The sequence below is a fragment of the Rhinolophus ferrumequinum genome, chromosome 24 (assembly GCF_004115265.2).
Source record: "Rhinolophus ferrumequinum isolate MPI-CBG mRhiFer1 chromosome 24, mRhiFer1_v1.p, whole genome shotgun sequence".
NCBI lineage: Eukaryota > Metazoa > Chordata > Mammalia > Chiroptera > Rhinolophidae > Rhinolophus > Rhinolophus ferrumequinum.
The window spans coordinates 3,579,854-3,650,949 of record NC_046307.1 but is presented as its reverse complement, the minus strand read 5'-3'; the positions used below and the strand labels follow the sequence as shown (position 1 = coordinate 3,650,949).

Here is a 71,096-nt window from a genome sequence, read left to right as displayed (position 1 = left end):
TTCTGGTTCAGGCCTTACTCTCCCCCTTTTTATGTTTTGGTTGCCACAAATTGTCCCTGTTGATGGTGGTCGAATAGCCTCCTTTAGTATTTCTTGTAGTGCAGGTCGTGTATTAGAAAATTCCCTCAGCTTCTGTATGTCTGGAAAGGTCTTTATTCCTCCTTCATATCTAAAGGATATCTTTGCTGGATATATTATTCTTTTTTTTTTTTTGAGAGGAAACAAGCATTTATTTGAAATTAAAAAAAAAAAAGAATAGCCATTGAGGAAGAAGCCCAATTCACATTCCAAGTAAGACACAGAGAGAAGAGGTATTTATGGGAAGGGGAGGGGAACGATTAGATTAACAGAAGGAAGTCATTGCTATTGGTGCAGATAACATAGTGATGTTAATTCTAAAGAATGTTTTTAGTTTTCAGTCTGGTAGTCATCAGTCCAGTAATCATAATATCTGCTTTCTTATCTTTAAAAACAGTTTTGGGACACAAACTTCCTTTAGTCTCAGTCCAAAGGTTCTTTTGCCCTGTTTTAACATCCAAAGGTATGAGGCATAAGACGTGCAAGGCAGTTCCTCTGGGATGGCAGCTCCTACTCCATTTTAAAGTGGCTCCATTTATTATTTATTTTTTGACAGAGGCCAGCATTGGGCCCTACCCTTTCAGATGTCCTGTTGACCGGCCAAATGGTCAGAGTTTCCAGGTACCCTCACACACAGCCTTGTACGTGTCAGGTGTCAGGGGCCAGAAGGCCTGGGCTTGGTTGTCCAGCACGAACAGGGAGTCGGCAATGATGCCCACGTTGAAGACCTCATGCACATGCACCAACTGGGACTTCACCAGTTGAAACGTGCTCGTGATCTCCACGGTGTCCTGCAGGGGCAGTGGCTGTAACCTCACTGTGACTCCCACCGCCAAGACTTCCCACCTACTGACTACTGGCACCCTGAGCTCACCTGGATACGGATGAAATGGGGGACAGCATAAGCAGGGAGCCAAGTGCAGACGTGCTGGTACAGTCTCTGCCCATCGAAGGTCTGGCCGGGTGCCAGGTGCACAGCAGCCATGCCCACCTTTCCCTCACACCCTGGGAAGCACGCCAGTCACTCTCGGCTGACCCACCTCACAGAGCCCACTGCTGATCCTCTCCCCCGCCCAGTTCTGCTCACTGATTGCGCCCCAGCAGCTCCCCAACCTGTAAAATCGTGGTAACAAACCTCCATCCATAAAGCTGTTGGAGGTTAAAATGTTCGCACCTGGGACAGACACACCATACACATTCACCTCCTGCAGGAAGTCCACCTGCGACAACATGCCCTCCACCTCCCGCGTGGACATGTTCTCACCCTTCCATCTCAGATATATTATTCTTGGCTCATAATTTCTCTCTTTCAATAGTTTTAATATTTGGTTCCACTCTCTTCTGGCTTGTAGAGTTTCTGCTGAAACATCTGATGATAATCTAATGGGCTTTTCTTTGTAGGTTACCGTCTTCTTTTCCCTGGCTGCCTTGAGGATTCTTTCTTTGTCGTTGATTTTAGACAGCTTCAATACAATGTGCCTTGGAGAAGGCCTGTTGGGATTGAGGTAATTAGGTGTTCTATTTGCTTCTTGGATTCGAGGATCCAGTTCTGTCCACAAGTTTGGGAAGTTCTCATCAACCATTTGTTTGAATATATTCTCTGTTCCCTTCTCTCTTTCTTCTCCTTCTGGTATGCCCATTATTCTTATGTTGCTCTTTCTGATGGAGTCAGAAAGTTCTTGTAGAGTTCTTTCATTTCTTTTAAGTCTCAAGTCTCTTTCTTCTTCCATCTGTGTAATTTCCAGATTTCTATCTTCGATGTCACTGATTCTTTCCTCCATCTGGTCAACTCTACTACCTAAGCTGGTTATTTCGTTCTTAATTTCTTCTATTGAGTTCTTAATCTCCAGAAATTCTATCTGGTTCTTTTTTAAAATTTCAATCTCTTTCGTAAAATGCTCATGTTGTTCTTTGATTGTGTTTCTGTGTTCATTAAACCGCCTTTCTGTGTTTTCTTGCATCTCGTTGAGTTTTTTCAGAACTGCAATCTTGAATTCTCTGTCATTTAAGCCACATATTTCCATATCTTTAAGTTACTTTTCTGGAGACTTTTCACTTTCTTTCTGAGCTGTCTTGTTGCCTTGGTTATTCATGGCAATTACTGATTTATTATTTCTCTTCCTAGACATCTACAGGAGTGGCTTCTGCAACAGGTTGATAGAAAGAGGTCTTTCTTTTGTTTTCCAGTACTTGTTGGGAGACTGTTTTATTTTCTCTCCGACTGCAGCCTTTTTTTTCTCTCTCACACGGTAGTGCTATGTTTTCTCTGCACTATTCCAGCTTCTCACACAATGGGGGAGTTCCCTGGGAGACGGGCTTCTCCTCTGTCAATAGTTCGCCTGGGTCACAGGGCGCAGTGTCCGTGTGGGTATGTGGAGAGCTTTTGAAGTTCCAAAGCTCTTCCTGCACCAGATTCAGAGCGTCTTTGTTTCAGTAGTTCTGTTTACTCCTGCAGGGATCCGCCCAGATAGGTGGGGCCTGGTGCGGGGTGAGTTGTGAGAGGTGGTCCAGAGCAACGACAGTGACCACCACCACAGCCGGTCCTGCTTCCATAGCTCCCTCCCCTCTGCCGGAACTAGTTGCGCTGCGAATCTGTGTCTGCGGTACACAGTTCTCAGAACAGCAAATATTCTGTTCTTTTGATCTGACACTGCTACTGTTCTGCTTCTAGCACCGGGCATGTGGGGGCGGGGCGAGCTCTGAGAGGGTAGGGAGGGGGCGACTAGTCTCAGTGCCTAAGGCTTCCGTTCTCAGCTCGGCAGCGAGGGCTTAAACCACCGTTTTCAGCCTTCTTCCCTCAGTCTTTGCTCCGAGGTCTCTGCCGTGAGCGTTGGGTTCAGCTGTGTTATATGCTGTCCCCTCAGCCCTGTGGGCCATAAACAGAGCCCTAGCAGTCCGAGTTCCTCCCTCTCCCGCAGCTGCGGTAGTTCCGGGATGCAGCGAGCTCAGAGCATTGAGCTAGGTCTGTGTTCTGCTCCCTTGCGGCTCCGTCTCCGCACTTCTCCCTTCCCCGCTCGCGTGATTCACCCACCTTTCGGTGAATTCAGTAGTGGGCCTCTTCGTCTCGCCTGTCTGTTGTGCAGGGAGTCCTTTGTGGAGTTATTGTTGTTCGATTCGTTGTAAATTCCAGGGGAGCTTTACAGAGGCTCACCTCACGCCGCCATTTTGATCCAGCTGACAATCTTATGGGAGTTCTCTTGTAGGTAACTAACTGATTTTCTTTTGCTGCTCTTAAGATTCTTTGTCTTTAACCTTTGGCATTTTAATTATGATGTGTCTTGGTATGGCCCTCTTTGGGTTCATCTTGTTTGGGACTCTGCTTTTCCTGGGCTTGAATATCCATTTCCTTTGCCACATTAGGGAAGTTTTCAGTCATTATTTCTTCAAATAGGCCTTCAGTCCTTTGCTCTCTCTCATCTCCTTCAGGCACCCCAATGATGCAAATATTGTTACACTTGATGTTGTCCTAGAGGCCCCTTAAACTATCCTCATTTTTTAACTTCTTTTTTCTTTTTGCTATTCCAATTGGGTGTTTTCCACTACTTGTCTTCCAAACTGCTGATTGGATCCTCTGCTTTATCTAATCTGCTGTTGATTCCCTCTAATATGTTCTTCATTTCATTTATTGTATTCTTTATTTCTGACTGTTTTTTTTTAATGTTTTCTCTTTTCTTTTTATGTTCTCTCTTTGTTGAAGTTCTCCCTGAGATCATTGAGCAGCCTTATAACCAGTGTTTTGAATTCTCCATCTGGTAGATTGCTTGTTTCTATTTTGTTTAGGTCTTTTTCTGGAGTTTTGTTCTGGGTTTTTTGGGAACATGTTTCTTTGTCTCCTCATTTTGGCTGCCTCCCTGTGTTTATTACTATGTATTATGTAGATCTGCTATGTCTTCCAGTCTTGGCAGAGTGGACTTATGTAGTAGGGGTCCCATGGGGCCCACTGGCACAGCCTTCCTGGTCACCTGAGCCGGGTGCTCCATGTGTGTCCCTTGGGGGTTGTGCATGCCCTCCTGTTGTAGTTGAGCTTTGATTTCTGTTGGCATGTCAGTGGTTAGGATCGGCCCTCAGGATGATTTGTTGTGAGGCTTGACCATGACTTCAGCAAAAAAGCTTTTGTGCGAGGGCTGACCCCATGGAGCAAGATTCGCTTTAGCTGGGCTATGGAACCTGCCGAGTCTACCCTTTGTGTATATCATTTGTGACGCTAATTGGGTGGTGCTCTGGTGTAGTCTGAAGCCAGCCACCAGGAGTTAGAGGGGCTCTGATTCAGGCCAAGTTCAGCTGCTGCCTATGCCCCACCTGAGGCCACCTGGTAGGAGCTACAAAGTGATCTGAAGTTGGTTGCTGCCTGGGCCTGGAGGCACCTGGGAAAGACTATGCTGGAACCAATTGACACTAGTTCTGGGCCTGGAGCTGCTTGGCAAGAAGTACAGGGCAAGCCAGAGGCCAGCCGCTGCTTGTTTGGGGTGGACCTTTGAGAGTTTTTAGGAAAAGTCTGCAGCCCAGGCCCAGGCCAGCCACTTTTGTCGATTAGCCTCTGAAAGAGGTTTGGCCCAGGCATATGAATTGGGATCTCAGAAAATCAACAGGGTGTGGCAAGAACAGAATCATTCTTTTAATGGCTGTCTGGGATTACACGCTGTGTAGCCACATCAATTTATTTAATCAAATCCCTTCTTGGGACTTTTCTCTCTCACACAAATGTGGAAGTTTTGACATACACACATTGTATTCAGATTAAATGTTTCTGAATCCAAAATTGAATGAAATTACTCTCAGACTCTCAGCCCCCACTCTCCATGGTCTCTCTTCCTTCCTAAGGGTGACGTAATTTTGGATGTCTTCGAGGCTCCCCAAAGTTCACTCTCTACCCTCAGCAGCTCCAGGCAGGGCTAGGATCTCTGCTGTCTTGAACCACTGGTGTGTGGTTGGCTGATCTGGTGCAATGGCCCTGCTGTGACCTCCCATGTGACTGTGGTTCCTCCAGGTCATACCTGCAGGGTGTGTGTTGTGGGAACCAGTTCTGGGACCTCTCTTCAGCCTTCCTGGTATGCACTTGTGCAGGGCCCTCTCTCGGAGAGTACTTTGGCCTGTCACTCTGGCAACTCCCTCAGCCCTTGCTTGTTTATTTTCCACAGGCCAGGGGCTCCATCACAGTGCTGGAAATGGGCTTCTCTGTGGTACCCAGGTTATTCTTGGGAAACCCCCAAGCAAACAAGGCACTGAGGTATCCCCCAACCATCATCACAAGATCCCCTTCCTTGGTCAAGGAAGACACCAAGTCCCTCTGACGGACTACTCCTGTCCCTACTCTTCTTCCTGTCTACCTATGACACACACGTTGTCGCCAGGGGAAATGGGTCTTGTATTATGGTTACGTCCCTAATTTATGGCTTAATTTTATAAACTCAGCCTTTTCTGGAGTTCAACCCAAAATCTCTTTCTATCACTTGCGAATAAAAAGCCCTCTAGGGGGCCAGCCCAGTGGCTCAGGCAGTTAGAGCTCCATGCTCCTAACTTCGATTCCCACATGGGCCAGTGGGCTCCCAACCACAAGGTTGCCAGTTCAATTCCTCGACAACCGCAAGGAATGGTGGGCAACGCCCCCTGCAACTAGCAATGGCAAATGGACCTGGAGCTTAGCTGCGCCCTCCACAACTAAGACTGAAAGGGCAACAACTTGAAGCTGAATGGCACCTTCCACAACTAAGATTGAAAGGACAACAACTTGACTTGGGAAAAAGTCCTGGAAGTACACATTGTTGCCCAATAAAGTCCTGTTCCCCTTCCCCAATAAAAACAGAAGAAAAAAAAAGCCCTCTACTTTTCAGATTGTTTTCTCTGCTCTGTGCATTAAAACATTTAATCTGAAAGTCTAAATAGAGTCATTACTTGTTGGTGATCCCTCTGCTTTCTGTCCTCCAGGAGGTTGCTCTGGGCATGTACCTGTGGTAGTGGCAAGAGTGCAAAGGAACAAGGTCTTCACACTGTTAGTTTTGCCAAATTCTCTTGGCTAAAGGAAGACAATAAACTATCTCATAACCAAGGGAAGAAGAAATCAATTTCAACTCTTGATAGGAGAAGGTGCAAAGTCACTTTATGTAAGTGCATGGACATGGGGACAAGTAAGGGATGGTGGCCATCTTTGCAGTCTACTACATTAATAAAAGAGGAAAAAATGTAATAGTAAAAAATGCTTAACCCAACTTGAGCTGTAGCTTCAGTGCAATCCAAATCAAACTTCCAGCAAGTCATTTGTGGATATGAACAAACTGATTCTAAACTTTCAAGTGGAGAGGCAAAAGACTCAAACTAGCCAACCCAATATTGAAGAAAAAGAACAAAGTCAGAGGTCTGACACTACCTGACTTGAAGACTTACTACAAAGCTGCAGTAATCAAGACAGGGTGGTATTGGCAAAAATAACAGACAAATAAGTCAAGGGAACACAATAAAAAGCCCAGAAATAGACTCACACAAATATAGACAAAATGTAAAAAATGGAAAAAATCTTTTCAATAAACAGTGCTGGAATAATTGACATCCATATGCACGTATAAATAAATCCAGACACAGACCTTACACCCTTCACAAAAATTAACTCAAAATGGATTATAGACTTGAATGTAAAATGCAAAACTATAAAACTCCTAGAAGATAACATAGAAGTAAACCTAGATGGCCTTGGTTACGACAATGGCTTTTTAGATACAGCACCAATGGCATGATCCATAAAAGAAATAACCAGACTTCATTAAAATTAAAAACTTCTGCTCTATGAAAGACAGTGTCAACAATAAGACAAGCCATAGACTGGGAGAAAATATTTGCAAAGACACAAATGATAAATGACTGTTATCCAAAATACACAAAAACACTTAAAACTCAACAATCGGAAAACAGCCCAATTTATAAAGGGACAAAAAACCTTAACAGAAAACTGACCAAAAAAGATATGCAGATAGTAAATAAGCACATGAAAAGATGCTCTTAATCATATGTCATCAGGTAAATGCAAGTTAAAATGACATACCATTACACACCAATTAGAATGGCCCAAATCTGGAACACTGATACAAGAGATGATATGGAGCAACAGGAACTCTCATTCCCTGCTGGTGGGAATGCATAATGGTGCAGTCACTTTGGAAGACAATTTGGTGGCTTCTTATAAACTAAACATACACTACCCATCTGATCTAGCAAGGAGTTGAAAACTTATGTCCTCACAAAAACCTACACACAGATGTTTACAGCAGCTTTATTCATAATTGCCAAAACTTGGGAGTGACCAAGATACTCCTCAGTAGGTGAATGAATAAACTGTGGGCCATCCAGACAACGGAATATCCTTTAGCACTAAAAATAAATGAGCTACTAAGCTATGAAAAGACATGGAGAAAACTTAAATGCATATTACTAAGTAAAAGAAGTCAACGTGAAAAGGCTACATACTGTGTGATTCCAGCTGTATGACTTTCTGGAAAAGGTAAAACTATGGAGACAGTAAAAGACCAGGGATGCAGAGGGAGGGAAGGAGGAATAAGTTGACCAAGCACAGAGGATTTTTAGAGCAGTGAAAATACGCTATATGATACTGTAAAGGTAGATATGTGTCAATCATTTGTCTAAACCTACAGCATGTACAACACCAAGAGCGAATCCTAATGTAAACTATGGACTCAGGGTGACTATAATGTGTCAGTGTATATTTGATGAGCAAATGTACTTGTCTGGTGGAGGACATTGATAATGGGGGTAGCTTTGCATGTGTGGGAGCAGGAGGTATACAGGAAATCTCTGTATCATCTGCTCAATTTTGCTGTGAACTTAAAACTACTCTAAAAAATAAAGTCTACTGAAAAATACTTGATTGATCCATGAAACATAAGAAAGAAGAAATAAATTAACAACAAAAAGATGGGACAAATAGCAAACAGCAATATGGTGGATGTAAACCCAAATGTCTTAGTAATTACATTAAATGTAAATGGACTAAAGTCAAAGATTGTCAGTTAGTTTAGTTAGTTGTGTTTTTTTTTTTTGAGTCAACTATATGCTGTTTACCAGAGACATTTTAAATAGAAGGAAAGAGCTATAGTCAGTTGTGCTATAATGATTGTTTTGAATATTTAAATTTTATCCAATGCAATTAATACATTAGAGAACATTTTGAACATAACATGGATTTGCATTTGTTCATGATGATTCCGTTTGCAAGAAACATGAGAGAATGCAGAAAATTGTGCCCAGTATCAGCTGATGAGTCATGAAGAAGTACACAGAAAGCACAAATGCACATACCTCCAACACCTACAAGCTACCTCATGTCACCATGGGTGTGTTATGAGCCATACCCATCCACATTTGGTATAACAACTGTCCATCCCACCTGATTTCAGATAACCTCCGTTCCACAATGACTGATAAGCTACAACCCTTCCAACAACCATTTCCACAAGCAACGTTGAGGTTTTGTTCAGGATAAAATGCCATATTTATTTTAGTGTTTGTGTATTTAACATCTGGAAAACTGTGCTACTAATTCATATGCCATACAATCCATCTATTTAAAGTGTATAATTCAGTGGTTCTTCATATAGTCAGACAGTTCAATCAACACCACAATACATTTTAGAAAGTTTCATCACTTTAAAAAGAAACCTCATACTCTTTAGCTATTACTGCCCTATGCTTTCATGTCCCCCAGCTCCAAGCAACCACTAATATACTTTCTGTTGCTATATATTTGTCTATGTTGGCTATTTCATATAAATGAAGTCATATAATATATATGGTCTTTTGTGACTGGTTTCTTTCATTTAGTATGTTTCAAGTTTCATCCATGTGTATCAGTGCTTGATTCCTTTCTATAGCAGAATAATATTCCATTGAAAGGATATACCACATTTTACTTATACATTATCAATGGTGGAAATTTGAGTTGTTTCTACCTTTGAGCTATTCTGAATATGGTGCTATGAACATCTGTATACACATTTTTGTGTGAACATGTTTTCATTCCTCTTGGAGATATATAGATAGATGATAGACAGATAGATAGATAGATAGATAGATAGATAGATAGATAGATAGATAGATAGATCTATCTATCTAGGAGTAAAATTGCTGGGTCAAACAGTAAAAAGTTAGCCATAGACCCAGTGAAATTGCTTTTTTTTTGAGGAATTGTCAGACTGTTTCCAAAGTGACAGTGCCATCTAACATTCCCACCAGCAGTTTATGATGGTTCCTATTTCTCCACTTCCTCATCAAAACTTGTTATTTCCATTGTTTTGATTATGGCTATCCTAGTAGGCATGACATGGCATCTCATTGTGATTTTGAGTTGTATTACCTTAATGGCTTGTGACATTGAGCATCTTCTCATGTTCTTGTTGGCCATTTGTAGCTCTTCTTTGAAGAAGTGTTTATTCAGCTCCTTTGCCCATGTTTAATTGGATGATTTATCATTTTTATTGAGTTTTTTATAGATTCTAGCTATAAAGGTCTTTTCAGATATACAACTTGTGAATATTTTCTCACATTCTGTGTGCTCTTTTCACTCTCTTGATAGTACCTTCTGATGGCACAATATTTCTAATTTTGATGAAGTCAAATTTATCCATGTTTTTTTTCTGTTGCTTGTGTTTTTTTTGTTTTGTTTTTGCTGTTTTTTTAAGATTTTATTGGGGAACAGGACTTTTATTGGGCAACAGTGTATATTTCCAGGACTTTTTTTAAATTGGGGAACAGTAGTGTTTTTTCCCAGGACTCATCAGCTCCATCCAAGTCAAGTTGTTGTCCTTTCAGTCTTAGTTGTGGGGGGGCGCAGCTTGGCTCCAGGTCCAGTCACCATTGTTATTTTCAGTGGGCACAGTCCACCATCCTTTGTAGGAGGGAGTCAAACAGGCAACCTTGTGGTTGAGAGCCTGCGCTCCAATCAACTGAGCCATTTGGGAGCTCAGCGGCAGCTCAGCTCAAGGTGCCCTGTTCAATCTTAGTTGCAGGGAGCACAGCTCACCATCCCTTGCAGCAGGAGTCAAACCAGCAACCTTGTGATTTAGAGCCCACGCTCCAACTGACTGAGCCATTTTGGCCCCTCCCCCCCGGTAGCTCAGCGGCAGCTGAGTTGCGGAGGGTGCAGCTCGCTGGCCCATGTGGGAATCGAACCGGCAGCCCCGTTGCCCAGAGCTCGCACTCTAACCAACTGAGCCACCCCTCTGCCCTTGTTGCTTGTGTTTTTGGTGTCACATCTAAGAATCTATTGCCAAATCCAAGGTCACAAAGACCTACCCTTATGTTTTATCCTAAGAGTTTTGTAGTTTTGGGATCTTACATTTAGCTCTTGGTACATTTTGAGTTAAGTTTTGTATATGCTGTGAGGTATCCAACTTTATTCTTCTGTGTGTGGCTATCTGAATACCATTTGTTGAAGAGACTATTTCTTCTCCCTCTGAATGGGCTTGGCACCCTTGTAAAAAAATCAACTGACCGTGGATAAGTAGGTTTATTTCTGGACTCTCAATTCTGTTCTTTTGACCTTTATGTCTACCTTATGCCAGTTCCACACTGTCTGGATTACTGTTACTTTGTGGTAACTTTTGAAAACAGAAAGTTGTGAGTCCTCAAAGTTTGCTGTTCTTTTTCAAGATTGTTTAGTGATTCTGGGTACTTTGGGTTTTCATATGAATTTTAGAATCAGCTTGTTCATTTCTGCAAAAAGGCCATTTGTATTTTGATAGGAATTACATTGAATCTGTAGATCAGTTTGGGGACTATTGCCATTTTAACAACATTAAGTCTTCCAATCCCAAAACACAAAATTTTTATTTCCATCTTCTTTAAAGTTTCAGTCATGTCTTGTAGTTTGATCATAGTGTATAGTTATTTTTATATGTTGGGAGATATGGTATGCTAGTATTTTGTTAAGGATTTTTACATCTATATTCATAAAAGACATTGGGGTATAGTTTTTGTTTCCTTGTGCCAATTTTGTCTGGTTTTTGTTATCGGGGTAATGATGACTTCATAGTATGAATCGGGACATATTCTGTTCTCTCCTGTATTTCAGAATAGTTTGTGAACAATTAAACATTCTTTAAATGTTTAATTGAATTTAGTAGTGAAGCCATCTTGGCCTGGGTTTTTTCTTTGGGGATAGTTTTTTTAGTCTTAATTCAATCTCTTTACTTATTATATAGGTCTGTTCATATTATCTATTCCTTTTTGAGTCAGTTTTTGTAGTTTGTGTCTTTCTAGGAATTTTTCCATTTCATCTAAGTTATTTAATTTAGTGGGATACAATTGTTGATAGCATTCCTTTATAATACTTTTTATTCTTGTAAGGTCAGTGGTAATGTCCCATTTTTTATTTCTGATGTTACCAATTTGTATTTCCTTTCTTTTTTTCTTGATCAGTCTAGCTAAAGTTTTGTCAATATTGCTGATCTTTCCAAAGGATTAACTTTTGGTTTCATTAATTTTTCTGTTGGTTTTATCTTCTCAATTTTATCAATTTCCTCCCTAATCTTTATTATGTCTTTTCATCTTCTTCCTTTAAACTTAATGTGCTCTTCTTTTTTCTGTGTCTTTGGGTGGAAGGTTAGGTTACTGATAAAATCTTTCTTCTTTTCTAATACGGGCATTTACAGCTATAAATTTCCCTCTAAGCATGGCTTTAGCTGTACCCAATAAGTTTCAGTATATTGTGCTTCCATTTTCACTTATCTCGAAGTATTTTCTAATTTCCCTTTTGATTTTTTTCTTTGACCCATTGGATATTTAGGAATGTGTTGTTTAATTTCCACAAGTTTGTGAGTTTCCCAAATTTCTTTCTGTGATTGATTTTTAGTTTCTTTCTACTGTGGTCAGAGAACATACTTTATATAATTTTAATCTTTTTAAAATTACAAAGGCTTTATTTGTTTTATGGCCTAGCATATGGTCTCTTCTGGGGAATCTTACTTGAGAAGAATGTATATTTTTGCTGTTGTTGGGTGGAACATTCTACAGGTTCCATGGGTTGGGTTGGTTTACAGTATTGTTCAGGTCTTCCTTGTTGATCTTGTGCCTAATTGTTTCATCTGTCATTGAAAGTAGGGTATTAAAGTTTCCAACTTTGTAATGAATAGTTTATTTCTCCCTTTACTGCTGAATGGTTTTGATTCATGTATTTTAATGCTCTGTTGTTAGGTGCATATACATCTGTAATTGTTATATCTTCCTATGGATTGATCTTTTTATCATTATAAAATATTCCTCTTTATCTCTGGTAACATTATTTTTTTAAAGTCTACTTTGTCTGATAATTGCATGGTTACTCCAGCTTATGGTTGCTGTTTGAATGATATGCATTTTTCTATCTTTTTACTGTCAATCTATTTGTATCTTTGAATCTAAAGTGTGTCTTCTCTAGATAGCATATAGCTGGATCTTGTTTTTGTGCAGTATAACAATCTCTATCTTTTGATTGGATTATTTAATCCATTCACATTTAATGATATTATTGATACAGATGGATTTACATCTGCTATCTTATATTTTTGTTTTCTATATGTCTCATGTCTTTTTTATTCTTCTATTGCTCCTCTATTTTCCTTTGCAGTCAGTGAATATTTCTTTTGTAACATTTTAATTTCTTTAATGATGATTTTTGAACTTTATTTTTGTTATTTCCTTAGTGATTGTTCTTGGGCTTTACCAATCAGAATCTTTACCAATCAGAATCTACTCATACGTTTTTACCATCTTTACATACATCTTTACCAATCAGAATCTAATCATATTTACACTACCTTAATTCCAGTAAATATAGAAATGTTACTACTGTATAGCTCTATTTCATTTTCCCCTTTTTGTGGTATTACTGTTTATATATTTCATTCATGTTACAAATGCAGTGAATTGTTATAACCTTACACAATTTTACGTATTTTAAAGAAGTTTAGAGAGGAAAGGAGAACAAGTATATAGTTATATCTTTTGTTATGTCAGCCTTCTTACTTACTGTTTGTGGTTCTCTTCATTTGTTCCTGTGGCTTCAAGATACAATCTGGAATCATTTCCTTAACTCAAAACAGCTTTGATCCCACCCTCCTCTTTTGTACTATTATTGGAAATATACTGCATTTCTATATGTTAAAGGCCCAACACAATTATATACATACTGTTTTATACAATTGTCTTTTATATCTGTTAGAAGTAGAAAGGAAAAGAAATATGCATTTATACTGTCTTTTATAGTTCCCTTTACTGGTGTTCTTTGATTTTTTTCATATGGATTGAATTACTGTCTGGGATCATTTGCTTCTAGTTCTTGCTAAAGTTCTTGCTAAAGAACTTCCTTTAATATTTTTTGTAAGGTGGATTATCTAGCAACAAATTCTCTGTTTTTGTTTACCTGAGAGTGTCTATTATGCCTTCGTTTTTAAGAAAGTTTTATTGGATATAAGATTCTTGGCTGACAATTTTTTCTTTTCTCTGAACACTTTGAATATGTTGTCCAAGTGCCCTCTGACATCTTTTTTTTTTTTTTTTTTTGCTAAGAAGTCAGCTTTTAATCTTACTGGGGTTACCTTGTAGGCGATGATTCATTTTTTCTCTAACTGCTTTAAAGATTTTCTCTTTTTCTCTGTCTTTCATCACTTTTACTAGAATGTGTCTGCTTGTGGATCTCTTTGTTTTTCCTACTTGCAGTTCATTGAGCTTCTTGAATGTGTAGGTTAAAGCTTTTTTTTCAAATTTGGGGAAATTTCAGCCATTGGTTCTTCAAATATTTTTTTCTGTTTTCACTGTCTCCTAACTTTCTGGTACTCTCATTATACATATGCTTGTGCACTTAATCATGTCCCTCATTTCTATAAGACTCTGTTTATTTTCTTCATTCTTTTTACTCTCTGTTCTTTAGATTATATAAGCTTCATTGGTCTATCTTCAAGTTCACTAATTCTTTCTTTTGATAGTTCAAATCTATTGTCAAACCTACTATGCTGAATTTTTCATTTCAGTTACTATACTTTTTTCTCTTGAATTTCCATTTGATTCTTTTCAATCATTTATACATCTTATTGATATTCTCTATTTAATTATATATTGTCATCATACCTCTTTTACTTTAAGCATGGTTAAGTTTAGTTCTTTGAAGATATTTATGACTATGTTGAAGTCTTTGTTAAGTCAGACACCAGGTCTTTCTCACAAGAAGTTTCTGTTGCTTGAATTTTTTTCTCCATTTATGGGTCAGACTTTCCTGGGTTTTTGCATGTCTTGTATTTTTTTTCTTAGAAACTAAGCATTTACATAATCTATTACAGCAATTCTAGGTACTGATCTTGATGCTCCCATTCCCAAGGACTTATTGTTGTTATTTGCAGTTTATCTCTTTAGTGATTCACTAGATTGTTTTAGTGACATCAATTTCTCCCAGCAGCGTGAAGCCTATGTTGGCAGGTACAGACTTTAGCATGTGCAGTCACCCTGGGATGACAGTGATTTTGGCTCCTTTGATTGGCTCTCTCCCTGCCCACACCCAGATGTTAGGCTCCACTAATTGTTGACTGATTGTTCTATTTTTTCTGACAGTGCCTTGGAGCTTAAATTGCTGCACAGATTGATCAAATTAAATTTGGGCTCCTTTACAGGGATAGATTTTGAAGTCAGTGTTTGAGATTTGTTCTGGCCCTAGGAGGCCTCTTCTTAGCTGTTTCATTTCCTAGTTCTCTCTGGTAAACTAGATACCCTATGGTTTAGCTTATATCTCTAATAAATCTACCATTGTCCCTTTTATTATTTTCCATCACAACATCCATTGTTTTCAAGCATACCCTTAGGCTTGAACAGTCCTACTTTCTATTGAAAACACATTCAGTTCTTTTTGGAAAAGCTTCAAAGTATTCTGTTTTAGGCCTACCTCTCCCTCTTGACAAAAATCTCTGAGCCATGCCTCTAGATCAGGAAGTGGTAACAGTGGCATTCTTCTCTCTGGGAGAAACACCTGCTTTAGGATCTGGATGCTCCATAAAAGAATGGAAGCTGCAGTCTCCGGTTTCTTGGCTTGCATCTCCTGGCATTTGTCCTCTGCTTTACAAACTAGCTGGGGTGAGGATAATCAGGACCCCCCAGCTAAGGTAGAGTCTCTGTCCCATGAGTGGGGACTGGACAGAAGAGAGGAGCCCCACCTCTTGGCCACATTCACCCAGAACTTAGCCTCTACAATGGGTAGCCAGGGGCAGAATGAGAAATTCTGATGCCCTGTCCCTCCTGGAAAGATACCATGGTCCTCCAATTGATGGCTGGGGGAGAGAATGCCTTGTGCTCTTGGCTACACCTGTCTGGAGTGGAGTTTCTATCACCCTGAGCTGAAGGAAGGGAAGGAGGGAGCAGATTGTAGTTCAGTTGGCAAAGACTTTCACTGTTCTTACTGAATTTTAGTAGTTTTGTTTCTGAATAAAGGTTTCTTTATTTTCTGTGTGCTTTTAGAACCATTTCCAGAGGCTTTGAATGGTAATTTAAAAATAATTTTCCACCAGCGTCCATATAGCTTTTTATGTTGCCATGCCAGAAATAGAATCTGCACTAGCATTTTTACTAAGTTCCTATCTTTTTTTAATATGTTGCTGATAAAATTTTTGAGTGTTGTGCCCCTGGTCTCATTTCCCCCATATGCTCTGTGCTTTTTATTGTGAGATTTTGAGTATTAGTATAATTTTAAGGAATGCATATGTTGAATTAGAGCATAAATGACTATGGGTTGGAAGTAAAAGGATGGTAAAAGATGGGCCAAACATATAATAACCAACAGAAACCTGGTGTGGCTATAAAATGTCAAACCAAGTAGACTTTAAGTTATGGTGTATTACAAGATATAAAAGTTAAAAATACTACATACAACTAAAAGGGTCAATTCAACGGGAAAACATATCAATCTTAAATATGCATATCCCTAATAATTTTCTATCAAAATATATAAAATTGATAAGAAGAACTTCCAAGTCACATAGTGAAGGGCATGTATACAGACAGAAGTAAAGGATTGTTGACCGAAAAATATTAACTAGGTGTTTCATCACCTAAAAGGATTTATTTGAGAAAAAGAAAGAGTTGCAACCCAATTCATGCACATATGGCAAGCCATGTGCATAGTCTAGTCTGCATGCCAAGATGGAGGGGTATTTATAAAAGGAAAATAAAGAAAAGGGAAGGGGAAGTTAGAACAATAAAGCTTTATTATACACATAGAGTTCTTCCTGTCGGGTTCTCTCATGTAGGGTTCTTGTGATTACGTATAGTGTGGGAACTCACATAAGCCCTAGCTCCTCCCATAGACCCTCCCAAATGATTATATTTGCTAAAGTTCCGGTTAGTCTTTATAAGGATGGTGGCTATTTTTGTAATCTACCACATTAATAGAAGAAAGAAAGGTGTAACAATAAAAATACTTGATTAATCTATTGAAAAGCAAAATAAAAAGCACTTAATTAACCCATGGAAAGAAAATACAGAAATAGATAATAATACATTCAAATTACATAAAGTAAAAATTAACAAAACTAAAACTGAAAAATCCAAATTATAGTTAGAATTTTAACATACTGCCTTCAGTAATTGACCGAAGAAGAAAACAAACAAACAAAATTTAAAGATGTAGGAGATTTGGACAACATGATGAACCAACTTGATTTAGGTGCCATGTATATTGCCATGCTACACTAAACAACCTTTCAAGTATATTATTTTCAAGTACACATCAGACATTTACCAAGAGAAACCATATGCTGAGACTAAAAGCAGGTTTCAGTAAATTTCACAGGATTGAACTCAGTAGGATTGAACTACATTCTCTGATCACAGGCAAATTAAACTAGAAATCAAAGATAACTCAAAATCCCCAAATATTTGTAAAGTTAGCAATATATTTCTAAATAAACCATAATTCAAAACAGAAATTATACTCAAAATTGAAAATGCTATGACATAAATTATAATAAAATATAGCAAATCAAAACTACAAAATATTACAGACAAAAATGGAAAATAAACTAGATAAAAGGATGGACATAGCATATTTATGATTGAAAATTGTTAAGATGGTAATTCCTTCAAATCCATTCATTGTAATTCCAATAAAAGTTAGAGTAGATTTTTCATTTTGAAAATTACCAAGCTGATTCTAAAGTTAATATGGAAATGCAAAGGGCCAATAAAAAGTAAGACACTCTGGAAAAAAGAAGCATAAATTTCAAAGACTAACACTCCCAAATATTAAAAGTTATCATAAAACTATGGTAATTACAACTGTGTGGAATGAAAACAAGAATAGGCAAGTAGACAGATGAAGCATAACAGTCCAGAAATAGACCCATCCATAGAAGGTGACAAGGTTTATGACAAATATAGCTTGGCAATGCAGTAGGGAAAGACTGGTTATTTTAATAAATTATACTAAGTCAATTAAATAGCATGATGAAAATGTGAATATTGATACCTATCTTACATCATACACAGAAATCAATTCTAGATGAATTGTCATTCCAACTTTGCAAAGGGGAAATTAACACATTGAGAAAAAAAGCAGAGAAAAATATCTTTATGACTTTGGAGTAAGAAGAAACATTTTAGAATAGAACACAAAAAAGATTATGCACAAAAGGAAAAGATTATAAAATGGACTATATTGAAAATAATAACTTCTATTTATCAATGACAGCATTAAAATAATGCAAAGGCAAGTCATTGAGTAGATGATTTTTGCAATGCATATGCCCATCAAAATATGTAAAGACATTCTACAGATTAACAACAAAAATACAATCAACCAGAAAATAGACCAAAGAACTGAACAGACAGCTGGCTTCTGGTCAAGATGGCAGAGTAGGTAAACACTGTACTCACCTCCTCCCATGACCATCTCAAAATTACAACCAAACTACAGAACAACCATCATTGAGAACCACCTGAACTTGAGCTGAACATAAGACCTATAACTAAGAATATTCAGAAGAAGCACGTCAAGACTGGTAGGAGGGGCAGAGATGCAGAACAGGCTGAACCCACAGCCATGTGTGGAGGTTAAAAATGGGGGGGTATCTTTACTGCAGAGGTCCTCCCTGAGGAGTGAGGGGTCTCAACCCACACCAGGATCCCAACCCAGGGTTCCAATGCCAGGAAGAGAATTTCCCATAAATTCTGGCTGTGGAAAACAGCAGAGATTGTGGCTGAGTGAGACAAGGCCTCTTAAAGGGCCTGTGCATGGACTTACTGACGGACTCACTTGATCTGAGCTCCAGCACTGGGGTAGCAGCTAGAAAGACATCAGGGATATAAGGGGAGGAACTGAATTATCTGGCTTCAGGAAGAGGGCTAGAGAGGCAGCTTTGCTCCCAGACAGAAGTGCCAGCAGAAACCATTGTTCTTTTGTTAAGCCCTCCCCTCACCCAGCATGCAGATGCAGGCAGGTGCCCTATCTGAGGCTCCATCACCTGGCTAACACCAATTTGCCCCACCCTGGTGATTCCCTGAGATGCCACCCCACTCAACTCATGGGCCCACCCAAGTCAATTCCAGCAGCATTTCCATACAAATCGCCTGTCTTGGCTCATGCTGCAGACTTTCGTAAAATTTCTCAAAGGTTCACAAACCTCCAAACAGCAGCATCTGGCCTTGGCAATGTCCTATACCTTTTGTTAAGCAGCCCCAAGCCTGGCGCTAGAAGCAGCTGGCCTCACTTTGCAGCTTAGCCTCTCCCAGTCACCTCCAAGCCCAGCACAAGTGGAATCCACCTGCATATCACTTGTATCTCATACCAAGTGGCCCCAGGCAGAGCACAGGCAGCAGCTGACCTTGACTTGCACCAGAGCCCCTCCCAATATGCCCCCAAGCCAACACTCCTGGTAGCTGGCTTCAGACTACACCAAAGCACCACTCAATTAGTGCTACAAATGACATACCCAAAGGGTAGACTTGGCAGGCACCAGAGCCGCACTAAAGCAAATACTGCTCTGTGTGGTCAGGCCTCACACAACAGCTTTACCACTGAAGTTGCAGCTATTCCTCACAGCCAATCAGCCTAAGAATCAATCTCACCCACTGACATGTCAAAAGAAATCAAGGCTCAAACTACAACAGGAGGGCACATACACCCACACAAGGGACACCCCTGGAGCACCCAGCTCAGGAGACCAGAGAGACTGTGCCACTGGGCCCCATAGGACACCTACTACATAAAGCCACCCTACTAAGACCAGGAGACATAGCAGCTCTACCCAATACATGGAAACAAACAAACAAATATGTTCCGAATGAAAGAATAGAACAAAACTGCAGAAAAAGAACTAAATAAAATGGAGACAAGCAATCTAACAGATGCAGAGTTCAAAATACTGGCTATAAGGATGCTCAATGATCTCAGTGATGACTTCAACAAAGAGATAAGGAACATAAAAATGGAGATTAAAAAAAAACATTTAAAGAACCAGTTAGAAATAAAGAATACAATGACTGAAATAAGAATACATTGGAGGGAATCAAAAGCAGATTAGATGAAGCAGAGGACTGAATTAGTGATTTGAAGATAAGGTAGCAGGAAACACCCAATCAGAAAAGCAAAAGAAATTTTAAAATGAGGATAGCTTAAGGGTCCTCTAGGACAACAATAAGCATACCAACATTCATATCACAGGGGTACCAGAAGGAGAAGAGAGTTCAAGGAATTGAAAAGTTATTAGAAGAAATGATGACTGAATACTTCTCTAAGCTGGTGAAGGAATACATATACAAGCCCAGGGTGTATAGAGAGTCCCAAACAAGATGAACCCAAAGAGGTCCACACTAAGACACATCATAATTAAAATGCCAAAGGTTAAAGACAAAGAGAGAATACGAAAAGAAGCAAGAGAAAAGCAGTTAGTTACCTACAAGGGAGTTCCCATAAGACTGTCAGCTGATTTCTCAACAGGAACTTTGCAGGCCAGAAGGGACTGGTAGGAAATACTCAAAGTGATTAAAAGCAAGGACCTACAACTAATATTACTCTACCCAGCAAAACTATCCTTTAGGATCAAAGAACAGATGAAGAACTTCCCAGATACGAAAAATTAAAGGAGTTCATAGCCACCAAACAGTATTACAAGAGATGTTAAAGGACTTCTTTAAGAAGAAGAAAAAGGCTTTTAAATATAATAATAAAATGGAAATAACTACATATCTATCAACAATTACTTTAAATGTAGGTGGATTAAATGCTCCACCAAAAGACATAGGGTGGCTGAATGGACACAAAAAACATGATCCTTACATATGCTGCCTACAAGAGACTCACTTCAGATTGAAAGACACACACAGACTGAAAGTAAAGGGCTGGAAAAGATAATTCATGAAAATGGAAAAAAAAAAAAAAAAAAGTTGGGGCAGCAATACTTATACCAGACAATAGACTTTAAACAAAACCTCTACCAAGAGATAAAGAAGGGCCCAGCAATGCCACCTCTGGGTATTTATCCAAAATAAATAAATAAATAAATAAAACCTACTTCAAAAAGACATGTGTATCCATAATCACTGCAGCATTATTATAATAGCCAAGATATGGAGGCAAACTGAGTGTCCATCAATGGATAAATGAATAAAGAAGAGGTGGTACAGGTATTCAATGGAATCTTGCTCAGCCATAAAAATGAATGAAATCTTGCCATCTGCAACAACATGCATGGACTAAGAGTATTATGCTAAGTGAAATAAGCAAGACAGAGAAAGACAAATACCATATGATTTCACTTATATGTGGAATCTGGAAAACAAAATATACCTACAGGCAAAACAGAAACAAGCAAAACAGAAACAAGAGAATAAAGTAAAGGTTGCCAGATTAAATGGGGGCAGAGGGATGGAGGGATGGGTGAAAAGGGGGAAGGGGCTAAAAAGTACAACTTGGTAGTTACAAAACATTCATGGGATGTAAAGTATAGCATAGGGAATATAGCCAATAATATTGTAATAACTATGTATAGTGTCAGATGGGTACTAGAGTTATCCAGGTGATAACTTCATCAGGTATATAAATGTTGTATACCTGAAGCTACTATAATATGGTATGTCAACTGTAATTGAAAAAATTTTTAAACATTTTTAAAAAGAATCACAGAGTTCTAGTGCATTGTAAGCTTGTTCTAAAACCTAATATAGCAAAATTTTAATATTTTTTAAAATTTGAACTGGCTTTTAAAAATTAAGATTTGGATAAGCTGAGTCACTATTAACATATACAAAACATAATAAATATTATTGACAATGTGTTTCTTCCGAGAAAAACATTCTAAATGTATTTAACATCCCTTCCCCCATATATTCAAATCTATGAGTACAACTGCACAGAAACAAAACAAGCAGAGGATGCCTGGACATATGAAATATAATATATTAAGTGACTCTTATTTTTCACCTCCTGAAGAAGCCTACCTGCTAGTGTGATATTTATAAAAAATTATGAATATTTCATAGTTCTTTGGGAAGCCATTAAAAAGAATTGAACAGACACTTCAAAACTAAGAATATCCAAATAGCCCAAATACATATAAGTGCAAATTCAACCAAAATGAGAAGACTTCCATTCTCACCATGACAAATTTTCCCTCCTACCATAAACAGCTAGAAAACTGGACAAATCATATGAAACAATGCTTTTCAGATATTGGACAACAAACCAAGTGATTCCTATATATATTTCAACTTTCTGGCTGGGTGTGTCCTACAAATTTTTCAACTTTCTAGATCATGGGGAGAGTAAACCCCAATAATACATGGTAGACCTGCTGAATTGAGATAACAGAGCTTGGAATTAGGAAGGCCAAGGCAGCTGGAATTTTTGGTAAGGTTATAGGACAAGATTAAGTTATACAGAAAAAAGCCTCCCAAATCTGAAAATGAGTCACCTTAAGTTTTTTGCTGAGTGCTAAGCTATATTTGCCTTCGCACAAGGCAAAACTCCAAGAGGCTGGGCAAAGTTCTACAGATGAGAAATTCCAATAACTCAAAAAGCGCTGGAAGCAAGAGTCAAAATGGAGCGACCTTGTTGCATACCTGAGGCATTCAGTAGAAACCCCAAAAGAATAAAGACTTAATAAGAGAGTACCAGATTTCCACAACAAAGCTTTAAAAAAGTGTCAAAAGAAACAGGCTGATCTACAAGTAAGTTAACTTTCTGTTTGAACAAATATTAGTACCCTTTGAAGGAAAAACAAACCCAGACATTCATTAGTGTAATGTTAAAAATGTCAAATAGTCAATAGAAATTATTAGACATTCAAAGAAGCAGGAAAATGTGACACAGAACCAAGAGAAAAACCAGTCAACAGAAAGAAACCTATAAACAATAGAGATGATGGAGTTAGTAGACAATGACTTTAAAACAGTTGTGGATATGTTGAAGAATTTTAAAATAAAACAAATGAACTTTATTTATTTATTTATTTTCCCCTTCTTCCACCTACCTCTACCCCCGCCCCACTTTTCAGTCTAGTTGTGTAGGACCCAGCTCCCTGGCCCATGCTGGTATTATGAGCCATGTGCTGCCCCCCGGCTGAGGCAGTCGGTTGCCAGTCGCTGGTGGGCTGCTCACAGCAGCTCATGGCAGCCCATGGCAGCACACAGCAGCTCACTCTGGCTGCGGGCCACTCATGCTGGCCGGCAGCCACTCACACTGGCCACTAGCCGCTCATGGCAGCACACGGTAGCCCACGGCAGCACACAGCAGCCCACAGCAGTGCACAGTAGCTCACACTGGCTGCCGGCTGCTCATGGGGGCCGCCGGCAGCTCACGCTGAGCTCCAGCTGCTCATGGCAGCCCAGCTCCAGCTGCTCACGGCAGCCCAGCTCCAGGGAGAGCTGTTGTTCACAATCTTAGCTGTAGAGGGCGCAGCTCACTGACCCATGTGTGAATCGAACTGGCAACCTCGGCGCTGGGAGCATGGTGCTCCAACCACCTGAGCCACCGGACTGGCCACAGATGAACTTTATGAACATTAAAATGGAAGATATATAAAAAGATCAAATGGAATCCTGGAGCTAAAAATTATAATATTGGAAATGAAAAATTCATTGGAAGGGCTTCTTAATAACAGATTAGCAGAAGCAAAAAACAGGGAACTTGAAAAACGTTCCCTGAAAAATAGCAATAGAAACTATTCAACTGAAACACGCTAGGAAAAAGGATGCAAGGAGAAATACAAAACTCATTTTAAAAATGGGCAAAGGACTTGAATAAACATTTCTCCAAAGATGTACAAATGACCAAGAGGAAGTGAAAAGATGTTCAACATCACTAATACTGGGGAAACGCAAATCAAAATCACAAGAAGGTACTACCTCACAATCCTTAGGATGGCTACTATCAGGGGGAAAAACAACAGAAAATAACTAGTGTTGGTGAGGATCTGGAGTGACTGGAACCCTTGTACACTGTTGGTGGGAGTGCGAAATGGTACAGCTATTGTGGAAAATGTATGGAAGTGTCCTTAGAAATTACAAATAGATTTACCATATGGTATAACAATTCCTTTAAGTACATACCCAAAGGAATTCAAATCAGGAACTTGGAGAGATATTTGTACACCCGTGTTCATAGCAGCATTATTCACACTAACCAAAAGGTAGAAGCAACCCAAGTGTCCATTAACAGGTGAATGGATAAAAATAATGTGGTCTATGCAAATGATTAAATATTGTACAGCCTTTAAAAGTCAAGAAATTCTAATATGCTACATGGATGAATACTGTGGACATTGTGCTAAGTGAAATAAGTCAGTTATGAAACTACAAATACTGTATGATTCCACTTACCTGAAGTACCTAAGGTAGTGAAATTCATGCAGACAGAAAGTACAATGGTGGTTGCCAGGGAATGGGGTGAGGAAGAATGGGGGGTTATTGTTTAATGGGAGTAGAGTGTCAGGATTGCAAGATGAAAAGAGTTCTGGGGATGAATGGTGGTGATGATTACACAACAGTGCGAGTGTACCTAACACCACTGAACTGTACACTTAAAAATAGTTAAGATTGTAAATTTTCTGTTATGTGCATTTTACTACAATTTTTTAAAAATAAAAAGTCTAAAAAATAATGAAAAGAGTCTCAGGAAACTCTGGGACAATTTTGAGTGGTCTAATATTCTTGTAATCAGAGTCCTAGAAGAAGAGAGAAATGAAGACTTTTCAGATATACAAAAGCTGAAAGAATTCATCACTAGCAGACCCATACTAAAAAAATGTTAAAAGAAGTCCTCCAGGTAGAGGGAAAATGATACCTGATGAAAGTATGAGATCAAAAAGTATAAATAAACAATATTTTTTCTTATTATTTAAATTTCTTTAAAAGATATGTGACTGCTTAGACAAAAGTAATGACAATGTATTGTGGGGTTTATGATATGTACAAGTGAAATAAATGGCAACAATAGCTTACAAGCTGAGAGGGGAGAATGTTGGTAAACTATTGTAAGGGTTTTACATTATGCATTATTTACATTATGCATTATCACTTGAGGGTAACATGAGTTTAAGATGTATACCATAAACCAGAAAGCAACCTTTAAAGTCAGAAAACAAAGAGATATAGCTAATAATCCAACAAAGGAGATAAAATGAAACCATAAAAAAAATAACTCAAAAAAGAAGTAAGACAGAAGAGGAAAAAGGGAACAAAGCATGGGTAGAACATAACAAACAATTATCAAGATAACAAATTAAAAACTGACCATGTCAATAATCACTTTTAGTGTAAGTGGACTAACCACCCCAATTAAAAGGCAGAAATTGTCAAATTGAATAAAAAAGCAAGACCCAACTAAATGCAGCCTATAAGAAACACACTTAAAGTATACAAACACAAATAGGTTAAAAATAAAAGGTTATAAAAACATATGTCATGCTAACATTAATCTATATTAATATCAGACAAAGTACAATCCACAACAGAAAAAAATTCATACATTAGACTTCCTCGAAATTAAAAACTTGCTGTTCAAAAGACATTGTTAAGAGAATGAAAAGATGGCTCACAGCCAGGGCGAAAATATCTGAAAATCATATTTCTGATAAAAGACTGGTATCTAGAATATATAAAGAATCCTAAAAATTCAGTAATAAGTAAACGAACAACTTGATTTTTAAAAATAAATTGTATTTTTATATAAAGAGCAAACAATTAGAAAAATGAAGTACCAACATGCAATTATCTTTACAGTAGCATAAGAATATTACATACACAGGAATATATCTAAGCAAAAATGTCTAAGAACTCTACACAGAAAACAATAAAACATTATAGATAGAGATTACAAGAATACCTAAAAATGGAGAGTTATATACCATGTTTATGAATTAAAAGAAAGTAAGTTTTCCCCAGATTGGTCATAGATTAATTGTAACCCTAATCAAATCTCAGAATATCATGTGTGTATGGAAACTCATAAGGTGACTTTAAATTTTAAATGGAAAAGTCAATTGTGAAGAATTGCAAAGTCACTTCTGAGGAATAAGTCCAAAGGACTTGTACTTCTAGGCATGAAGATTTTTATAAAGTTAAACAATTAAGACATGATATCAGTATAAAAACAGACAACTAGCCACATGGACAACTAGATAAAGCCCAGAAAATGACCTAAGCAATGTAGATTTATGATCATAATTTATGACCAGTGTGGAACTAGAGAACAGTGTGAAAAGAATGGTCTTTTCATAAACAGTCATGGGACAATCAGATATCCTTATAGGGAAAAAATGAAACTTGAACAGAAAGCAATTACAGGTGCCTGAAGATCTAAATGCAAGAGACAATATAATTAAAATTTGTAAATGATAAAAAATATCTTCATGACATCAAGATAAAGATTTATTTAAAGGATACAAATAGTACCAACCATAAGGAAAATAATTCATAAGGCTCTGTATTAAAAAGGAGATCTTCTGTCCACCATCACTCTCCCCAAAAAAAGATGCCATTAAGAGAATAAAAAGTAAGACTTTGAATGGGAGAGGGGATTCGTAGCACATTGCAGTCAAGTGTATTTTCCAAAGATGGCCTCGACAATATCTCCCGTCCCACGGGCTCTGCATTGTCACCTCGCCTCTCCCTATCCTAGAGCTATGTCATACCCAGGAGGATATGTCTCCTCAGCAAGCTGTGACGACTTCTTTGAAAACATGTTCCACCTGGTTCTCCTGGAAGGCTCACTTCGGGGAAGCCAGCTCACCCTCCCTGAGATTGCCATGCTGGAAAGGCTATGAATGGATTCGCCAGTTGACAGCCCCAGCTGAGCTCCCGGATAACAGTCAGCATCAACCGCCAGCCATCCAACCCAGTCAAGCCTTCAGATAGCTGAGAGCAACTGCATGAGAGACCCCAAGAGAGAATTACTCAGCCAAACCCTTCTCAAATTCTGATTCTCAAAAGCATGAGCAAAAACAAAAAGCATTTGTGTTTCATACCACTACATTTTGGAATATTTGTTGCACAGCAATAATAATCAGAACTGGCAAGGACTCATATCCAGAATATATAAAGAACTCCTACAAATCAATAAGAAAGAGACAACAGGCGGTAATAAGAAGTAAAAGACTTGAAATCCAAATGGCCAATTATAAAAATGTGCTCCACCTCAACAGTAATTAGGGAAAAGCTAATGAGAACCATAATGAGATATCACTACAAACCAACTAGAATAGCTAAATTTAAAAAATCAAAAGTGACAATACTGTGTTGGTGAAGATGTGGAGCACAGGGAACGAGTTACACTGGTATGGACTGCAATATAGTACGAATAATGAAGAAATAGTTGGCACTATCTACATAGTTGAAGGTACACATTCTAAGACCTAGCAATGTCACTCCTAGACACATACCCTAGAGAACCGGGCACATGTACACCAAGAAACCTATACAAGAGTGTTCATAGCAGCAAAAGTTGGAAATGGTTAACAACCCAAACTTTCATCAGCACAGTAGATGGACAAATAAATTGTTGTTTTCACCCAATGGGAGACTATGCAGCAATGAAAATGAGAGAAATATAGGTCAGCACAGCGGTACACAGGAATCTCACCAAAGAGGCCAAACAAAATACATATGGGATGAATCTATTTAAATAAGGTTTTTAAAAAACATATATTTGGGTAGTAAAATGATAAAGAAAAGCAGAGGAATGATAAAGCCAGGATTTGGGGGTTGGGGAGGGGTTTGTGATGAGAAAGAGGAATTTCTGATACTCCAGTGCCATTCTATATCCCTTCATCTGGGGGTGGATTCGTAGGTGTTTGCCTTAAAATTTACATTCATAATACATTGAGATATATACTTTCCATATTGTGTTACATCTCATAAGAATTTTTTAAATTTTAGAACAAAAATTTTTCTTACCCATCAATAGATGGGTGAGAAAAACAACTAACTTCATTATTTGGTTGCCTAGTTTCCCCCACTGTAGTTATTAAATCAGCAAAATTATCCCCACGGATTTGTGATTCCAACTTAAGAATATATTCAATTCTTACTTGAGAGTTGGTAATGGTTATCATCAACAATCTGGTCTTGGTTTTTGGCAAGGATGATCGGATTGGGGGTCGGGGGGGTGGGAAACGTGTGAATGAAGTAGAATAAAAGCAAGGGAGGGAGATAGTCATCGTCATGGGATTTATTTTTAAATAGGAAAATTCTAGAGACAGAACTGAAAAGAGAAAGGAAGTCAGTGGGACGGTTGCCAAGTCCGAGAGTAAAGTGTCACCTGATAAAAGGGCTTATGAATGAGCTCAGAGCAAAAATATTTGGGGGAGATCTAAAGAGGAGGCCGTGCCTGCAGGGTGGAGGTAGATTACATCGGGTGCCTGGCCCAATATAATACAGCCTCCATCCACACCATGCAGGTGGTAAGATACAGTCTGCGGAATGTTCTCAAAGATTTGATGTACAGCTCTTTTAATTTTTATTTATTTATTTATTTATTTATTTATTTATTTATCTATTTATACTTTAAACGTAGTATTTATTGATTGAAGAAAATTACAGAAAAATACGCGCTGCCACATTTTGTCCAACCTTGACAGCCGGACTCCATTCCGGTTGAAGCGCACAACCAAGGACATGTGCGTTACCTTCCTTCTCTGCCGCCGGGAACCGCCCCGATGCCCTCAAGAACCGCAGTTAACTTGGAAGAGGGCACTGACCAGCGTCCAACCATCGGTGCGCATCAGTCACGGTCTTTCGAGGCTGGACGTCCCCTCGGCCGGGGGCGGGGCTGAAAGATGCGAGGGGCGGTCCGAGGGGGCCTGGCCCCGCCCCGGAGCCCCGCCCCGCCCCGCCCCACCCTCTCCAGAGCTCACATCGCGACCCCCCAGCGGCGGCTTCGCAGGTCCGACCCGCGCGGCAGCGGCCGGAGATGCAGTGGGGCGCGCGTTGTGCCTGCGCCTGTGGCTCTGCCTCGGACTCCTCCACAGCAAGCACGGTAAGCTCTCCTCCCTCCCGGTGCGCGGCTGCCGCGAGGGGGACGCTCTCACAGGGCGAGTGTGGGATTGCACCGACGGGTACGGCCGGGGGATAGGGCATCCGTCATCCTGGGGCACGAGGGGACACAGGGCCGGGAGACAGGGGTACGGGCACCGGACGAAGCACGGCGGGTCCGGCCCGGGCCGGCCGGGATGAGGAAAGGGCGGGCGGGGACTGCAGCCGGGTCAGGGACCGGGCTCCGGCCGCACCGCGACGCAGGAATCGTGCCCGGGTTCCCGAACTCGCTCCTCCACCATCCATGGCTCAGCTGCCTTGGAAACCGGCCGGGTCGCACTTCATTCTCTTTTTGATCCTTCGCCTCCTTACTCCCCCGCGGAATCCCGGCGCTCCGACCCGCGCGCGCCGGGGGTCGTCTCGGCGCCGAGGCCGCTGTCCCCGCCGGGCCGCAGACCTGGGTGCGTACTTCCCTGCCGTCTGCGCTCGAGATAGGTCCCCCAGAGGGCGCTCCGGGCGGGCGCCCACCTTCCTCGGGCCAGGGACTCCGGGGGCGGGCTTTCGGGGACTGCTAGAAACAGGCGCGGTCCGTAGGATTGCGCGCAGGTGCGTGTTGGAACTTGAGGCGAATCTGAAGTCGGCAACTTGTGAGCGATCCGCACGGCAAAAGAGGCTGGAGACCTGCCCTCCCGGTATTGGGGGTGCAGGGGTCTTGAAGACTGAACTAAGGAGCCTGGACCATAAGGCAGGGGCCACCACAGAAGGATCTTAAGTACAGGAGAGGCTGGATCGGGTTTGTGATGGGAACATCACGGGACGTTTCTCTGTGGAGTTGGACAGAAAGGGAGCGTGGGGGGTGAGGAGGGCGCAGAGGGGTATGGTTGGCTGAAGATGTCAGGGATGAAGCATCAGGAGTGGAAAGGGAATGAGCTGGAAGTCCACGCAAGACCTGGTGACCCTGGAAATCAGAGGGAAAAAGGGATGGCCGTGGGGCAGTGGGAGGAGTGCTGGGAGGTCTGAAGGAAGAGATGGGAACCTCACCATTTGGAAAACCGTGGGCACTGAATACTGGCTTTTGCATGCTTCATCTCTTAATCCTCACAAGGGAGTGTTAGACCCATTTTTCAGATGGAGATGCTTAGGCCAAAGACATGTAACTTCTCCAAGGTCCCCAAGAGGCCAATAGTAAGGAAAGTGGTCAACCCAGGTCTTGGGGGTAACAGAGCCCTGGTTTTCTGTGCCTTCGTGGGCTGACAGAGTGTGGACGAACCTCAGGGCAGGTGGGAGGAGGGCATGAGTCTGCGCCTGAAATTGGGCTGATCTGAACTGATCCTGCCGCGCCTGGGCCTTTCCCCTGCACCCAGCCCAGGGCCAGGCTCTCACAGGTGCTCAGTATTGTTTGTTGAGTGACTGAATGAGTGTGGGAGAAGTGTATGGGGCCTTGGTTGGACTGCGGGGCTGAGGGGTGGGAGACCCTGCCTTGAGGAGACATCTGGCAGGCAGCTGGGTGTAATATCAGAAAGAGGCTGGGCTGGGGAACTGGAGAGGGAGCAGAGCAAAGGGTCCAGGATGGGACATCCCTCCGCAGAGGGGCCAGAGAGAGAGGCTTCCAAGGAGATGGGAACATTCTTCAGGGTGTAAGAACCAAGAGAGGCTGGTGTCCTGGTGCTCGGGAGGTGGAGGAGGGGAGGTGGGTGAGGCCTGCCGTGAGTGCAGGTGAGTCTTTCCAAAGTTGAGCAGTGAAGGGGAAGAGAGAGGATGTCATCTGCAGGCGCCCATGGGCAGGGTGGCCCAGGCTGGATCAGGGAGATGCCCACGGAGAGGAGAGGACATCATTGCTGCCCCCCACCCACCCCCCAAGGCCTGCATTTGCCGCACCCACACTGCTGGGTGAGGAGGACTCTGTAGCCTGATGGGGATGCTGGAGCAGAAGCGTATACACTTCAGCTGAGTGTCAGCGCAGCCAAAGGAAGGCGAGGCTCTGGCAGGTGCGAAGCCTGGGGACCCTGAAGTTGACCCTCAAATGTGTGCTATTGGTCGTAGAACCAGACCCTTGTGCCAGGTCTCCCCCTAAGTCATTTGCTGTACCGCCTGGGCCACTCTCTTCCTCTCCCTGCACCTCAGTTTCTCCAGGTAGAGCAGTATGACAGGCTGGCGAGTACTATGGGCTGTGCTTGGGCTGGACTGCATGGCTCGGTGTCTCAGTCCAGTTCTGAAAAGCCTTGCCCAGGCAGTGTCCCTGTAGAGAGGGCAGATGGCAGAAGTCAGCCCCGAGAGGCTTTGTCTAGAGAGGCTGTTTGTGCCTCTGGACGGTGGCCACTCAGCTCAGGGACATGCAGGGGAGGCAGGTGACAGCTGGGCGGCTACATTGGCCTGGCCTGAGGATGCTGGCCCCTGCCGTGGGCTGAGTTGCACAGGCCATCCCAGCTCTCCACTGTCCCAGCTAATCAGCCCTGATCCAGACCCAGGTGTGGGACAGAGGTGTGGGGGTAGAGCGGTCCAGGCTGGATGTGGGGGCTGGGCTCACCTTACTTGGTGCCTGTGGACCACTGGCCTCAGCTCAGTGCTGCAGGGATTCCAGTGCAGGTGCTGTTCACGTGCCTGCCAGGCCAGAGGCACAGGGTCAGTGTGGCTGAGGGGCTCTGCCTCCTCAGAACACGGTGGGCATGAGGTGTCATGATTGGACTGTCCGGTCGTTTCCCAGCTGGCCTTCTCCACACTGCCCTCAGGCAATGGCACCTTGACCGAGGGAAGGCGACTGCAGTTCTGTGCAAGTCACAAGCTATGGTGCTCAGGGTGGTCCAGGGGGAATTTGGACCTGGCCCCATCCTGCAGGGGTTTCCTGAATGCCAGACTAGCAGGGACACAGACGTGCCATCAGACGTCTATAGCACAGGAACAAAAGTGCTCAGTGACCCCAGTGAGGCCCAGCTGGTGGCTGTGGCTACACAGGAAGGCAGTGGCACTTCCAGCTTGGGGCTTCTGGGAGGATCTGCAGGCTTCAGGGCAGGGAATTCCAAGCAGGGCAAAGAACCCCTCAAAGGTTCTTCAAAGAACCCCTCAGAGGCAGGAAAGTCCAGACTGTGTATGGGGACACACTGTGTATGGGGACACATGGGTGGTCAGATGAGGCTGGCTAGGGTCTGGAGTGGGGGAGACGAGGCAGGTGGAGGTGGCAGGAGCCAGCAGCACTTCTGGAAAGGGGACATTCTGAGCAGGGAGCCACCTGGTTGGGGCCCACGAAGGCATCGCCAGAGGCACAAGACCAGATGCAAGCCCACAGCGAGGAGGAGATGCACTAGAGGGGCAGGCAGCCATAACTGGGAATGGCGGGGACCGTGGGACGAGGGCCAGTCTCTGGTTTAAGCAACCGAATGGGTCATGAGGTTGTTTACCAGATGGGGACCCTGGGAGGAGAAGCAGATGTGGAGAAAGGTAAAGTGCTCCACTGGAAGGCAGGTCTTCTGGGTGGAGGTGTCCAACAGGACTTTCTGGGAGACCCTAGTTGATACAACTTGACCAGATGAGGAAGGAGGAAAATGAGGAGCACTTGAGTACGATGGGCCCCAGGGAAATTAAGTGGGATCTTAGCCGTGAGGGGAAGTTCTTCTCTCGGTGTACCTTACACCCCTCCTGCTGTTGTCTGGGTGTTTTCCTCCACGTGGCAGATTTCCTTCCACTGGGGCCTAGCCTGTGCCCCATAGCCCTCTGAGATGCCCCTTGGAGGGGTGGGATGGGGAGAGGGTACGGACAGCGGCTTACACTCCCTGCACCGACCTCTGAGTGAGGCCTGGCCAACGTGTCCAGCTGGAGCCAGGGATTCCTGAGTTTCGATCCGTTGCAGACACTGGCTTCCTCTGGGATCTTGGTTTTTCCGGTCACGCCGAAGGCTGAAGTCTGGGAGAGGAAGGTGCAGGTCCTGCATGGTGGCAGCGGCTGAGGCTGGGCGGGCAGACAGCAGGCACACCCTGCCCAGGCCAGGCTGGGTGTGGGTGGCCCAGCGAGCAGGCACAGGTCAGGGTGGCGAGTGGGGAGCCCCGCCACGTGGCCAGCGAGGTCAGCAGGGGTTCATGGGAAGGACTTGTCGGCCACAGGAGAGGACATCCTGCCTGCGTTTCCCTCTTCCTGCAGCAGGAGCCCACGGCCCCGATTTAGCAGCGCTTGGGGGGCCACCTCTGAGCCAGCTGGGCGGTCCTGATAACACCGCCCGTGCTGACCCCAGGCAGGCGGGGGCAACTGCCCAGCACCAGCTGGCTGTACCTGCAGCTGTGCAGTGCTAGGAGGTCAGCATCTGCCAGGGTTTCCCTCCTTCCCATCCCCTGGGGTACTCAGGCAGCCCCCACTCCACTCAGCCTCACCATCACTCCCTGCTTCCTGAAATTGGCTCTGCGCTGCCCCCAGAGGGATTCTAAAAACAGAGACCTGAACCTTCAGCGGCCCCCCAGTGATCAGCACCAGCTTCCTGGGTGGGGGGTAGAGGTCCTCATGCTGGGGTCTCCTGGGCATCCCTCGGCCCATGCCCCCCTAGCCCACACCCACCATGCACCCCAGCCCCAGTGCAGGACTTTCTCCTGCTCCAGATCCGTGCTGCCCTTCACCCTGCCTTCCCAAGCCTGCATAGAACCCCGGACAGAGGGCCAGGGTGCTGCCCTAAGTAAGTGGGAGGGCCCTATGAGGAGGGAGGGGGCTTCATTCCCACTGTTGTGTACCCTGAGAGCCTGGAATCTAGGTGTTCAGGTGGGCTTGGAGGAAGCTCTTATCCTCACCCATCCTAAAGGACTATCCTCAAAGCTACCCTAATCTCATCCTGATGGAGATGTTTGTGCAGAGTAGTCTGAGCAAGCGCGCACACTCACACGCACACTTGGAGTGTCTGGCAGCGAGCCACACCTCTGTGAAATGGTCAATCAAATTGCTTCACACTAGGTGTGTGATCTTTTACCTTGTGACATAGGCTTCTTGCGCCCATTCTGGAGACTAGGAAATTGAGGCCAGAGGGGTAAAGTGGCTCATTAGGTGCTAGAGGCAGCTTTGAGGGGGGTGACAGGTGTCTGATTCCAGATGGCATGGGGGTGGAAGGGGTCAGAAGGGGCAGGCATGCAGGCAGTTGTCCACACTCCCCGGGGAAAGCTCTAGACAGGTGGGCATGTGGGGTTCTATATTTCTGATCACCTCAGGGACATTGTCACCTTGATGTCCCAGAGACCTTTTCAAAGGTCATGCCCCACAGGTGCATTGCCCTCCCCCAGGCCTGCCACTGGCCAATGTGCCTACCTCTGTGTAGGACGTCTGCATCTTCATCCCTCACCTTTATACCTGCCCACACACTGTGTGCTGTCCCTTTGTCCCCAGATCCTTAAAGCCAGTCAGGGGCAATCACTGGATAAGTCCCAAGCTGATGATGACACCTGAAAAGGCCTTGTCAAGTGCCAGGAGCCAGTCCCTGCCCAGAGCTGCAGGCTGTGGGAATATGCACAGGGGTCCCCCAGGAGAGAGCCTCAGCTTCCATTCCAGGGCTGGGATAGGCACCAGGCAGGTGGCAGGTGACAAAGCTGGCCTGGAGGATCATGGCGGAGCTCAGATTCTGCCCCCAAACATAGGGAAGCAGGGAATGCTTTTAGGCAAGAGAGGGACTTGTGTTCTAGAAAGATCCTCTGACCACCGGGTAAGGTCTGGACCAGTGGGAAGACTCTGGTGTGCTAAGCCAGGGATGGGACAGTGAGGCTGGCCAGGTAGTGGGGAAGAGGGGAAGGGACCTGTAGAGGGGGCAGCCCGGAATGTCTAGAGTGGCTCTCTGGCCAGAAGGTGCCCACTGTAAGACATCTGAGTGCTGTGAGTGCCAGGGTGGCAGGGAGAGGAGAGGGGCGGGCCTGGCACTCCTGGCCATCCTGACTTTGATGCTGAATCTGAGAATGGATGCGACGTGGTGACCAATTGGTTGTAGGGGATGAGTGGAATCAGGGGTGTCTTGCAGGTGACGCCACTAGGATGGTGAACCTCATAGAAGGGAGAGCAGTGTTTCCAAGGCTGGTGGAAGAAGGATGACTCCCTGGGCTTAAGGGCATTACATTCTGTAAACTGCAGAAATGTAGGCCTGTGTGGAGTAGATAGTAGCTTCCCATAATCCTGCCCCCCAAGATAATCTCTGACGAGCAAGTTACCTCTGTGCTTTAGTTTTCTCATCTGCAGAATGACAGAATAGTATCCCCCTGGGGGGGGGAGGCATTAGAGGAGTGTGGTGTGTACAGCAGGCCAGCCCACAGAAAAGTGCTAAATACACGTTTGCTGTTATTGTAACAGGATGTATCAGCGTAAGCAAAATTTTGGGTCAAAGTGTGTGAGCATTTTTTTTATCGCTGTGAGACCTGTTGCCCATATCCTTGCCAACACTGGGAATTCTCCGTCCTTTTCACACTCGCTCACCTAGGTGGTGGGCAGTGTGTGCCCATAGCTCCAGCTGTCCTCCCTAATGGTAGGTGTGGTCTGCTCTGCGTCTGAGGGCTGGGGGCGGCCAGCAGATGACATCTGGGAAGCAGGGCACCCAAAGACTGGTGCTCGGGAGAGCTGCCAGGGACAATGGGGAGCTCAGAGGTGGCCTTGAAACCCGATGGGTGGGCCACGGCTAAGAGGAGGGAGCACATTGGTGAGCAGAACAGGGCCCTGGATACAAGGAGCTGGCCATGAGCCTGAGGCTGGGCCTGTGACCGGGGGCCCTCTTCTGTGGCCTCGTCGCCACACACCATGCTCCATTTGTTCCATCTACCTGACAATCCAAGGTCACCTGCACTCTGGCTTTTGCACCAGTCCCTCTGTCCCTGTGTCCTCCTCCTGGGCCAGCAAACTCCTCCTCAGTCTACAAAGCCTATTTTAGCTCACATGAACACCCGACCCACCAGCAAGGCTTTCTCTGACGCTCCACCTCCACATTGTGACCATGGCACAGAGTCATGGTGAGATGCAGCAGCTGTGACTGCAAAGAGCTCAGCAGTCGGTGACAAAGAAGGGCTCAGTGTGCGGGAGTCAGTGACTGCTTTTATGATGGTTCTTAATGTAGTATTATGTTATTTGTGGTCTGTGATACCCAGTAATCCTGGGGACAATTCATACTTCACATGTGGGAAAACTGGGGCTTGGAGGAAGTGACTTGCCCAAGGCCACACAGCCAGAGAGTGGCATTGTGGTACACACAGCCAGGCTCAAAGGGCCCCACGCACGCTGTGGTACACACTGTGGTAACAGCTCCTCCCACCCAAGCCATCTCAGTCTTGCAGGGTGGGGGGAGGGGGTCTGAGGCCTCTTGACCTTCACCCTTCAACTCTAGAGGCACAGAGGCTGCTAGCCAGGTGGGGGGAATTCCAGGACAGAACACCCCTGCATCTCCCCCCAGGACTATACATAGGCCTGACCCCAAGAGTGAAGGGCGAGGGCTCTGGAGCAGGTCTTCTCCCTCTTCCCAGCCCTAGGACCGATGCAGGAGGGCCGCAAGGCCAGCCCCACCTGGCCATCTGTCCCCCAGTGTTTCTCACTCTGCTCACCCCCGATCTGTAGCCACCGGCCTGCCCCTAACTGCTTCTGTCCTTGTGTGCACAGCTGCTAAGGAGAGTGTGGGCCAGACTGGCAGAGCCACCACACAGCCCTGTCTCCCTCAGGTGACTATAACAGGGGTTGTCAAATGCAATAACTGCTACTGCACATGCTGCCAGGGCATGGAGGAGCAGCCCTGAGCTCACAGGCCATCCTGATGTCACCCCTGGTCAGCCCTGCTGGACCTGGGGACAGTCATGGGCCAATGACATCCTGATCCCCAGGAGCTGCCCAGTGACCAGTTGCTCCCCGTATGGCAGTCAGGGGCGCGGTGGGGTGATGTTCTCAGCTTCCGGTCTCAGGCATGCTGCTTGAGCCCTGGAGCAGCAGTTCTCCAGGCATGGGGAGCAGGGAGGGCAAAGGACCCAGCCTGAAACCCCTGGGGGGTGGGCGAGGGCCTGGTGTGCTCCGCAAGGGGACAGCGGCTGTGGCTGGTGTGTTGGGAGGTGAAGCAGGCTCGCAGGGCAGGGCCTGTTGGGTGGGCATCACCCTGGAGGCTAGGCCAAGGTCATGCACAGCTCTAGGGGGGCCACAGAGTCAGTTAAAGGTGTTCTCAGACCATGACATTCCTCTAGGTTGAGGGACAGGTTGGTGGCCAAGAAGGGACTACTGGGGGACAGAGAGGCTCTCAGGGTAGTGGTGGGAGAGAAGGGATGGAGAGACGAGAGGGCTGGGCCCAGACAGGGAGAGGCCTAAGCTCGGTTAGACCTGGTCTCCCCGCACAGCTGCCAGCCAGTGCTGCTGTGGGGCCCGGAACTTCAGTCTCCTTGTTGACTGGACCCGGGATCCCTCCTACCCTCCCAGGCTGTGACTGCTGGTCAGTGCCTAACCCACGAGACTTCCCACCCCTCACCTAGAATCCCAGTGTGCTGCTCCCACAATCAGCCTCCCGTGGCTGACACCAAGGTCCCTGCTGCCCAAGGCTGCTGACAGCACAGAGAAGAAGTGTACACTCTGGCCTCCCTGACCTCGGCCCGGCGCCTGGCCCAACTGCTCTGCTACAAGCTGGGGGGCCAGGGCCGCTGGCCAGGGGAAGGAAGAAGCCAGTTCCTGGGCCAGGAACAGGAAGGCAGGGGGAGTGGCGGCAGAGGCCAGGATGACAGCACTTCCTGCTGCGGAAGGGAAGGACAGCAGGGACAGACAACAGCCAGGCAGGAAGGATGCGCCTTCTCCAGGGTTGCAGGTGGGGGCTGGGCAGCATGGAGCCTCTGACATGGCAGCCCTCAGGCCCTGGTGTACACATGGTCACCAGGGAGGCTGGCCTTTAAAACAGGCACATCATCTTCAAAGGAGCAACAGGGTCTGACACAGTTTTAACCCAAAGGAAACCCTCCGTAGTTCATTTAGCCAGCCAATCAGCCATCCACCTATCCTTCCACCCACCCTCCATCCTGTCCTTCTGTCCATCTGTCCTTCCATCTTTCCATCCTTCCATCATCTGCCCATCCACCCATCTATCCTACTTTCCTTCCTTTCATCCTTCCTTCTTTTCTTCCTTCCCTCTTCCCTCCCTTTTCTTCCTTCCTTCCTCCCTTCCTTCCTTCCTTCTTTTCTTCCTTCCTTTCTTCCTTCCTTCCTTCCTTCCATCCATCCATCTATCCATCTGTCTGTTTATTCATTAAACAAGTATGTGTAGAGCCTTGCCTCGGTGCCAGGTGCTGTGCCAGGCATGGGGGTAGAAAAGAGGACTGCCTTGGTCGTTACCACATTGAAATTTATGATCTGGTAAAGGAAATGGAAAAACATAAGTTAAACGAATAAGTAAATAAGGTAATTACAAATTGTGCCAAGAAGGATGTAGTGAGCCACCAGGAGGCTGAGATAAAATTGAAAGGGACTTAGGTTTTGGAGCAGTGAGGACGTCACGCCTAAGCTGACGGCGAAAGGAAGCCAGCTGTGCAGAGCATGTGAGAGGAGGCAAATCAGGAGGAAAGGTGTGTGCAAAGGCCCGGGGTAGGAAGAAGAAGTCTGGAATGTTATGGAACAGCCCAGAGTCCGTGGTGGCGGGAGGACGTGCACGTGCCGTGAGACTGGACCAAGAGAGTATGGAGAGAGGCAGGGGCTAGCCCGAGGCCAGGAGTTTGACTTTTCCTGAAAGTACAGTGGGAACTCACTAACAGGAAAACACAAGCATGCTTTTAAACTATCACTAACAACTGCATGAGGAGTGGAGGAGGGCAAGAGTGGGCCAGGGAGCCTTGCTGGAGCCTAGTGCAGTGGGCAGGCCCCAGCCCTCAGGCGGAGAGCAGGAGCTGGCTCTGAGATGCTTTGGTGGTGACAGAAGGACTGGGGCAGGAGAGGAGGGCGTCCACAGCCACTCCCACCTGGGGAGGTGGAAGCTATCAAGGAGGAGCCTTTGGCAGGGGTGGAGAGGGTGCGAGTCTGAAGTTCAGCATCAAAACCGTGGAAGTCGGAGTCTGTGGGGTGCCCAAGTGCAGTGGTAGCTGGACCCTTTAAGCTGGAGTTGAGAGAAGGGATGTGGGTGGGAGATAGAGATTTTGGAGGTATCTGGACACTTAGGAGAGAGATCAGTGGAGAACAGAGAGTGAGGAACACAGCATTTGGTGCTGGACACAGTGGGAGGAGGAAGACAGGAGAGCGAGCTCACAGAAGGCCCACAGAAGGACAGCTCTGCTCGCTGCCCACAAGCGCCCATGAGGCCTGCAGCCTGGAGGTCTGGGAGGCCCTGAAGCAGGGCACAGGGCTGCACCCCAATGGGAGGATGAGCAAATGAGAAAGGAGGGAAACAACGAGAAGAGCTTTTGCTATGAAGGGGAATGGGAAAGGGGGCAGTGGCTGGAAGGGAATATAAGGTCAAGGAATTGGGGTTTTATTTTTGTTTATGAAACAGGAGATGATTGCATAGAGAAATATTAGTGTTCAGAAGAGAAAGAAATTATCTGCAGGGGTCAGGTCCGGGGTCTGGGATCCTCGGCACGATGGAGTGCTTGACCTTGAGAGTAGGAGTGTCAGAGGGTTTAGGGCTCAGGGCTGGGGGTCTGGGTCTGGATGTGGGATGATGAGATGTTTCCATCTGATGGCTTTACTTAGATAATACTGAGAGGGTGACAGCGGGGTGGGGGTGGGGAGAGTGCCCTGAACTACAGTCCCAGGGCCCGGTAGGTCTGCTAACAAAAAAAGAAAGGGGAGGCCTCACTGTGGGGCTCTGCCACTGAGGGGCCGGTGGTGCCAGCTGCAGGGTTGGCATGGAGGGCAAGAGACAAGGGACCGATCAGAATAATGGGCCATGGGACACTCTGTGTCAGGATAAGGGTGAGGCCAGGAGGGGTGAATGGGGAGGGGTCCCTGGCCTGGGAGTTTTGATGCAGCTGAAGAACTTAGTGGTGGGACAAGGACACCCAGCAGGAGCCAGAGGAGGCAGGAGAGAAGCTCAGGGAGGCAAACACTTGGTGATGGCACAGCTTCTGGCAAGGACCAGGTCCAGGGTGTGCCCGGGAATGAGGGTCCCAGGGGCGTGGGCGGAGGAGAGTGAAGATGAGGACCGGAAAGGCCAGGGTGCTGGTGAGTCATCTGTGTGGGTGCTGAAGTCATGGAGAATGGCCCACGTCGAGTGGAGGGGGCTGGAGAGCCGGGAGCAGAGAATGAGGGGAAGTGACCAAGACAACCACTGATGACAGCTTTAGTGGGGAGTGGGTCATGCCCTCAGAGAAGGGGAGGTGGCCACAAGGAGTTCTCCGATGTCAGGCGTGTGCAGTGGAGAGCAGTACCCACCCCAGGGGCAGTGGTGTCCTCAGAAAGCCAGGTTTCAGTTAAGGCAGTAAGGACAGCGGAGGACAATGAGGTCTGCAGCAAAGTCTGCTGGTCATGAAGGTCCCAGTGGAAGTGAATGAAGACAGAGGGGCATTGGGGCAAGTCAGGGCAGGTGGTAGCACAGGAGGGGGTCACACAGTTGGGGAAAAGAATTGGCAAGCACAATGGATGGCCCCCCTTTAATACAGCGTTGGTACAGTGGTGCAGATGCTTCCTTTGGTTGTACGGTAGCCTTTAAGGAGGAAGCTCCTGTAGGCTTCATTCCCCTATCCATCCATCCACTCACCCACCCACCCACTCCTCATCAGTCCATCCGCCCACCCATCCACCCATCTCTCACCCATCCACCTATCCCCCATCCATTCCAGCCATCGATCCACCCACCCTCCATCCATCCGTCCATCCCAGCCATCCATCCATCCACCTACCCACCCTCCATCCATCCATCCACCCACCCACCCTCCATCCATCACCCACCCACCCATCCACCTATCCCCCGTCCATCCCACCAATCCATCCACCCAACCTCCATCCATCCATCCACCCACCCACCCTCCATCATCCATCCATCCCAGCCATCCACCCATCCACCCACCCACCCTCCATCCATCCATCCATCCACCCACCCACCCTCCATCCATCCATCCACCCACCCACCCATCCATCTATCCCCCGTCCATCCCACCCATCCATCTACTCACCCTCCATCCATCCGTCCATCCCAGCCATCCATCCATCCACCCATCCACCCTCCATCCATCCATCCACCCACCCACCCTCCATCCATCCATCCACCCACCCACCCTCCATCCATCCATCCCCCCACCCACCCTCCATCCATCCATCCACCCACCCACCCTCCATCCATCCATCCCCCAACCTCCATCCATCCATCCCCCCCCCCTCCATCCATCCATCCCCCCACCCTCCATCCATCCATCCATCCACCCACCCACCCATCCACCTATCCCCCGTCAATCCCACCCATCCATCCGTCCATCCACCCACCCTCCATCCATCCATCCATCCATCCCAGCCATCCATCCACCCATCCACCCACCCACCCTCCATCCATCCATCCCCCCACCCTCCATCCATCCATTCCCCCACCCTCCATCCATCCACCACCCACCCATCCATCTATCCCCCGTCCATCCCACCCATCCATCCACTCACCCTCCATCCATCCGTCCATCCCAGCCACCCTCCATCCATCCATCCATCCCAGCCATCCACCCATCCACCCATCCACCCTCCATCCATCCATCCACCCACCCACCCTCCATCCATCCATCCATCCACCCACCCACCCTCCATCCATCCATCCCCCCAACCGTCATCCATCCATTCCTCCACCCTCCATCCATCCATCCCCCCAACCTCCATCCATCCATCCACCCACCCACCCTCCATCCATCCATCCATCCATCCCAGCCATCCATCCATCCATCCACCCACCCACCCTCCATCCATCCATCCCCCCAACCTCCATCCATCCATTCCCCCACCCTCCATCCATCCACCCACCCACCCATCCATCTATCCCCCGTCCATCCCACCCATCCATCCACTCACCCTCCATCCATCCGTCCATCCCAGCCATCCATCCATCCACCCACCCACCCTCCATCCATCCATCCACCCACCCACCCATCCATCCATCCGTCCATCCCACCCATCCATCTACTCACCCTCCATCCATCCGTCCATCCCAGCCATCCATCCATCCACCCATCCACCCTCCATCCATCCATCCACCCACCCACCCTCCATCCATCCATCCCCCCACCCACCCTCCATCCATCCATCCACCCACCCACCCACCCTCCATCCATCCATCCCCCCAACCTCCATCCATCCATTCCCCCACCCTCCATCCATCCATCCCCCCACCCTCCATCCATCCATCCATCCACCCACCCACCCATCCACCTATCCCCCGTCAATCCCACCCATCCATCCATCCACCCACCCACCCTCCATCCATCCACCCACCCACCCATCCACCTATCCCCCATCCATCCCCCCCATCCATCCACCCACCCTCCATCCATCCATCCACCCACCCTCCATCCATCCATCCACCCACCCACCCTCCATCCATCCATCCACCCACCCACCCTCCATCCATCCGTCCACCCACCCTCCATCCATCCATCCACCCACCCTCCATCCATCCATCCATTCACCCACACTTCATCCATCTACCCACCCACCCTCATCCCACCCATCCCTCCACCCACCCTCCACCCATCCACTTATCCATCCACCCATCTATCCATCTGGCAAGAGCCCCAAGAAGGCTGACACTGCCTGAGTAATGATTACTGCTCCGAAAGGAAGGGAGGCATGAGTTAGACTCTATAAAGACAGAATCTCAGGAGGGAAGGAGTACAAATGTCCTGGGTGAAAAGATGAGTAAAGACTTCAAGATATGAAAAGCCTGGCACTTTGGGATGCTGGTGAGAGACCCGTGACTAGGAGATGTGTCACGAGATGAAGCTGGAGAGAAGAGGAGTCAGCAGAAAGGAGAGGCCTGCCGTGCCCTGCTTTATCTTGGAAGCAAAGAGGAGCCGCCCAAAGAGGCTGGGCTAACATCTGTCACAGCTCCATAGCTAGGGGTACCAGGTGTGCCCTGGATGTGCATCCCAGAGAAGGGACGCTCAGCCTCCCTTGGGCAACACTGCAGGCCTCACCATGGGGCATGCACAGTCCCAGGGCAGGTGGGTGCTGGCCGAGGAGGCTCTCCGCTGGTCCTTACATCCGTCTCAGGCCTGACCCCTAATTGGTCCATCAGGAGGGCCAGTTCTTTCATCCTCCACAGGTCCAAACCCAAGTCCATCATTGCCCCTCTCTTGTATCTCAGAGGCCAGTTGGCTGCCTTTCATGGCTTTATTCACTTTCCACTGCCTGGAAAATCCTACTTCTTCTTCGAGATCCAGCTCAGAGCTGCCCTCTCAGGTTCCTTCCCAGCCCCTCACAACCCCAGGGGAGTCTCCCCATGCAGGGCGCCCCCTCTCCAGGGGGTACAAGGTGGGGGCGGAGGTGTATGGAGGGCCAGGCACCCACCTGGAGGTGAGTGGACCTGGCAGCAGAACTCACATGGAGAAGACCCCTGGGAAAAGAGCCTGGGAAAAGAGCCCCCATGTGGGGGGCTCGAGGCCAGGGGTTCTGGCCTGAGTGCCAGGCAGGTGCACTCTGGGTTCAGGCTAAGGAGGGACTTTGCAGCTGTCACATCACCAGCCAGGTGAGGGGTGGAAGTGCAGTGCAATCCAGGGGGCGGGCCTCAATTTCCCTGTCTGTGCAGTGGGACTAGATGCTTGGTGAGGGCTTTCCCGCCATCTTGTCCGTGTGATGTTGAAACAAGATCTTGGTGTGTGGAAGGTGCCACCCTGGTATCTCTTCCTAGTAGTCGGGGAGTAGAGGTAGGTCAGGGTGGTGCAGAACCAACTAGGGTAGGGCCCGGGCCTTGGGGAGCTGAGTTTGGAAGGGCAGAGGAACCCAACCTGGGGGGCTGGAAGGGACTAGGGCTGGGGCAGGGTAGTGGGCTATGCCCCCTGGGGGACAGGGCCTTGGGGAAAAGGACAGGACACAGCCCTGGGCCTCCAGCCGTGCAGTCCTCTCTTCCTGTTGTCTCAGGATGGTCTTGGCAGGAAGCATCTGCCAGAGTCCCAGGTCCAGACCTCCCTGGGGCCAGCTCCCACCCCCACCGGGATCACACACACACAAGGCCATGTGCACCCACACACTGACATGTCAAAGACTTGTCACACATACACCAGCCTCACAAACACACAGATTCACACCTGAGATAGAGACAGACGCACACACAGAGAGGCACATTTATGGACACACACACACATGCCATCCCGCTGGTAGGAGGATGGTAAGCAAGGGCTGGGGTCCTGGAGGGCTGTGGGAGGGTTTTCAACCAGGTGAGGTGGAGTTATTTGTGTGTTTGAGGGCGAGCCCTGTGAGGGAAATGGGGGAATGAGGCGGGGGAGCCGGGAGTAGCTGGGGCAGTCATGGGGGTGTGGAGGGCAGACAAGCTGATGGACACAAGGGCGCATGCAGTGGACTCCATGGGAGAGCATGACGTCACGGGCATCGTTCGGGGGTGAGGCCGAGGCCCTCGGCTCTGGGCGTGTTTGGGGATGATCTGTGCTGTGCAGGACCCTCTCACAAGCAGTGGCTGTGGGTCTGAAGTTCAGGAGGGAGGGGTCTTCAGACAGGTATGTGGGGGTCACAAAGCCGAGGTGACGTGCTCCAGGCCTCCCCAATGTAGGATGAGGTTTGCAGTCTCCCTGTCAACATGCTGGCAGCTCAGCTCCTGTGGGGCCAGAGGTCTGTGCTCGGTCCCGGCCTCCATCAGGGCTCACTTGGGGGGCCCTGGCCAGGGGCAGGGTGGAAGCTACTGCTTGTCTTGGGGCCTTTGTCCATGCTGTCAGGGCCCCTGCCCGGGGAGGGCTCGGAGACCTGATGACATCCCGACCCAGTGCCACCCTAACCCTGTCTCCCACTCCAGGCCTGGTGAGTGGCTACTCCATGACCCCACCGACCCTGAATATCACGGAGGAGACACACGTCATTGACTCTAGAGACAGCCTGTCTATCTCCTGCAGGTACTCAGCCCCGGGCAGAGGCCAGGGTCTCTCCTACCTGGCAGCCAAGGAGACTACAGAGCTAAGGCAGGAAATGGTGGCCAAGGGCCCAGAAGGCAGACCCTCCCCAGGGCAGAGAGGCCCCGAGACTTAGTGGGGTTCCTGGTAACCTGAGTGTGGGAACCTGTGGACCCTTCAGACACAGGCACCCTGCTCCCCACTCACCCACACCCACCCCGGTCATTTCACATGTCCCATAGAGCGGTCACTCTGCACTCACCCTGGGTCACCCCACACTGAGCCCAGGCCACCCCATGCCCACCACCCAGGTCACCCCACACCCACTTCAGCCACCCTCACCCCAGGCCAGTTACTCTGTCACAGGCTCCAGCCGTGTTATCCACCCTGCAGCCCAGCTAGACCAAGGCTCCGGCTTCTCTGGAGGCCAGCCTGCCTCACAGGGGCCTAGGAGCCAGGCAGAGGCCCCAGGGGACTCAGAGTGCCCCCCCAGGCTGGGTCCATGGTGTGTGCCCCAGCGCTGGGCTGTCCTGACCTCTGGCTGAGACAACCCGTGGGCAATCTGCGGCCCCTGGGGCTGCAGTGGGGCCCCTCTTGACCTCCGTGTCCTCTGCCAGGGGGCAGCACCCCCTCGAGTGGGCCTGGCCTGGGGCTCAGGAGGCACCAGCCACAGGGGCAAAGGACAGTGAGGACACGGGGTTTGTGCAAGACTGCGAGGGCACAGACGCCAGGCCCTACTGCAAGGTGGTGCTGCTGCGTGAGGCCCATGCCAATGACACGGGCAGCTACCGCTGCCACTACAAGTACATCAAGGCCCGCGTCGAGGGCATGACCGCCGCCAGCACCTACGTGTTCGTGAGAGGTGAGGGGCCCAGCCCGCGCGCGTCTGCAGCCGTCCAGGTGGTGCAGGCAGGGTCCTGAGTCCCGGAGGGGCAGCCAGTACCCACACCGTCACTCCCGGCCTATGGACCCCGTAGGACTGTCCTGCTGCCCCCCACCTGGACAGAGACCCCTGAGCCCCACCTGCCCTTCCCACAACCTGCTCCCTCTTTGCAGACTTGGAGCAGCCGTTCATCAACAAGCCGGGCACACTCCTGGTCAACAGGAAGGACTCCATGTGGGTGCCCTGCCTGGTGTCCATGCCCGGCCTCAACGTCACGCTGCGCTCGGTACAGCCCCAGCCCCACTCCACCCTGGGATCCACTCCTGTCCTGTCCCTGGGAAAGGTTGACCTGGCCTGGGGGAGGGGGCCACGGGTGCTGACAGCCACCGTGTCCGGCAGCAAAGCTCGGTGCTGCAGCCTGACGGCCAGGAGGTGGTGTGGGATGACCGCCGAGGCATGCTTGTGCCCACCCCACTGCTGCGCGACGCCCTGTACCTGCAGTGCGAGGCCAGCTGGGGCGGCCAGACCTTCCTATCCAACCCTTTCGTCGTGCACATCACAGGTAGGGGTTGCCCACGGCCTCGGGGTCCTGGCCCAGTGCCTCCTCCCCATCTCCTGGGAGAACTGCAGGAGGAGAATGAGGCCCCCAATTCCCAGTCATGGGGCTGTAGGTGCCACAGTTGGTTTTGGTGGGTGCCCTGTGCCCTGTACTCTGTGTGCGCTGTCCAGTGAGGGGTTTGGGGGGTCATTGTTCGTGTGTCACCAGGCAACGAGCTCTATGACATCCAGCTGTTCCCCAAGAAGTCGCTGGAGCTTCTGGTTGGGGAGAAGCTGGTCCTGAACTGCACCGTGTGGGCCGAGTTCAACTCTGGTGTCACCTTCGACTGGGACTATCCAGGGAAGCAGGTGAGGCCAGCAGCCCTGCCAGAGGCTGTGCCTGAGCCACCCCCTGGAGTCCCCGTCTCTGCCCACGCCCGCCCTGTGCGCACACTGTCCCCAGGAGTCCCCGTCACTGCCCACGCCCGCCCTGTGCCCACACTGTCCCCAGGAGTCCCCGTCACTGCCCACGCCCGCCCTGTGCCCACACTGTACCCAGGAGTCCCCGTCACTGCCCACACCTGCCCTGACTTGGCACACACTGGCCTCTGTATAGAGGAAGTACAGACTCAGTTCTGCTCTAGGAGTCCCAGTCTGATGTGGAAGTTTTTCTACCCTAAGGACCACTCTGGGTCTGGGTCCCAGGCTCCCGGAGCCACTGCTGGTGGGGCTGGGTGTGTGCCTCTGGTGGTCAGCCCTGCCGGAGCCCAGAGCCCGCCTGTTCTGACCCTGGGCTTCCCCTGGGTGTGGGCAGGCGGAGCGGGGGAAGTGGGTGCCGGAGCGGCGCTCCCAGCAGACGCACACAGAGCTCTCCAGCATCCTGACTATCCACAACGTCAGCCAGCACGACCTGGGCCCCTACGTGTGCGAGGCCAACAACGGCATCCATCGCTTCCGAGACAGCACCGAGGTCATTGTGCACGGTAAGGCTGCGGTTGTTAGGCTGGTGTGCCCAGCAGGGCCTGGCTGCGTTGGGGCTCAGTCATCAAGCCTGGGCCACAGGGGTCCTTGTGCAGTGTGGGCCCAGGGTCAGAGGTCATAGTGCACCAAGCAGTGTGGAGTCCAGCCCGAGGGAAGGGAGGGCTGTGTGTGGACGGCCTGCCTGGTCTCCACACCCTGAAGGGCAGGGCCAGCCCCAGTCTGCAGGTGTCTGGCTCCTGGGGGTGTGGGGCCGTGCCTGGGAGTCTTTGGGCAGTTATGGGTCAGCGACACTGGGACCCAGATTTACGTTAATGCCTCCCAACTGGCAGAAAAGCCCTTCATCAGCGTCGAGTGGCTCAAGGATCCTGTCTTGGAGGCCACGGCAGGAGACGAGCTGGTGAAGCTGCCCGTGAAGCTGTCAGCGTACCCTCCGCCAGAGTTCCAATGGTATAGCCCTGGCTCCCGCCCCTCGATACCTGCCAGACCCAGCTTGAGAAAGGACCTGGGATGGGAAGGGCAGCATGCTCCCCGGCAGGGCCTGCGCCCAGAGACCCTATGGGGACCCCCTCTGAAGACACTCTAAGGAACCTGCACATAATGTGATACCTCAGCCAGAGGGAAGATTGGCCTGAGTTGCTGCTAAACTGTGAAAGCTTGTACATGCGTCCTGTTATGTGCGCGTGTGGTGGGCACAGCCTGGGGCTCTAACTGCTTCCTGCACCCGCTCATCATTTCTGAGGGCCCTGCCACTTGGAGTGTGTCACAGAGCTCTGGCCTGCCCTGCAGCAATGGCTTCAGGTTTTCCTCTGAACAAGTTGCCATCCCAGGACCCTCCTACCCAGACATTCAGAGGTGCCACAGGGGTTTCACAAACTGTTATAGAGCCGGGCCCTGGGCAGGGCCTGACCTACGTGGCAGTGAGCAAGAGCTTCCAGGAGGCCCGCAGGCTGCCAGAGCCCTGACTCTGCTCTGTGACCTGAGAGTAAGGCCACCCCTGCAGGGTATGTGAGGGTCAGTGAAGGGGTCTCTCAGTGGTGGCTCCACCCTGGCCAGGCACTGAGAGCAACCTCAGAGCTGGAGAAGGCACAGCACCCCCCATGCACCCTCAGGCCATCTGAGCAGTCCATGTGGCCTAACTCTGGCTGGTCACACTCTAGCCTGACCCTCATCATACAGATGAGGAAACAGGCCAGGAAAGGGAAGGACATTCCTACCTGGGCCCCAGCCTCCTGGGAGGACCCCGCTCTGTCCTTTTCCAGTTGTCCAGAGGAACGTTACCCTTCCCAGCCCAGGCATCTCTCTTCAGGCAGAACAACCTGTCCTGAAAGTCTGGATCTGGGCAAGCAGAAGCCCCAGATGTTCTCAGCCAGGAACCCTCCTCACTGACCGTAGGCTGGAAGCAGGCTTCTCCTGGTCCTGTGACCCTGTCTCTGAGGCCACAGACTTTGGGGTCCATTGGGGACATGTGGTATAAGACCAGGGCCCTTAAGACAGGGTTCTGAGGGGCACTGGTGCAGCCTGGAATTTCCCTCACAGGTGCAGCCTCCTGGAGACACCTGGGGCCCTGTCCCCTGTCCTCCAAGCCCAGCAGGACTGCCCTGCTCTGGATGGGTGGCCGGCTCTGGTGCATCTGGGGCCTGCCCAGGCCTGACACTCAGACAGCTTGTCACCATTCCCACCACATCTGGCCTTTCTCTTGGCCAATGTCTCTGTTCAAGAAGTGCTCATCTGGACCCATTGTCCACTGAGACACCTGCCCCAGGGCACTAGTGGTCACCACAGCCCTAAAGGGGCCCACTCTTCTGGGTGTGTGATGATTATAAGTGAACTGATTGGAACCGAGTGGACAGGCTGGTCCTTGGCTCCCGAAGCACCCTCCGCGTGCATGGCGAAGGGCTGACCCTAAGTGCCAGACCTCGGGTAGACCATGACCCCTGCCAGGTGCATTGCATTTCCCCAGTTTTCAGATAAGGACTGGGATTTGGGGTGGTGAAGTGATTTGCTAGGATCACAGACGGGGCAGGCGGCAGGTGGGATTCTGCATCAGAACCCTGCAGGCTGCAGGGCCCTGATGTGTGACCCCGGGCCAGTCACGTCCCTCCCAGTCTGGCTATAGTGTTACCGTCGAGAGCAGGGCCTTTGTACCCCCCTCACTGTTGGTGTCTGCCCAAGGGCTGTACCTAGTACACCCGGGAAAGTGTATGTCTGGGGCCTGCCTGAGGGGGCACCGTTTGTTCCCAGGGGGAGTCCAGCACTGGGTTTCAGAGGCAGCACTGCCAGCTCAGGACTGGGGAGAGGCCACCCTCTGGGTGTGAGGCACCCATCTGTTCACACATGCAGCAGACATGCAGTGGGCACCTACACGGGCCCGGGACTGATCTCTGTCACAGCAGTAAGACAGAGACGGGGACACGGCAGTAAGGGGATAGTCCCTGTGGGACTCACGGCTAGTGGGGGAGACTGGCAGCCACTAGACGTGTATGAAAACCAGAGTGGGGATCAGTAGGAAGCAGAATCAGCCGAGGACCATGCTGGTTCACAGGACCGAGGAAGGCTTGTCTGAAGAGTGGGTGCTTGACTTCATACAGGATGGAGGGAGCCCTGCAAGCATTGGGGAAGGGGAGCAGTGAATGCAGGTTGTAGAAGGCAGAGCCAGGAGAGAGTGAGGCAGCGCCCTGGGGTGCTCCTCCTGCAGGCACAGAGAGGGCCTATTGGGGGGGTGGGCAGGACCCTCCTGGGCTTGGCCTCTGAGCCTGGCGGCCGAAGGCCGGCCCTGGCCACAGGCTGACCAGAGATGGCGGCTGCACTGAGCTATAACGCACTACCTGTGGGAAGACCTTGGGGGTGGCCAGTGTGCTGTTGCAGATCTGCAGTGCTCCTGTCAGGTGGTCACGCCTGGAGACCACCCCACAGCCTTTAGGCCACCTGCTCCCCAGTGCAGTCGGCTGCCCCCACCTGTGCCTCTGCAGGCCCTTCCTAGCAGCCTCCTGGTCTGGTCTGTAGGGGTCCTGCCTCCTGACGGACATTCTGGTTGTCGGGGCTGTGGTGTGGCAGGAAAGGAGGGCCAGGATGGGCTGGCTGGGCCCCTGTAGTCCCCTGAACTCCCTTCCCGGGCCAGGTACAAGGACAGAAAGGCTGTGTCGGGGCGCCACAGTCCACATGCCCTGGTCCTCAAGGAGGTGACAGAGGCCAGTGCAGGCATCTACACCCTCGCCCTGTGGAACTCCGCAGCCGGTCTGAGACGCAACATCAGCCTGGAGCTGGTGGTGAACGGTAGGGTAGGGGTGGGCAGGCAGGAGGGGGGTGGCGGGCGGGCAGGCGGGCGGGCTGCTGGCTGACCACTGCCTGCGTGTGCCCCTAGTGCCCCCACACATCCACGAGAAGGAGGCCTCCTCCCCCAGCATCTACTCCCACCACAGTCGCCAGGCCCTCACCTGTACTGCCTACGGGGTGCCCCCTCCTCTCAGCGTCCAGTGGCACTGGCGGCCGTGGACGCCCTGCAAGACCTTCGCCCAGCGCAGCACGTGAGTATGGTTCCAGCCTGTCCTTCCCACTTCCCAGCCCTGCCCCAGCCTCAGCCATGACCCCCACTCACTGCCCGCTCCCCTCCACAGAGCCCTGCTCGAAACTCAAACCCTGTCACGAAAGCACTGTATCCAGTCCCTGACCTCACCCCCTCCCAGCTAAGCTCAGCCCCTCCCAGTATCAGTCAGGACCCACCCACCTCCCTCACCAGCAGAGGCCCCAGACACACACTGGCATCCTCAGAGAGGACCATGGGACATGCGTCTGGGCACCCAGGACACTTTCTGCCAAGCAGGCGGACCTAGGCCAGTTTCACGAGACTTGCACTGAGCCGCAGGGCACACCAAGCATGCCCACGTGCTCATGAGCTCACCTGTGTAGCGCTTACTGTCACCTCTTACAGAAAAGGAAACTGAGGGTGCGAGGAGGGACATGACTTTCCCAAGGTCATGTCTTGCCAACTGCTGGGCCACACTCCCCTATACGGAGTCGAGTGCCAGCAAGACAGGCCGGGGAGAACACTCAGAGACAACTTGGACAAGCAGGGGACAGGAAAGGAGGGTGCCGGGGGGCCAGAGGACTAGGAAGCCAGGGAAAGGTGCTGAGCAGAAGAGTGACAGGTCAGATTTGCCATTGTGGGCAGGGTGGACGGTCACAAGCTGGGGAGGGACGGAAGCTGGGAACCCAGGAAGGAGACAGGGCAGTGGCGCTGGTAGAAAGTCTGTGGCCCCAGCGTGGTCAGTGAGGGAGGCTCAGTAGGGGTGGCCTGTGGGCCTGAGCTGGTCCGAAATGTGTAAGGCTCATAAGGCCACGGGTCACTGCGGGCCCCTTCAAATTTGCTTCCCTTTGAAGATCTACTATTATGCTCATTACCAGCTGACAGGCTCCTGGGGCTGCTCTGCCTTGCTGGGGCAGACAAGAACCTCCCTTGGGGTCCCAGACTCTACTGGGAGACCCATAGATGCCACGTGGCCCAGGGAGGGGCTGCAGCTCTGGAAGGGTGCAGGAGGGAGGAAAGAAGGGAGGGTGAGGGCTTCCTGGAGCAGGAGTGGTGTCTTTGCTGCCCCTGGAGATCTGGGTGGACTTTGCAGGAGAGGCATATAAGACCGGGAGACAGTAAGCACAGCAGGCTGGCGGGTGACCACAGAGCCATGCTGTGTGCTACTCAGCAGGCTGTGTCTGACGGTCCCCGCAACAGGAGTTACAAGGCCCTGAGTGGGAGACAGTGAGAGTGGGAGACAGTGTTCCAGAATCAAGTCCCCGCCCCCTTGCTAACCCCTCACCCACCATGATATAGAAGGTGACCCTGAGTATGACAAAGGCTCAACCCAATGTAGGCCGTCCCAACCGGTACCTCTGACCCTGTCCCCAGCAGCCGGCGGCAACAGCGAGACCGCATGCCACAGTGCCAGGACTGGAGGGAGGTGACCATTCAGGATGCCGTGAACCCCATTGAGAGCCTGGAGACCTGGACAGAGTTTGTGGAAGGGAAGAATAAGGTACGGCTTCGCCATGCCACTGACTGGCAGAGGAGAAGGGGAAGGGCGGGGGGCCCTCTCCTGGCCTTCTTGGTTCGCGCCAGGCCTTCAGGGCTCTGGGGATGGCAGCTGAGTCATTGACCTTTCTGCAATGTCTCGGGGCTTCAGCTCCCTGGCCCTGTGGGTGGGGGAGGCCAGACCTCCAGCTGTTTCCCAAACAGGGAAGCTGAGATTCAAGGCCACTTGGCCGGGCCATGGGCCCCAGCTGCCCACAGGCTCCAGACTGCTAAGCCGCTGACCCTGCCTGGGGGCAATGCCTAGAAGGGGCCAGGCGGGGGAGGTGACCGAACAAAGGCACCCACTTCCTACAGTCACTTCCTGTTTTCCTACACACCTCCAGAGCCTCTTCCTGTTCCAGGCCTGGCCAGGAAGTGCCCGGCTTGGTGTTGGGGGGTGGAGGGGTGTCTTTGGATGGTAGGCAGGGCCTGTGGCCCTTTCTGCTCCCCTGTTTCCAAGCTTCCTACTCCCTCAGGCCAGAGTCCCTCTGGAGGTCTAGGACCCAGCCCCTCCCCTTGTCACCACCCAGGGCACTGAGTGAGGTGCTGTAGGCAGGTCTAGAGCCCACGTGAGCATATCACAAGGTCTCACACAGTGAGCAGCTGTTCATCTTAGGCCAGAGCCTGACCTTTGATGTAAGTGCAGCCTAAATCCTGACCCACAACCACCAGCTGGTGTCCCCTCCTCAACATGGACACAGTCTGAGCCCATCCACAGCCAGAAGTCTTTCCGGCCCTGTCTAACGCCACTCTCTGAGCCGAGCTGCTGCTGATGCCAGCTGTCCACAGTGCTGTCCCTTGACTTTTCAGAAAAGACCCCCCCCCACCGCTGCCCGAAGGCCTCACCTTCTCTTCCCGGCCTCACATTCCTGATCCTGTGTCTGAGCTCTGTCACCTCCATTCCAGAGCCTCAGTTTCCCCCATTACACTGGTGGGCACAGCAGCCTCCTTGCAGAAAGGGGATGTCGGGTGGGGGGATTCAGGCAGCAAATGGATCCTCTGCCTGTGCTCTGCCCAGACGGTGAGCAAGCTGGTGATCCAGGATGCCAATGTATCTGCCATGTACAAGTGCGTGGTCTTCAACAAGGTGGGCCAGGACGAGAGGCTCATCTACTTCTACGTGACCAGTGAGTGACCTGGGTGGGCCTGGCGGAGGTCAGAGACCAGAAGGACACAGGAGGAGAGCAGGCCTGGGAGAGGAGGATGAGACCAGGTTGGGGCAAGGTTCTGGTGACCGTGGGACACCCAGGAGAAATATACTGGGCCGCTGGGCCTGGGTGAGAGCGATAGATTTGGAGGCCATGGCGTATGGACGGGTGCTGGTCCACCAGGATGGAATAGCACCCTCTGCCCTCAGCCCCGGGGTGGCATCCTGCTCCCTGCAGCTCCACTCCCATCTCCTTCCCAAGCCCTGGATGAGAAGAGGCAGCTCAAGATGTGTTTTGCCCTGGGGAGAAGGTTCATGGGTTCCGCAGATTCTCAGCCATGTTAGTGAGCTCAGAAAAGCTAAAAAGCTCACAAAAAGGAAGTCACTGGGCCCAGGCGTGTAGGGGGGTGTGCACCTGATAGAGAGATGGAGCTGGAGAGAACACTTGGGGTAGGGGAGGCGGGAGAGGAGGCCACAGGAGCCTGACAAGGAGTGGCCAGAGGAAATTGGAGTGTGAAGGCCATTGCTGAAAGCGAATGAAACAATGAGATTGTGTCAAGGAGAGGACAGTGGTGGGGAGTGGTCAGCAGCAAGGGAGGATGGGGACTCAGGCTGCCACTGAATCTGGTGGCAAGGAACTCACCGATGACTGGGCTCCTGGGAGAGGTGGGGACAGCGGCCCACTGGGGGCTTGTCCAGGAGAGAGCTGCAGGGAGGCAGGCAGGAGGAAAATCTGTGGAGCCGACTTCGGTCGGCTGGCCCTGGTGGTCAGTGAGAGGGAGAAAGGAGAGTGAAGAGGTCTCCCGGTGGTGGACCTGGCCGAGACTCACATGATGCACACCTTTGGTTGAGAGCTGAGTGAGTCCAAAGGCCCATGGGAAAGGGAGAGCAAGCACCTGGCAGGTGAAGCACAATGTCATTGGTATGATGTCACAGTGATTCCTCCTCCCACCCCAGCCATCCCTGATGGCTTCAGCATTGAATGGGAGCCATCAGAGGAGCCCCTAGAGGGCCAGGCCGTGCGCCTGAGCTGCCGGGCCGACAACTACACTTATGAGCACCTGCGTTGGTACCGCCTCAACCTGTCCACGTTGCACGATGCCCACGGGAACCCACTGCTGCTCGACTGCAAGAACGTGCACCTATTTGCCACGCCCCTGGCCGCCAACCTGGAGGAGGCAGCACCGGGTACACGCCACACCACGCTCAGCCTGACCATCCCCCACGTGGCACCCGAGCATGAAGGAGACTACGTGTGTGAGGTGCAAGACCGTCGCAGCCATGACAAGCACTGCCACAAGAAGTACCTGTCAGTGCAGGGTGAGGCGGGCAGGGCCGGAGGGAGAGGGTGGCAGTGCTTCCCAAAGAGCCATCGCCCCCAGTCCAGCAGGTGCCTGGGCAGTCCCTCCATGAGTGTCCCCGTCCCACCCCACACTCAAACCCTGCCCCTCCTTTCAGCCTCGTGCAGTCTGCTCCCCGCACCCTCCGCTCCGTGGAGGGCCCCTTCCCAGTGCCCTCTGGCTTTGGGCATTCCACTTAGCTCCCTCGTGACTCCTGCCCCCAGCCCTGGAAGCCCCGCGGCTCACGCAAAACTTGACTGACCTCCTGGTGAACGTGAGCGACTCCCTGGAGATGCGGTGCCCAGTGGCCGGGACGCACGTGCCCAGCATCGTGTGGTACAAAGACGAGAGGCTGCTGGAGGAAGAGTCCGGTAGGGGGTGGACCTGAGAAAAGGGCGGAGTGTGGAGGCTCATGAAGCCAAGGCTCCAGGCCCATCTGAACTCCAACCTCCACCCCGCCCCCTGCAGGAATCGACCTGGCAGACTCGAACCAGAAGCTGAGCATTCAGCGTGTGCGCGAGGAGGACGCGGGCCACTACCTGTGCAGTGTGTGCAACGCCAAGGGCTGCGTCAACTCTTCTGCCAGCGTGGCTGTAGAAGGTCTGGCCTCCCTCCCGCGCCCCTGTGCCCACCTCCTGCCCTCACTTGGTGCCTTGTTGTGGCCACCTTGTGCAAGTCGTGCCCACCAGAAGGGGTGCTTTCCGCGGGGTGCACCCTCTCCCCCTACACGCACGTACGCACGTACGCACGCACTCACATTCGCCTTTCTGCCCACGCAGGCTCCCAGGATAAAGGCAGCATGGAGATCATAATCCTCGTGGGCACCGGGGTCATCGCGGTCTTCTTCTGGTTGCTGCTCCTCCTTATCTTCTGTAACATGAGGAGGGTGAGTGCTGCTCTCCCCAGCTCCTCATGAGGGTTCTCTTCACCCTGGCCAGCCTGTAAGATAAGGAATAAGGTCCCTGTCCTGGCTCACCTGGAAGCACCTTCTCCCTGGAAGTCTCCCTGACTTCTCCATGCTGGGCTCTTATGCAACCAGAGGTTATTTGTCCCACTGTCTCCTTGATTGAGAGCCCTGAGGAGATCCCATCTGTCCTGGGCGAAGTTTTACCCAGGCCATAGCAGCACGGCCTACCCAGTGAGCTGTCTCCACCCCCACCTCCAGCCAGCCCACGCAGACATCAAGACCGGCTACCTGTCCATTATCATGGACCCCGGGGAGGTGCCTCTGGAGGAGCAGTGTGAATACCTGTCCTATGATGCCAGCCAGTGGGAGTTCCCCCGGGAGCGGCTGCACCTCGGTGAGGCCAGCACCCAGTCTGCCCCACCCACCCTGTCCTATCTGGCAGAGGCAGTTCCAGCTGCTGTGGGGCCAGCAGGCTGGAGCCCTGAAATGCATCCATTTTCAGAACTCATGCCAGAAAGTCCTGCCTGGCCCTCACCTGGCCTGACCTGACCATCTGGGAGTGAATCCCCAGAACCACAGCCAGGGCTCCCAGTTCCCAGGCCCCAGAGGTCACCATGTCCTGCTGCTCTGAGCTGGGTGGACCTACCACACCTGCTGGGAGAGGATGCAGGCCTTCCTGTCTGCCTCTCCTCTCGCTTTGCCCGCTCAGCTCTCCAGGCTCTTCCTGTTTGGCAGAGGGGCTCCCGACCTTCCTCCCCCTCCTGGGCCTTCCTTCCTGGCCCTCCACACGGGTTGCCCCTGCTGCCCATCTCTCTCCACCCTCACCTCCATGCAGCTCACCTGGAACCGGCTCCCTGCCCCCACAGGGAGAGTCCTGGGCCATGGGGCCTTCGGGAAGGTGGTGGAAGCCTCTGCTTTCGGAATCAACAAGGGCAGCAGCTGTGACACCGTGGCCGTGAAAATGCTGAAAGGTCAGCGGGCAGACGGGGCTGCTGTGCTAGTGAGAAGCAGCGGCTCTGGGTGGGCTGGAGATGCTGTGGTGCAAGAAGAGAAACTGAGGCTCAGAGCCAGGGTTTCACCTAAGGTTCTACAGGGAGTTCATGGAAGTCAGAGCCTGGCCCGGGGCTCAGGTTTGAGTAATCCTTCCCAATCCCACCTGAACTCCCTGCCTCAGAGGGGCGGCTGGGTGGTGCTGGGGACCCTGCAAGAGCGCTGACGGTGCCTTAGATAACTAAGCGCGGGTATTGGGGCCGACGCGGGGTTGGCCTGGCAGCACGTGCATCCCCTCTGTCCCCTCTAGAGGGCGCCACAGCGAGCGAGCACCGCGCTCTGATGTCGGAGCTCAAGATCCTAATCCACATCGGTAACCACCTCAACGTGGTCAACCTTCTGGGGGCGTGCACCAAGCCTAACGGTACCGAGCTCGGGCGCCATGGGGGGAGGGCGCACTGGTCTGCGGGTGCGAAGGGTGGGATGACCTTGGAGAGGGCGGGGGCGGGCCGAGTCGCAGGGTAACTGGGGAGCGGGGGCGTTGCTTTGGTGTTGGTCCACCTGCGTGTCCTTGGTCACATAGCGCCCGGCTTCTGCCCTGCCCCAGGACCCCTCATGGTGATCGTGGAGTTCTGCAAGTACGGCAACCTCTCCAATTTCTTGCGCGCCAAGCGTGAGGCCTTCAGCCCCTACGCGGTAGGTGGGCACCCAGCCAGGGCCAAAGCTCTGCCGTGAGCTGGCCGCCAAAGTGGGCTGGGGGGTTGCCTCTGCCGTGGGCGGCGGAGCCCCCTTCGGACCTGCTTTGTACACCCGCAGGAGAAATCCCCTGAACAACGAAGGCGCTTCCGCGCCATGGTGGAGGGCGCCAAGGCCGACAGGAGGAGGCCTGGGAGCAGCGACAGGGCCCTCTTCACACGGCTGCTGATGGGGAAGGGCGGGGCGGGGCGGGCCCCTCGGGTCCAAGAAGGTAAGAGTCCGGCTTCCCCTTGCCCAGGATGTCTGGCAGGCACCATGATGCCTTATGATCAGGGGACTGGGATAATCCAGCCTTGCTCTCGTGGAGGGCATCACATGGGAGAGCAAGTAATGGCTGCTGCCTTAGGAAGGGAGGACGCCTCAGGGACAGTTTTCATAGAGACTTTTGACATTTGATTTGGGCGTCACTGGATAAATAAGAGTTTGCCTTGCAGACAGGGAGGGAGAGCAGACATAGCAGTTGCAAAGGTCCAGTGGTGCAGCAGTATTCACTGACCTGGCAGTTTTTAGTGGGTATTGCAGAGAGTGGGCACTGAAGGGTGGAGAGGGGGACTGCATGCTTGTTAGCTAATGCCAGGGGCCTCAGGGGCCCCACCAAGAGAGATGCAGCCAGGGTTGGGTGAACAAACACTTCCTTTGGGGCAGCATAGAAGATGGGGGTCATGGAGGGGAGCCCTCCTGAGCTTACCTTGCTCCTTTGTGCAGCTGAGGACCTGTGGCTGAGCCCGCTGACCATGGAAGACTTGGTCTGCTACAGCTTCCAGGTGGCCCGAGGGATGGAGTTCCTGGCCTCCCGCAAGGTGACTGCGCCAGCAGGCCCTGCAGAGTGCAGAAGGGCACAGACCCACTGGCATGGTGCACAGTCCTAGCTAACCCTACAGTGATCCCATGGTGGAGGTACAGCTCTCCCACTTGGCAGAGAAGGAAACAGCCCAAAGCCTGGAAACGACTTCCCAAGATTTCCGGCTAGTCAGTGGCAGAACTGAACGTGGACTCAGTGTCTGTCCCACCTACAGCCTCCTTTGCCACAACTCCATGAGTCCACTCCATGGAGAGTCCTGGGGGTGCACAAATCTGTGCTGGAAGGAGCAGAGCAGGGCCCCAGCATGGGTGTGGCCTTAGGGGCCTGCGCTGACTGCCCCTCCACCTCCTCTGGCCCCCAGTGCATCCACAGAGACCTGGCTGCTCGGAACATTTTGCTCTCTGAAAGCGACGTGGTGAAGATCTGTGACTTCGGCCTGGCCCGGGACATCTATAAGGACCCCGACTACGTGCGCAAAGGCAGCGTGAGTACAGGCTACGTGCCTCTTTCCAGGAGCAGGTGGGGTGCTCACCAGCGGCAACATGGAAAGTCTGAGGGAACCCAAAATACCTGCAGGAACCCAAGTACCCGCCCCCCCACACACACACACACACACCTGGTTGAAGTGGTGTTTGTCAGGTTTCTCCACTATAGAGTGTTGGAATGTTCTGTTAAGAATATTCTAGTTAGGTGAATTACTGTGATAATTGCTTGGGCTTTCGGTATTTAAGTAAGTTACGTCAGTATAGTGCTCATTGAATGTTAAGTGTTTTTACAAATAATATATCCGGAGCTAAGCATTAAATTTTTAAAATGTTCAAGTTTTATACATTTTCATTTCTCTTTGGTGAAAACCTTGAAGTAGGATTGCTGAGTTAAGTGATTAAGTATGTTTAACTTTGTAAGAAACTGCCAAATTGTTTTCCAAAGTGACTCTATCATTTTACATTCTTACCAGCAAGATAGGAGTTTCAGAGGCTGCATGCACGTTTTCACCAGTACTTGGTATTATCAGTCTTTTTAATGTTAGTCATTTTCAGTGGGTGTGAGGAGTGGGGACAGGGGCTGAGGAGCAGGGAACATGGTGCTCTGATTGAAGCTGTTCTGGCCCACGTCTTGGTTCCTTAGTTGTACACTGACTCCCATGCCTGCCCTGTGGGGGCTGCACGTGAAGAGGTGGACCCTGCATAGTGTCCATCCTGGAAATGGACCAGCTAGGTGTAGGGCGGTCATAGAAAAGTCCATGGGTGCTAGGTGAAGTGTGTGTCTTGGCGCTCAGAGGCAGCCAGACAGATACTTGAATGAGCACCCACAGCGCATTAAGGGTTTGCCCTGAAAGAGGAAGGAAGAGGACTACAGGGAGGGAGGCAATGGCCAGGATGGGTCCGGGCTGTGACAGGACACTAGGTAGAAGACTTTTGTCTTTCACTCTAACTCACAAGATATGTGGGGGCGTGTGGAGGGGAGGGGCAGGTGTGTAGGGCGTGTGGAGGTGAGGGGCAGGTGTGCGGGGCGTGTGGAGGTGAGGGGCAGGTGTGCGGGGTGTGTGGAGGTGAGGGGCAGGTGTGCGGGGCGTGTGGAGGTGAGGGGCAGGTGTGCGGGGCGTGTGGAGGTGAGGGGCAGGTGTGCGGGGCGTGTGGAGGTGAGGAGCAGGAGTGCATCCAGAAGGCCCCTCCGTGGTTGTGAGGAAACAGGAGTGGAGGTGCTGGCGTGAAGGGAGAGGCCATGGTGCGCAGGGCTCCCAGGTGGAGGCCATCAGTGGGAGAGACGGATGATGGGGAAGCACATCGGGAGCCACAGGAGGAGGGTCAGGAGTGCCATCAAGCTTTCAGTGTGCGGACCAAGTGAGTAGATGAGGTGGGAGGAGGAGGACCTGCAGGGACCTGGACCCTCCAGAGAGAGTGCAGGGGCAGAGAGGGCCACAGGGACCCAGGCCAGCATCAGGGAAGAAGCCTCCAAGGAGGTGACAGGCACCTGGGATGGGAGGTGGGCAAATTACAGGAGCCACCCGAAGGAGCACACAAGTGGGTGTGGCCAGCAAGCCTTCCTGGGTGCTGGCCCCAGTGTCCTGGGGAAACTAGGGACTGGAGGGCGGCCTCCCTGAGGGGACACACTTACTTTGCCTCCTGCAGGCCCGGCTGCCCCTGAAGTGGATGGCGCCTGAGAGCATCTTTGACAAGGTGTACACCACGCAGAGCGATGTGTGGTCCTTTGGGGTGCTGCTCTGGGAGATCTTCTCCCTGGGTGAGTACAGGGAGGGCAAGAGAGGTACAGACGCAGTTACAGGCTGCAGGTTGCACGTTGCACTACCAGCCCTTGTGGTGCCAGGGGCTGGGTGGCCCAGAGGTGTGCCCTGGAGCAAGCAGCCTAGGCCCTTCTGAGGCAGGTGGTTCGAGAGTCCCCTTCCTACCCCCGCAACACGGGACACCCTGGTGGGGTGGAATGCTCCAGCCTGTGCCAAGACAGAGCTCGTGTTCACTCGGCAGGTCCCAGACCCTCCCACACCTCTGTGGGGATGCTGCTCCTTCTTCAAGAGCTGGAAGCAGATCGCAGGGAGCTGGGTGCTCACTCTAGGATCCCATTTCTATGAGCCCCAAGTGGGAACCTGGGCCCCATTGGGACCAAGATGAAGCACATACACTAGGGAGGGGGCAAGGCAGTGAACAAGTGGGAAAGGGACAGTGGCCACTGTGATGAGTGCTATTGCTAAAGTGAGGAGGGTGGTAGTGTGAGCTGGAGGGGCCGGGTGGGCTGGGCATGGCCCGGCTGGTGAAAGGGGTGTGGTGAGCAGGCGGGCCTGGGAGGACAGTGATCGGGAGGGGTGGGCAGCCAGACCCCGGGTTCCCACATGCTGGAGGTGGGCAGGCTCGGTAGGGCTGGAGTCAGGAGATGCAGGAGAGGTAGCAGAGATGGCCACACCAGGTGCGGTGAGGACCTGGAATTTAATGGGAGCCATGCAGGGATTTGAGAGAGGGCGGGAGCTGTCTGACTCGTGTTTTAAGAGGGTAGCTGCTAAAGGGCAGAGGGAGACGAAAAGGCCCTTAGGACCCTGATGATTCGGGAACCTGTTTTCACTAATATGTCTCTAACGAGTAAATGTTCATGGCAAGCCTCGTAGCTGATGTCACCATCCTCTTTAAGCCAAATGAAGCACTGGCACTGGGGGAGGGAGCGCCTTGCCAGGCCCTGCCAGGAGCTGTGGGACCCGCCCCCTCCCATGGGGCCAGCAGAGGCGATTTGGAAGCTGGGCTAAGCATCAGGTGCCTGCTCCCCTCACACACCCACCCCATTCCTGCCGTCAGGGGCCTCCCCGTACCCTGGAGTGCAGATCAATGAGGAGTTCTGCCAGCGGCTGAAAGAGGGCACCCGGATGAGGGCCCCAGAGCTGGCCACTCCCGCCATGTGAGTCTCCTGCTGGCCAAGCAGGCTTTGGGGGACAGGAAAGGTGGGCATTAGGAGCGGTGTGGGCATGAGAGGGTGTGTGCAGGCGCAGGAAGGAGGGAGTAAGGAGGTGTGCAGGCAGGGCTGGGGTGGATGCCTTGAGACATATTCTCTCCCTCTACCCTTCTCCTCTGCCAGGCAGGAGGGACACCAGTGCCTGAGCCCTGGGGGTGGGGGCAGGTGGGCGTGAGGACAGAGGTTCAGGGCTGGGCCTGCGGGTACAGGGTGCGGCCCTCTGACCCCAGTCCAGCCACTTTCCTGCAGACGCCGCCTCATGCTGAGCTGCTGGTCCGGAGACCCCAAGGAGAGGCCTGCATTCTCAGAGCTCGTGGACATCCTGGGCGACCTGCTCCAGGGCAGGGGCCAGCAGGTAAGCCCCTCTTGGCCCTGTCCTGCTGCAGCAAGCTCTGGCCCCCACCCTGGGGCCATCATGTGGATGGTCAGAGCCCATCTTGGCCCACCAGGAGCCCCCATCTCCCGACGGAAGGGTGGCATGTCCCTCCACCCCCCTCTCCACACCTCCACCTGCCCATTCCCTGCCTTCACCTTGTGTGTCTGTCCCCATGGGACATGCTGTCCAGCCTCAGGGGCTGGGGACGGGCACTTGGCATCCAGTTCTGCCTCAAGAAGAGGGCGGGAAGAGCTGGCGCTGGTCCCTGAGGCTGCAGAGCAGGGGCCCTGGGGAGGGTGCTCCTGCCTGCCGCCTCCTCTGGGGTTCTCAGAGCCCAGAACTTCTCAGGTCAGGAACCTCAGCAGTCTCCAGTGCAGGGGTGGGGCTGAGGGGACACGGAGGGAAGGGAGGGGGGACGGGGGCGGGGGGAGGGGTGGGGGGCCGTCTGATCCTGGCCGCCTCTCCCATTCTTGCCACCAGGGGGAGGAGGAGGACTGCTTGGCGCCCTGCAGCTCAAGCTTGGAGGAGGGCAGCTTCCTGCAGGCGTCCACCGTGGCCCTCCACGTCCCCGAGGTCGATGCCCCCGAGGAGAGCAGCGCACGGAACCTGCACAGCCTAGCCGCCAGGTCAGCGGCCCTCCCTGGGTCCAGGGGTTCCCTGAGGCAGGCAGGGAGAAAACAGTTATTCTCGTCAGTCATCAAGGAGAAAGCAAACTGCAAGGACTTGAGAGAACACTGTTCGCCAACTCAAAGAGTCAAGTGATCTTAGAGGGCAGTGCTGGTGTTGGTGACGCTCTCCTGGGCAGGCTTAGGGAGCTGCAGGGCCACATGGCCTTGGGGATTTGCTTCTCACTGTGCCTCCTGGCTCCTTCTCTCTGCCCTCCAGCATCCTTGCACCCCCTCCCAGACTCTCTTTCCAATTTTGAAGGAGTGCCCATCTGGGGTACAGTGCCCAGGCCAGCTCCACATTGCAGGAAAAGAAAAGGGAGGGGGGATGAGTCCCAAGGGACCCTGGGAGCAGGGCAAGCCACCCACTAACTGGAATTCAGGATTGAGAACGTAGCTACATCAGAGGTCTCTTGTGATGGCTGTTTACACTCCACATTCTCGCTGGTGTCACTGAGAGGAAGGCAGTGAGACACCTGCCCATTTGCCCAATGCAGAACAGGGCCAGGCCTGGGGACAGGAACGGCCAGCTGGCTCTTTCCACCAACTCCTCAACATGCACGTACATATATGTGTGTGCACACACACATACACACATACAACACATGCATGCACACACATGTATACACACAATACACATGCACACACATGTGTGTACATGCACACATGCACAGCGCATATATACACACATGCACACATATATACACATACACATGAAAATGCACACACATACACACATATACATGCATACACACAACACACGCACATACACACAGCACACACATACATGCACATATGCATATATATAAACATGCACACACATACACACATGCACACGTGCATACACATAGCACCCACATGCACAGATGCACATATACATACACATACACACACAGACACACACATAGACATTTACTCATGCACACACATACATATACACACATACTACACATGCACACACAGCACACATGCATACACATACACATGCATGTGCACATGCACATAGCACACACCTGCACGTATACACACATGCACACACGTGCATACACATACACATGCATGTGCACATGCACATAGCACACACCTGCACGTATACACACATGCACACACGTGCATACACATACACATGCATGTGCACATGCACATAGCACACACATGCACGTATACACACATGCACACACGCGTGCGCATGCACGCACACAGGCCTGGAGGTAGAACTGCCTGCCTTGCACAGGGCCACCCATCCTAAGACGAAGGCCTCGCCGGTCTCTCTCCTCACCCGGCTGGGTGCGCTCCCTTCCCTTCTGCACCCTCCCTAGCAGGAGAGGAGAAGTGGCTCAGCGAGAGGTTGCTAAGTGTGGGGCACCCAGGGAGGAACCCAGAGCAGCACTCCAGCCCCAAGCTTGGGGTCCTTCCCAAGAGGGTGCAGGAGTTGAGGGGAAAGGTGGCCAGAGCTTTCAGGAGGGCTGCTGGCGTGGGTTTCTTCAGCACCCTCTGTTTTCCCCCACAGATACTACAATTGTGTGTCCTTTCCTGGGTATCTGGCCAGAGAGACCCAGGGTTCCTCCAGGATGAAAACATTCGAAGAATTTCCCATGACTGCAACGACCTACAAGGCCTCTGGGGTACGTGGGAGGGGCTGTGCACCCCAGATCGTGGTCTCTGGGCTCTGCCTGCAGGCAGGCGCATGTCAGGAACTCCTGAGGCAAGCGGCAGAAATCAGCTCAGAAAAGGGGGTTGACTGACCCTTGAAATGTCCTGGTTGTACCTCAGTATGTGATGCCAGAGTCTCTTAACAGCTTTGGCCGTGTCCTCCTTACTCATCAGTCCCAGCCCTCTCTCCCAGCAGGGTAGAAACTCCAATGAAAAGACGGCTCCTCCTTCCAGATGGCTCTTGTAGGGTCACCGTTTGGTGGCCACCAAGCCTCATGGCCAGAGGAAAGAGGACAGTGTCACTGGAAGAGGATGCTGGGGTACAAGACACAGGAAAACCACCCGTGTCCTCAGATGCAGTCAAGGGCAGTGCAGCTTTCACAGCTCCGTGCAGCTGGAGCCAGGGTGTCCATTTGGTAAAAGCACAGGCTGAGCCTTGAGTTCCAATGGACACAACCAGGACACCCCAGTCCCAGCCTCCCTCACAGGGGCCTGCTCAGTGAGCACTGGCCTGGGACAAAAGGGCTAGAGCCACACACACCCCGCTCACGTCCCCAGGGACCCTCAGCTCTGAGAAGAATGCAGTTGTCCTCCATGTAATTCAGAATGAACACCACACCAAGTCACACATGATTGAAGGGTGACAAGGCCCTCTAAACCTGGGACGTGTCTGCACGAGGATCATTTTCCTACACAAGGAGCTGCCAGATTCTTTCGACACGTTCCCTGTCCCTTGGAGTGTGCCTGCTCTGCCTGTTTCCTGAGCACATGCACGGCCCCCCAGCGTGCCTGCCTCCAGAGCATGGGCCAGCTGCAGCCCCCAAGCCTCAGTTTCTCCCTCTGGGCCAGGGCATGTGACCCTCACCTGCACGCTCCAGTTAGGGAACAGACGCCCATTTCCTGCTCACTTCCCACAGGACAGGGGTCAGGTCGGCAGCAGTGCAGACCCACATGGCCCCATTCTGCCTGGGGGCAGCTGCCTGCAGCCCGGCCTCGTGGGGCCCACAGCCTTGTCTTATTCTCTCCACACAGGATAACCAGACAGACAGTGGAATGGTGCTGGCCTCCGAGGAGTTTGAGCGGCTAGAGAGCAAGCACAGACAAGAAGGCGGGCTCAGGTAGGGCTTCCTGAGCTTTCTCCCCTGCAAGGGGCCTGGGGAGGTAGGCTAGGCCTGCGCGTGCCTGTCACTTTCTTACTTGAAACTTTTCATGGCTCCCTATTGCTTTTTCCTGTGTTCAAGGCAAGCCTCTCTGGAACTCCAGGCCTTTGGCTACCAGCCTTCCCAAAGGAGCCCCCTCCTCCATCACCTCCTTGACCCAGCACACCTGGTTCTGGTCCCCATACCTCCCTTCCATTTGACAGATACTCAGACACCACCTGTTTGTAAAGTATGATTGACCATGTGGAGTGCACATACACAACCCTCCCCCAGCCAGGGAGGGCCACCACCATCCCCGGCGCCCCAGAACTTAGCCCAGTGGTCTCAGGAGCCAGACAGATCACATGACCTGGAGCTGGCTAGTGTCATGTGATAAGAATACAGTTACAGAGAAATCCTCACTCGTGTGCCTATACAGTTGGTGACCTGGATCGGTGACCACCATTGGCCCAAGAAAATAGTCACCCCCCAAAAAAAACCATGAATATTTAAACTATACATAGTTAAATATCTACTGATTCACTATTAATTGACTTGCACATAATTGTTTAAATGACAGGACCTACAATATCGTACGAAACGGCTCTTTTCTGCTTTCTTCAGACCGCTCACTTCCACCTTTGACGTCTGCATCTTTGCCAGGAACCCCTTTTTGAGTTGCCTGACACAGTTGCCCAAAGCCAATCTTGCTTGGCTTCTGCCTATGCTGTTTTGGAATCAATTTATGTGTCGTCACTGAACATTTTGCTCTAAACAAGTATTTATTTGTGTCACATAAGGATAATTGATGTCTTTTCTCACCTCTCTGGTAGGTGTATTTATGACCTTTCCAACTTAACCAATGTCAACCGATGGTGGTTGACACCAATTCAACACCAACAGGAATCCCCAATTTGGGATGCAGTGAAGAAGGAAATTTTATTCCTGGAGTGCAAATAGCTCAACTGTGATGCAGCACAGCTGCAGAAGAGCGGGGCTGTGAGGCAGCTCAATTACAATACAGTGTGACTGTGGGACAGCACGGCTGTCCTCGGGCATGAGGCAGCCCTGGGGGCGCAGCCCCTGTCCAGCGAGTCCGCTCCGCTCTGCTCCACTCTGTTCGGTTCCACTCCAGTCAGTCAAGCCAGGACAGCTCTACTCCACTCTGGTCCACTGAGACATCTCTGACGTTCAGCTCCAGCCAGGGAACCACAGTCTGCAGTCTTTAGTGGAAAGGGAAAGTGTGGTCATTGAGCCAGAAGGGAGCTGCCTTACACAGAGAGAAGTCCCTGTCCTTGGTCCCTTATTGAGGACTCCAAATCCTCACAGATTGATTGGTCCAGAAAACACTGTCCTGATCAGTCAAAATTGAGCCTCTCTGATTAGTTGGTGAAGATACTTATGAGGATATAGCTGCACAGCTCTAATTGGACAGGGAAAGCCTCAGTCCTTTTGGTTAAAATAGGATTTCAGGAACTCCTTTGGAAGGGCTGCCTCAGATGGCAGGAACACACAGCAGGCAGGCTTCTCCCTGAAGTGCAGCTTGTGTGAGAGGCCCTTGTTTAGCAATGGCTGCTAGGCTCTGTTTATAAATTTGAGCCCAGTTAGCCACCAGGAACCCTTCTCAACAGGTACATTTATCCTTGGGGTCAACACCAATTCGGTTATTTTCCCAGCAGCCTATAAAGGGTGAGTTTGCATGACTGTGAACACTGGCATTTGTGGGGTCATGTGCCCAGGCTGTATGGGGCATTTGGGTGTCCTCTTTTGTTTTTATTGATTATCAGGTGACCTCTATTAGTGACCTGTTTCTGGAAAATTAATGCTAATTGCATTGACAGAAATAGTTTTTGGCTGATGTTTCTTTACCAAACAGGATTTTATCTCTCAAAAAAAGTACCATGTTTCCCCAAAAATAAGACCTAGCCAGACCATCAGCTCTAATGCATCTTTTGGAGCAAAAATTAATATAGTAAAATAAGGCCAGGTCTATAATATAATATAATATACTACCAGTCTTATATTAATTTTTGCTCCAAAAGACGCATTAGAGCTGATGGTCCAGCTAGGTCTTATTTTCAGGGAAACATGGTAATTCAGTAACAGGGTAAGCCAGGGGATGATAACTACCTAAATTCAAATCTCCACAGAGCTTCCTAAAAATAACACATGGAATAAGGCCCCTCAGAGCCTGTGCCTGTGACTCACCAGGAGAGAGACTCCTGTTTATGTGTGAGGACGGAACTCAGCCCTAGGAGCAGCAGAGCCAAGCCTGAGCCATGGCGGGAGGAGAGTCAGACGGGGACTGCCCTGGAAGGGGGACTGTGACGAGGTCCTTAGGATAGTGGCTCCAGACTGGGGAGCTAATGAGGGGCTGAGACATGGTGGGAAAAGCAGGGCTCCCAGGGCCAGTCTGGGGCACAGGGGCCACCATCTTGGGAAGGCATTGCTTCTGAAAGGTAGTGAGCAGGAAGGGAGTGTAACCTCAGATGCTTGCTGGTGAAGGAAGAAGAAAGTTGCAGGTGATGAGAATCCTACGTAAGCAAGATCTTACCAAGACCAGAAGACAGACACACACCCAGGGAGCCGATCATTACAAAAACTTCTCACGGCAATGGCAACATTCTGTGCATGAGGTCTTTTGGAAACACGTATGATGAGCCACAAATAAGTCACTTGTGGTCACTTGTCAGGTGCATTCACTTGGCATATGGAACGTTCTCCAAATAAGTGCAAGCACAGAATGTGCCTCAGAAGGGCCTAAGGGGTGAGGAGAGAAGAAGGGTGTTTATCTTCCCAGTCCTTTCCTGTCTGCTGTTAACCCCTGGTCAGCACTCACCCCATGGGGAGTTAAATTGTCCTCACCTCCAGGTTGCTCAACCGGCCCTTTCAGTGGCCACTCAGGATCCCATACCCTGCAGTGTGGCGTTTTATCTACGTCTGTAGGTAAAAGAAAGTTCTGGAATCCCTGGGCTTGTGGCAGGTCAGCATGGCACCAGCACTCCCAGCTAAGTGACTGGCTGGTCCTCGGTGGCGATACGATGAGATATGGCACATAAATGGAGCCTTTGGAAAGGACACAGTTGAAGGGATTCAAGTTGACACCAAAGATGTGGGTCTGATATACACTCCTTAATGAAGAAAGCTAGGAAGCCACCGCAGATCCCTAGTTCCTTCCAGAGTGTCACCCGCTATTTCTGGTCTGGGAAATCCTGACATGAATAATTATGAGTAGAAAAAATATAAGCATGATCCATACAGAGAACAAAAGAGAAAATTAAGATGACAACTTTTTGGTGGATGTAAAGACTCAAAACAATGAAGCAGAGAAAAACTGATACAACACAATTTAAACATATAATTAGACAAGCAGCTGCACCTTGAATCAGAAATTCAAAAATTTAGAATAGAAATGGACAGTGTGAAGATATCAAATGGAAACTGACTAAATTCAAGAAAGAAGTTGAAATATGAAGACCAGGGTACCTAAGAAACAATAAATGTGATCAAACTTACAATGGAGGCAGAAGATGGGGAGTCAAGAAAATAGAAATACATAAATAGATACAAAATATAAAAAAGAAAGTGATACAGAAGTTGAGTAGAAAAGGTCCAGTATGTATTAGGTTAGTGCAAAAGTAGTGGCAGTTTTTGCAGTTATTTTTAACCTTTTAAACTGCAATTACTTTTGCACCAACCTAATATAAAATTCCGTGTTTCCTCAAAAATAAGACCTAGCTGGACCATCAGCTCTAATGCGTCTTTTGGAGCAAAAATTAACATAAGACCCGGTATTATATTATATTATAAAGACTCGGTCTTATAGTATAGTAAAATAAGACCAGGTCTTATATTAATTTTTGCTCCAAAAGACCCATTAGAGCTGATGGTCCAGCTAGGTCTTAATTTCAGGGAAACACGGTTGGAGTCTCTGAGGAAGAAAATGCTGACAGTGGAATATAACTGATCTTTTAAACTTGTAATTCAAGATAATCTCCTAAATAAAAGAAGACCTGAGTCTACATCTGAGAAAACGGGCCCAGATACTAAACTTTGAGATGTTATCTTAGTCAAAGTTTTAGACTTTAAAGATAAACATTCTGGGAATTCAGGCAGAAAGGTCAACTCACGAAGGAAAAAAGGGGGGGTGTCAGATTGGCTTTTCAATAGCACCATGCAAAGCAAAAACAAAAGCAATGAAGCCACATTTTCAAAGCACTGAAAGAATGAGTGCTGAGGAGGGAGCATTGTCAGGCCCTCAGAGGGGGGACTGGGCTGGAATTCAGGGCCTGCTAGGCCCGGCTGAGAACTTCATGCTGAGAGTGACGGGAAGCCATGGCTGGCTGTTGGGAGGAGAAGGACATCTTCTAACTTTAAGGATCTCTGAGAAGTGGGCTGGAGAGAGGCGGGTGTGCTGGGAGGAGATGCACAGAGCATGATGGTGGCAGCTTGCCCCAGACAGGGCAGGACATGGAGACGGGCAGGGTTCCATTTCAAGTTAGGACGGACAGGACTTCCGGATGGATTGGACATGAGGGACGAGGGGAAGGGAGGAAGTAAGGATGACAGCCAGGTGTGTGAACCAGAGTCAGTGCTGGTGTCATTTACGGAGATGGCAAGACTGGGTGAGAAGCAGGTTTGGGGGCATGAAGTTGGATGTTTTCCATTGTCCCACACCCAGGCTTGGGACAGAGAAAATTCCAGTGTTTGCCAACAATCACATCAACCTGGTTTGCTATTTAAGTGGAGTCTGTGTGTTGCTGTTGGCTTTGCACTCAGGTGTGTCCTTGGTGATTCTAATCAGACCTGCCCCAGGTCCTGTCCCTCCTTTCCTCACGTCCTACTGACGTCCCATTCTCTTTCTCAGCAGCTGTAAAGGACCCAGCTGGAATGTGGACGTGACCAGGGTGCATGCTGACCCCCAGGGGCGGCAGCGACGGCCTGACCGGGGCGCCCGGGGAGGCCAGGTGTTCTACAACAGCGAGTATGGGGAACTGGCCGGACCACGTGGGGAGGACGACTGCACCCCCTCGGCCCGAGCGCCCTTCTTTGAAGACAACAGCTACTAGGGAGGCCCAGGCAGGGCCCACAGGGCCCTGGCCTCCCACAGTTGGGGGGCTGTGCCTGGCGGTGTGAGCAGAGGTCTGGAGGCCCAGGCTGGGAACTCATCTCCTTTGGTTCAGCTGGGAGCTGTTTCCTCATTCCTGTCTACACCCTTCCGAGCTACGCAGAGCGAAAACCCAGGCTCCAGGGCTCCCTGGACACTGTCACCACGCCTGCCCAGAGCCGCCCACGGACCCCCAGGGCCCTTCTCCTTTCAGATCACATTCCGTTTAGTTCCGTGTGTACCGCTGGGCCAGGCACTCCCATGGGAACGTCCCTCTGGCCTGTGCTCACCATGGTGGGTGGTGGCGGGATCCCTGATTCTTGACAGTCACACGTGATCGAGGTGGATCCAGACTTGAGCTGCAGCCTCCCAGCCCCTTCCCCAAACACCGTCCCTTCCACACAGCCCTTCCTTCCCTTGGGGAGGCCTTCACTCGCCTCTCCAGGGCTGAAGAGAATATGCCATATCCCTGTCTCAAAGTACAAAGCCTCCCCTGAGCCCAGCCAAACAGCCATCTGGGGGCAGTGGTCCCTGCAGCACTTCCAGTGACAACTGCCTTCCCCCGACTGTGAGAACGCTTCTACAGATGTTTTTCATTAGAACTTCAGAGACTGTTTGAGCGGCTGTGAATTTACTTTTCAGAACTTCAGTCTGAAGGGAGCCCAGGGAAGGTCTCTCTGAATCCGGGCGATTCTTGCCCCTGACGTGCAGTTGGCGCCATCGTAGCAGATGCAGACGCAGCCCCAGCGCCTTTGCCTGGCCCG

At 50.4% G+C, this 71,096-nt stretch overlaps 1 protein-coding gene across 4 annotated transcripts; it reads left to right on the top strand.

Annotated features, from left to right (window-relative positions):
- The first annotated feature begins 28,458 nt into the window (after window positions 1-28,458).
- Window positions 28,459-70,813, top strand: FLT4 (fms related receptor tyrosine kinase 4). Of its 4 annotated transcripts, none has more exons than XM_033096849.1 (30): window positions 28,459-28,564; window positions 44,441-44,537; window positions 45,152-45,396; window positions 45,591-45,703; window positions 45,817-45,979; window positions 46,184-46,323; window positions 46,769-46,937; window positions 47,265-47,382; window positions 50,054-50,208; window positions 50,297-50,459; window positions 51,836-51,959; window positions 53,013-53,121; window positions 54,099-54,461; window positions 54,706-54,852; window positions 54,950-55,081; window positions 55,261-55,367; window positions 55,647-55,782; window positions 56,255-56,359; window positions 56,689-56,802; window positions 56,986-57,074; window positions 57,195-57,345; window positions 57,840-57,934; window positions 58,298-58,420; window positions 60,069-60,180; window positions 61,239-61,338; window positions 61,642-61,747; window positions 62,249-62,394; window positions 63,944-64,058; window positions 65,119-65,204; window positions 70,093-70,813. In XM_033096849.1, the coding sequence occupies exons 2-30, from the start codon at window positions 44,461-44,463 to the stop codon at window positions 70,292-70,294; spliced, it is 4,005 nt and encodes a 1,334-aa protein (XP_032952740.1). In that variant the 5' UTR covers window positions 28,459-28,564; window positions 44,441-44,460; the 3' UTR covers window positions 70,295-70,813. The 4 variants fall into 4 exon arrangements, with proteins under 4 accessions (XP_032952740.1, XP_032952741.1, XP_032952738.1 ...); XM_033096850.1 differs by having other exon boundaries at window positions 51,833-51,959; window positions 70,096-70,813; XM_033096847.1 differs by having other exon boundaries at window positions 51,833-51,959.
- The last annotated feature ends 283 nt before the right edge of the window (window positions 70,814-71,096 follow it).

Bases quoted from the DNA above. Each gene is read 5' to 3' on its own strand.
- FLT4 (XM_033096847.1), top strand. From the start codon at position 44,461: ATGACCCCACCGACCCTGAATATCACGGAGGAGACACACGTCATTGAC. The intron at 45,704-45,816 runs GTACAGCCCCAG...CGTGTCCGGCAG, and splicing joins TCAACGTCACGCTGCGCTCG to CAAAGCTCGGTGCTGCAGCC. The intron at 58,421-60,068 runs GTGAGTACAGGC...TGCCTCCTGCAG, and splicing joins ACTACGTGCGCAAAGGCAGC to GCCCGGCTGCCCCTGAAGTG.